At 35.3% G+C, this 72,089-nt stretch overlaps 4 protein-coding genes across 5 annotated transcripts; 3 read left to right on the forward strand and 1 right to left on the reverse strand.

The window, feature by feature from the left end:
- Positions 1 to 5,901: 5,901 nt before the first annotated feature.
- Positions 5,902 to 9,861, forward strand: LOC140813923 (uncharacterized). The gene is made up of 8 exons (XM_073172735.1): positions 5,902 to 6,173; positions 6,290 to 6,311; positions 7,837 to 7,893; positions 7,975 to 8,056; positions 8,218 to 8,313; positions 8,431 to 8,555; positions 8,653 to 8,671; positions 9,348 to 9,861. The coding sequence occupies exons 1-8, from the start codon at positions 6,074 to 6,076 to the stop codon at positions 9,588 to 9,590; spliced, it is 744 nt and encodes a 247-aa protein (XP_073028836.1). The 5' UTR covers positions 5,902 to 6,073; the 3' UTR covers positions 9,591 to 9,861.
- An 8,618-nt stretch (positions 9,862 to 18,479) lies between these two features.
- LOC140815597 (uncharacterized) lies at positions 18,480 to 28,776 on the forward strand. The gene is made up of 4 exons (XM_073174674.1): positions 18,480 to 18,688; positions 25,212 to 25,287; positions 26,794 to 27,778; positions 28,028 to 28,776. The coding sequence occupies exons 1-4, from the start codon at positions 18,480 to 18,482 to the stop codon at positions 28,774 to 28,776; spliced, it is 2,019 nt and encodes a 672-aa protein (XP_073030775.1).
- A 12,355-nt stretch (positions 28,777 to 41,131) lies between these two features.
- Positions 41,132 to 41,801, reverse strand: LOC140814305 (brassinosteroid-responsive RING protein 1-like). Its single transcript, XM_073173247.1, has one exon. It carries the CDS (start codon positions 41,741 to 41,743, stop codon positions 41,237 to 41,239), a length of 507 nt encoding a protein of 168 aa, XP_073029348.1. The 5' UTR covers positions 41,744 to 41,801; the 3' UTR covers positions 41,132 to 41,236.
- Positions 41,802 to 44,769: 2,968 nt separating this feature from the next.
- LOC140814216 (transcription factor GTE6-like) lies at positions 44,770 to 51,999 on the forward strand. Of its 2 annotated transcripts, none has more exons than XM_073173134.1 (9): positions 44,770 to 44,914; positions 44,993 to 45,118; positions 45,436 to 45,651; positions 48,038 to 48,115; positions 48,506 to 48,730; positions 48,972 to 49,070; positions 49,586 to 49,644; positions 51,017 to 51,167; positions 51,422 to 51,999. In XM_073173134.1, the coding sequence occupies exons 2-9, from the start codon at positions 44,993 to 44,995 to the stop codon at positions 51,629 to 51,631; spliced, it is 1,164 nt and encodes a 387-aa protein (XP_073029235.1). In that variant the 5' UTR covers positions 44,770 to 44,914; the 3' UTR covers positions 51,632 to 51,999. The 2 variants fall into 2 exon arrangements, with proteins under 2 accessions (XP_073029235.1, XP_073029236.1); XM_073173135.1 differs by having other exon boundaries at positions 44,771 to 44,906.
- The last annotated feature ends 20,090 nt before the right edge of the window (positions 52,000 to 72,089 follow it).

The raw sequence follows: 72,089 nt of genomic DNA on the forward strand, positions 1-72,089 counted from the left end.
TGAAATTTCGATATTCCCCGATCTTTGTAATTCATTCTATGTGATGTCTTGATGGAAAGTAGGTTGTGCAACCATTTTTATTAATTTTTCTCTATTTTGTTTATAACGTGTATGAAGAATTTCTACAAGGGGGAGAATAGGCTTATAAGTCATTCTTTGCTAAAATTATTTTTAAATAATGGCGGAACATTTGTGCATTGATATAAATGGTTTCTTATTGACTTTTTGTAGTTACTGAATTCTTGGGATAGTATTTGTTGGTTTTGTTGACCAAGTTGATGGTAACGTGGAGTCGATTGTTACAAACCTTGAAGCATTGGTGAAATTTGTTAAAAATATGTTGTTTAACTGTTGGTTTGGTAAGAAAAATCAGATAGTTTGTAACAAGTTGTGTTGACTGACATGTTTGTATATAATGTTGATGAAAATAGACTTGTTAGCCATTTTTCAGTTTTTAAGAAAATTTGAGCAGAATTTCTCTTGTAAATGTGATATACCAAAAATACAAGTATATGCAGACAAATCTCAGGCAACAAGTATAATGTTAACATGTTTCCAAGAACAAAGTTTGGTTTTCAAGCCATTTTACCGTGCTTATAAATTAGAAAGACATTTGACAAACTATGACAAACATATGCAAAAAGTAAAATAAAAAATACAACTATTATTCCTAGTATATGTTTTTTTAAATTCTTCCCAATGTGTGTGTAATTGCATGGGTATGTGTTCAGTTGCTGGAAAAAGTTTCTGTTCGAACATTTCATTTTCAAAATCTTGATTTTGATGTTTATAAAACTTGTTTATTTGTTTCTAATAAGTTTACCTAAGTGCACAGAACAGAACTGAACTGATCAGGCTTCGAACTGATCAGTTACCAAGCTTAAACTGAAGCTATTGAGACACAAACTGAAAGTGCCAACTGATTGATCGAACTGAACAGTATAACTGAAGTATCAAGAGTAGTTCAACTAATTGTCCAGTTGATAGGTGGTTCAACAGAAAATCTTCGAAAAGCCCAGTCAGCTGATGAAGTGTTCAACTGATGAAGAGCCCAACTAACCGGTTCAACTGAATCAGTTAAATCAGTTCAGCTGACGAGTCAACTGATTTCACCTCACCAGTTGAACCAGTTCAAGACTAGTTCAACTGACCAGTTCTGTAAGGACCGTGTATCGTATTATTGTAAATCCTGTGTGATTATCGATAATTTATGAAATTGTCATGTGATTATGTATTTGATGTGTATCGTGACAATGGAATTGAGAAAAGGAGTATTGGATATGAATTGACGTTGTAAGAGCTCGAGTGGAAAAGCCGGACGCCAATATAATACCAAAACCAATCTTTGGTACAGAATATGTGGCGCCCGGGCGGTAGAAAATGACCGCCCGAGCGCCAGTGTGGAAGGTATGTTCTCGGACAGAACATGCCGCGCCCGAGCGGTAATTTGTAACCGCCCGAGCGCGGAGCAATTGTACTCGGGGGCAGAATGTCTCGCGCTCGGATGCGAGAATTCTACCACCCGAGCGCCGAAGGCGATGGGATAAGAATAAGTTCTTTCTTTCTTTCCTCCGTCATTTATTTTCAGTAACTTCGAGAGACACGAGAGATTTTGATTTTCTTCCGTCCAAATCGACATTGAGATTTGAATATCGATGTATAAAATAAATGTTTTGTTAACACACATCATTTGATGCATATATCGATACATGACATGCACGTTGAGCTATGGTCCTGGAATACCCTGATATGATTTGATTGGATTATGGGGTTTGTGAACACAATGCTATGTTTGGTATTACATGACCCTTAAAACATAGACATTTGTGGCATATGAGAATTGGGATTTGATGGCGCTTCGTCGACGCTATCATACGAGTATCCCTTATTGAGGCCGGTGTGCCAGCTCGAGCATTGATTTGATAGCGATTCGTTTGATTCCGACATGTGCTCAGTGGATGGGCATTTGACCTGATACCTCCACGACATTCATGCATTGCATACCATATATCATTGTTTAGATACTTGTGGTATATATGATGGTTGTTATATACGGAGCTTTGCTCATCCCCAAGGGGGGCTGTTGTTGTATTTGTTTGTGGACAATGGCAGGTACTCCAGGATATCAGGAGACCGGAGAGGGTGCTTCAGGAGGGAGTCACAGTTTGAGTTGATGTTTATGTTTTGTTTCCCAGTATATATGTATATGTATCTATATACCGGGGCATGTCCCGAGGATATGAGTTGTTTGTATATGATTGACTTTGATTATGTGTGGGCGTGTTTTATGATTTGAAATTAGATACTATTTTTAGTATTCAAATTATATAGAGATATTTTGGGCTCATTGTAAAGAAAATTTAAACTCGTTTTCCGCTGTAATTAATTAACCTTAATCAGATTGCATTGTAATAACGATTAGAAGCTAAGGGCCCCACAAGTTCAGAACATCAGTTAGGAGCGAACTAGTTTGCAGATAAGACAAGCTTAATCCAGCTATGCACAAAGGTACAAAAGCTATTGTACGATCAAGGTACAATAAGAGACGTTGCAGCAGTGCTTAAAAGCAAATGTTCCAGATATTTATTTGGGGGAACAAATTCAACCTGCAACGGATTCATTCACTGAGTCTCACTGTACGTTTTCATCCAAACTCCTATAAATAGAAGCCGAAGCTCAGTGAAGAAAATGATGAGAGTTGATGAGTGAAAAGATAAAATACAGAGAGGGCACACATAATGCTTATCATCTTTGAAGAAGCGGTCAGCTCAGAGGGAACAGTTCAACTTGTTATCATCTTAGTTTTAGAAGCATATTTCACTCAGTGTGTGAGAACTTTCGGGTAGTTTTCAGATATCAGTTCTCACTCACACACACACACCACCACTCAAATATCGTCTTGCACAAAGATGTAAAACTTGTGTCTGTAGTCTTTGACACACATGCGTTAAACAATTGTTGGCTGGAAGATGATGCCTTCAGTCTAGTCTAGGAATTCAGTTAGGTAGTTGGGTAAGTCCTAAGCTGAGTGAGTTTGTACAAGGTGTTGTATAAATCAAAGTCTTCTAGTGGATCCTACCCGAGGTGGTTGAAGGGGTGACAAAGGAGCAGTTGAAGTCTTCAAACATCCATAAACATATCTTGTGTATTTAATTGTTTAACTACTATTTTCAAACTGATTTGATCAGTTAGAGCATCCGTCAGTTCAGTTTTCACCATAACTGAACTGATATTTTTTACAACCAATTCCCTTTATTTTCAGTTATTCAGTTACACATGATATAAAACATATAAGCTTTCTTAAAGAAAGATTACTTCAAGTATTTTCTGCTTGGTTTGTAACCAAACTCGATCTAATTCATCGGTGTTTACATTCTTAAGCTATTGCAGCTCTTGGAGAATATTGTGTTTGAAGCATCTCACAGGTGCCCGAACCTATCCTTCAGTTTCATCTAGGATTGATCGTTTCTTTGAAGTTGGATAGTGACATTCTTATTAGACAAGCTTCTTCATTTTCATTGGCCTTTGAAATCCTCAAATTCTCACATTTCTTTTACTGGTCATTCTGAGAACCGGGTGAGAAATAATAGAGTGGTGATCAACAAAACTATGAATGCTCAAATAACAATGCTATGTAACAAAGTGGAAGAAGAACATCTACCCATCCGGATATAAGTAGCCTAAGAGGAAATTTTTGCTTCAAAACATAGTAGCCAACTAATGGTTTTTCTCCTCAAATGCCAAGGTCTAGAGGATGTAGTGTGAATGTGATACAGTTGGATATAAAATCGGCAAAATGTAGAGGATAAAGTTCATTATTGTTAGGGATATTGTCATGAAATAGCAGCATAGGCCACGAGCTTGAGAAAAGTAGTATCCATGTATGAGTTTTTCTTAAAAGTTATTATTTGGTATTCTTTATACACCTGCTTGCAGACTCAAAGAAGTTCAAATAAGACTCAACTCAAAGAAAAATAATCCAAGAAAAAACTTGAGCTCATGATCAATGAAGTTCCAAGTTGAACCACAAAGCAAACATGGAACACAATCCTCATTCAAACAAAATATCAAACACCTTGAATGTATGAGCATGAAGGGAGGAAAATTTAAAGCATTGGTGATGAAGACTTGAAAAAATGGTGAAAGTTTACCGAATCCTTGAGCTAATTCGGCTAGACACAACGTTGTTTAAACCTGGGTATTTGTTGAAAAATTGGAGAGTGACTCGGTGGTGATGTGCTCGATGGCAATAAACACAGTTGTGATGTGAGAAATCCCGAACAACGGAAAAAGCAGAGCAAGATTAAAGAAGAACTTGGGGTAGATTGCAAAAAAAAAAAAAAGGAAAGACGCTGGAGGAGCTTGAGTCACAACAAGACTGCTGAATGTGAGGAAGGATGAATGCAGTAAAAATAGATCGAGTAATGAAGATGCGGAAAGTGAAAATACTCGTAAGTTAGTTTATCTAGGGTTGAAAGATTGAAGATTGGTAACTTAAAAAATGTTTGGGCTTAGAAGATTATCATTGTTGGAATTCACTTGGAGGATGTAAGATGTTATCGGGAGGCAGAACATGTCAAGAAAAATGTTAATATAATATGGGTTTCATGCAAAAAATTTGGAATGGACAAAGTCGGCAGCAAATGTATATAAATAGCCAAATTAGATCATCGACCAAATTGACTATAGGGGCATTTGTTCGGCCCAAATCGTGTAAATTCAATTTAAATTTAAAGACCCACTTGATTAGCCTCCATGAAGTGTGGGGAGTTGGCCGATTTAAAGGGATGATGTGTGCATGACCGACGAAGTTGACCCATGATCGATCGTGGTTGAATGTGGTCAAACTGCTCGGAAGAGTTGAACAAAATCAATGAAAGAAGTCATCAAAAAGCCTCTCGACAACAAAATCAACAATCAACTTCTACAAAATCACATCAAAATACTCTCTGAAAAATTTCATTAATCCAAGTTCATTTTAGTTCGTTTATTTCAAATTATCAGTAGTACAATTCCATTAGTTTTTTTAGCATATTCTTTTAATTTTTATTTTTAGTTGTAAAAGATGGTGAATCCAATTCATAATAGCACAATTAATTTGGAATTGTTCATGAATTTAATTTCTGCAATTTTCATCAAATTCCTCATTTAATATCTTGGTTTTGTGACTTACCGAGAGAGTTAGAACAAACAACCGAATCAAGATCCACGTCGCTTGAGCTAAAAGTCAGATTATTTAAAACTTTTTCATGATTCTGTGCCTAGCAAACCCACAAATTTTCATGATAAACAAATAGTAATGTTTTTTTTAAAAAATTAATTTATGAGAAAGTTGGTCTTTAATTTTTTCACTTTATGATTTTAGTCTTCTATGTTATCAAATTTCAGTTTTAATCCCGTATTTTTCCCATTTTTGGAGATTTTATTCCTTTTTCAGCGGGAGTGTTGTTGTAATATTACACACGTTGTATTTGTGCCATATCAGTGCCATGTAGGAAAATAACTAAAATCACAAAATAGATGATCAAAATTACAAATAGACAAATATATAAACCAAAGAAAGCAAATTATTTTTCTAAATATAACTTCAAGAATAATGTGATTTTCTGGTATTTTAAAAATTATGCAAAACATGACAAAATCAGGAAGTGTAAGGTACTATCAACAAAGACATATATATCAATACATGTGTGGAATTTTTTCTTTTTAAAAAAAAAAATTAATGGCCAAAATATGGTCTTTTTTAATAAAAAAATATTATAGCAGAATCCGAGGAATTGTTTCTCAAAGTGTCACATATTTTAAAAAGTTCTCATTTTATTATAGTTTGGTAAAAAAAATATATTTTTATAATATTTTATTAAAATCCTCGATTCCGTGTGCTAATTCTTTATATTCAACGTACTATAAAAGCAGTCGTTTCTTCGAAGCCTCGCAATTCTCCACATTCCCAGCTGTATTTCTACGCTTTCCTCTGAAATCTCAGTCCATCTTTCGGATTTTTCTCTTCTTCGCTCAAAAATCAAAACTCAGATTCGATTTCAGTTTCTGCGGAGAAGGAGAAGCAGCGGAAATGGGGTCGCAACAACATTTGGATAAGATGCAGCAGCGGCAGAGCTACCGGAACCTATGGCACACAGATCTTATGCGCACCATTCAGAATGATCCTCCCTGTATGTTTGATTGCATTCCAACTTTTTTTTTTATGTATGTAGTTGTTTATGTAATTGATGGTAACTGTTTTACCTTTTTATGATTTCCTTTTTTGTGTTGGGTTTCTATTTTGCAGATTGTTGCTTGGCGCTGTGGTGGTGAGTGAGTAATGGAGTTTTGATTTTGTTGTGCTGTGATTTCTTGGTGTTTTTGTGGTGATTAAAGTTGCTATTGCGTTCTGATCTGAGTTCTTGTTTTGAGTTCAATATTTTTCCCCTAATAGATGAAAAGTCAATTGCTGTTTTTTGCGGTAAGACATATTGGTACAATATTAAAACTTTTCTGTGACAAGAGAGTTGCTTTGAGCAATTTATTTAAATTTCATGTATTGAACATTAATTTCTTTTTTTTTTGGTTACCAGATTTTAGATTGACTTTGACTTGCACAAATATTTAAATTCCCCGTGCATGGTTTCACATCACAGAAAATATATTATATAGTTCTGCATTGATTTTAATGCACATACACGACTAAGGAGTAAATAAATTTACCACTATTCAAAGGTTAATGTAGAACAATGAGTAATGAAAGTTTCTTACTCAATGAGTATTATTTCTTACTGTGAAATGGATCTCAGAATCCTTCATTCTCTTTTTTTTTTGATGAAAAACTAAGAATCCTTCATTCTCGAGAGGTATTATCATGATTTGAACTACTTTATTCCTTTTATTATTTTATTTTTGCTTACGATCTGACTGCCTTTTTTTTACAGAATGAATCCCTTTTTACGGCATAGTATAAATGTTGTTTTTTGTTTTTGGCAATTGATTATTGGAATTAAAGGCCAAATGGTAATATGAACTTTTATTAAGCTCCCGCTTTTGCTGTAGAGGTATGCAACTAAAGTTATATACTCTGTGTCAACAAGATCTGCTTTAGAAAATACATTATAAGATCTTCTATATCCCATTATTCCTGTTTCGTGTCATCTGTTGATTAAGGATACCTGTTCATGGCTATCTCGAGAAACCTCTATTTTATTTCAAGGTGGTCCCTTGACTGAGCTTTTCATGCTTCAGTGGTGTAGTCTGAATATGATATCCATTGATAATAACTATGCTATTCTTAGCTTAGTGTCGCATAAAACTGCTTACTCTAGGTTTGATGAAGAAATATAATGATGCTGACACGGGACTGGAAATTACTTAAAAGTAAACCAAAATTCTGATTGATGTGCCTCATAATTAAAGAATCAATGTAAAATTGAATCAAGGCCTGATTGTATGATACAAATGAAGCTTTCTATATATTATGTATGTGAAATGAAATTAATGTGTTATGGATCAGTGATATGGAAATGATAGTTGATCGAACGATGTCAGAGTTCTTTTGAAAACTTTTGTGTTGACCTGATGAAATTGTACTTATGTCGTATCCGTATCCATGTTCTATCTATGTCCAACAATTTAGAAATTTTTTTTAGGAGTATCCGTGCTACATAGAGGACTGAATGATATAAATGAAGCTTTCTATACATGATGTATGTGAAATGGAATTCATGTGTTTTGGATCTGTGATATGGAAATGATAGTTGATTGAACTATATCAGAGTTTTTTTGAAAATATTGTGTTGTAACTGACCTGATGAAATTGTACTTATTTCGTAATTTCAAAATTTGCAGTGGACCATGTATATCTTATATGCTTCGGAAAAGAGCCCTTTACAATGATATGACTCGGTAGTTGAAGTCTCATCCCTTGCTAGCTTGTTATTGAATCCACCTGCTTGCATGATTGAAGTGTAATTGTGTGTTCAACAGGTATGTCTGCTGTGCTGGCTATATGCCTTGCAGTGGTCGATGTGGAGAAAGTCGTTGCCCTGAATTTTGCCTTGCCACAGAGGTAAAACCAAATTTGGTTTGGATTGTTTTTAAGAATTAGTATTTTATCTTAATATGAAAACATTATATACGGTCACTTTAATCGCCATTTTTCAATTATGAGTAATAGTAGTGTACTGAGACCGATTCTTATTACCTATTTATTGTCTTTCAAAATTTCAGGTGTTCCTATGCTTTGGAAATTCAGTAGCCTCAACAAGGTTTTTATTGCAAGATGAGTTTAACATACAGACGACGCAATGTGATAATTGCATAATTGTATAGTTTTTCTCTCTGGATCTATTTTCGCATCAACCCTAGTCTCCACTACTAAATATGCCTGAATCTTTGAGTTTTTGTACCCTATTTGATCTTGTATTGATTCTTTACTTTTAGGGTTTCATGTTTTGCCTCCAACAAATTGCTTGCATTTTTTCAATCGTTGCAATGATTGTTGGAAGTGAGGAACTTTCAGAGGCTTCTCAGATACTGTCTTGTTTCTCTGATATGGTGTACTGCTCGTAAGAAACTTAGCTTTAGCTCATCCGATTTCTGGTAAAGGTTGTTGAGTTGTAATGATATCTTCCGAAAATAACTATATATTTTTATGCTTTGCAGGGTTTGCGCTTGCATGCAGGTTAGCACAAACTTCATATGATTACTTGGTGGATTATGATACAGTAAAATTTATAGACTTTGACACGAGAAATATAGGTGAACCTTGTAGGGATACATGGAGGGCAATTGCCCCACTTCAAATGCAAATACGTTCAGTATTGAATATATATTATATATTTGTCTAAAAACACTACTTTGACTTCCAAAGTGTAGTAAGTTGCACCCTTCATCTGCTGTGAGAATGAGGAAGTGACTTTCCGAACATTCAGAAATTGTGAATTAAAATAAAACTGGATTTTATGAAAATCCTCATCACATTGTTTGTTATACACATTGGTATTCTCTTTAGTCCTTGATTCTGTGGTAAAACATTAAGAAAATTGCCATTCTTTGGTTTGGTTTTAAAGACTTGAATAAAATGTTTGCATTGTAGTGTTTTATATATTTTTTCTGATTTATGCTTTTCTTTTAATCTTCTCACCCTGTTTGACTCACCTACATTAAATGCATCTTAAGAATGTAATCCTGACTCTTTGAAAGGAGAATGGATTAAAAGCAAGTTACCTATCTTTCTCTGTCCTTCTAACCATCTCTACAAAATCATGGATTCAAATGTGGCATAAGCATGTAGTTAACATTAACTAGCTCGTGGTTTCTCATCTTTGACTACTGCTTGTTTGGTCTTGATATTTCAGACGCAACACAAGATCGAAATGGACAAGCGAGATGGAAAGTTCGGCCCGCAACCAATGATGGCACCAAATGTCCAGCAAATGTCACGTCTCGATCAACCATATCCCCCTTCTGTTGGATATCCACCTGCATATGGCCAGCCCAATTATCCTCCACCTCATCAAGCCCCGGGCTACCCACCTGCCGGCTATCCACCTCCCGGCTACCCACCTGCCGGCTATCCACCAGCTGGCTATCAGAGGTGATGATCGTTCCAGTTTTTTCATGTCTTTCTACTACAAACTCGAGACCATAATTTGCCAGTGCGTGCATGATTGGTTTGTTACTGATGTATTGTGGACATTTGAAACTTGGAAGAACGTGTTAAATAGCGATATAGTTGCATATTTGATGGATTATTGTAAGTTTCTCAATTGATTGATGAACATATCTAGTTTGCAGCATCTGTATTTGAGCTTGTAACTTGTTCATACTTTTGCATTGAACCCAATATTTAGATGCGCAGAATTTTTTATATGAATGGGCCATGAGGTGAATATATACAATTCTATTCACTCAGTCCCTTATGTGGCATTCATTTCTATCTTGTTTTTTTCTCAGCAATAAAACACTAAATTGGTCATGTGGCTTTTACTTGCTAATTCTATTGAAGGTGGACATAGTTTTTCAGATGAGATGAAATATGCGAAATCACAAGTTCGTGTTATGATGTCGTATACGACTCAGTGTCCAAACGATGATTGATATGATACTTGTTATTTTGCAATTTTCATGAATATGGTAGGGTAATCTGCAACTTTAAAAATTTGAGATTGTCTTCGGACGGGATGTATTTAATTTAAATTAAGGGATTTGCATTCCAAAATGAGAATCGAAATATTAAGAGATTTAAATTAAGGAATTTGCATTCCCAGTAGGACTAGGATCAATTATTGCACTTCAAAAATCTATTTCTCAATAATTACATTCATTGCGATCAAAGAGAATCGAACTCGTGAACTTGACTTTGATATCAATTGTATAATCGATCGCTTGCTCTTTTACCAAAAACTATAACCGATGGTAATGGTGTGCAACTCAAATATTTTAAATAGTACATCAGCCCAAGCACCACGATTCGACCGCTCTTCGACAATTATTGCACTTCAACAATATCCCTCATAATAATTGTATTCATTGCAATCAACATGAATTGAATCCGTGATCTTGGCTCTGTTACCAATTGCAAGATCGAGCGCTTATCACTTTAGCAAAAACTTATAACTGGTGATAACGATACAACTTAGATTTTTTAAACTGTACAACCGTCCAAACACTACGATTCGATCGTTTTCTCGACAAAAATAACTATCGCACTCCGTACACTTACTATATCTATATTAGTTTTCTTAAATCAGTATCTTCCGCTGTATTCATGCGATAAAAATAATGGGTTGTTTCGACACCATGATCCCCTGACGCAGCATGTGAGGTCTCCCTCTATATGGAATTACGTAACATCAAAGTCGGATTGTGGTCGGAATCATAATTAGCCATATCATAGCTGCATAATATTCAAAAAATAATAATGAAACACGATAATTTTTTTTTAAAAAAAAATATTTACTAAAAAAATTGTTCTAATTAGTTAAAAATTTACGAAAAGGCATTTCCAGAGTTATTATTTTCCATATAATCTTTAATCTTTTTACGCAAAAATTATATATATATATATATATATATATATACGGGAGATAAATTCAAAAAATATATATTTATATAAACGATCATATAATCACCTAATCGATCAACCTTTTCTTGGAATATAATCATAATTAATTTGAGTTTAAAAAGGTCAAATTGGTCGGCCTAACAACAAAAGTTTGGAATTTTTAAACCACGACACAATTTAATAATCATTCAAAATATTCAGAGAAAGCCCAAATAAGATTCCAAGGCACAAAGAATAATATATAACTTATTCAAAAGAATCTATGCTAAAATATTATAGACATGATTTAAGTTTCAACAAAACAAAAAAAATTATAATATGCAAACATTTTGTATTTTATTTGGACGAGGAATTTTTTTTTAACTATATTATATAATTATTACTGAAATTTAACAATAAATTAATAAATGTCCATTTTTAATCCCAATTTGCGTAAATTTTTTATATATTTTAATGGGCATAGAAAATTGGAATTTCACTTTATATGTTGTTTGGTGGGTGTTGACTTGACGTAGACGTAACCTTAGCTGCCACATGTTAGGAAACTTCTCCGCAGGCATCTAAATAAAAAAAATATTCTTTTGTATATTAAATGAAAATTTGTATTTTAATTTACTGCATACATAAAGCCCTTGAATATACAAAAAATACAATGAAGTTTGTCTCGTAATATAAGATCATGAAACTCATTAGAAAGTATATCATGTATTCTAAACATATTCATAGTCGAATAAACCGCATAAAATAAGGATAAATGTCGCTTGAGCTTGAAATTAATATTTGTGATGTAAACGTCATGTTTCATTATCAAGGGCACGAAGATATCTATTCATACAAATGAACGATCATTTGATGATGCACTAAACAACTCTCACTCGCACTGTTATAACTTATCGAGTGAAATAGTACGTGCTTATAGTTGTACACCATTAGTCCTTTGACCCGAGACAACGTACATGCTCTATGTACTAGCATACACTTTGATTTGTTTATTGACTCCATTGAGGGTCATCGGGTGGCGAGGTTGAGTGTAGTTTCGAAATGCATAGGAGCCGATACATTGTAGTCGGGGATTCACCGTTTGCCTATGGGCGAAGATATCTTATGTGATCTAATGAGTTAATAATACAAGTAATCTCTGACCAAAGTAAGACATGTGCATTTTGGAAAGATATTTCCTCAATTGGAGATACCATGTCACTGTTATCACTCAAAGATACATCACATCGTTATCGAATTTATATAAAACTCTCGATATATAAATGGTTGTAGATTCGATCTGGATATATGAGGCGAATGGATCATACTGTATGCTAACCATAACTTAAGTTTCCTGAAGGCACTATCAATGATACTTAAGGGGTCATGGGGTGATGCTACAATACACTCTACCATGATCCGATAGGTGCAATCAGACTTGAGTTCTGACATTCTTGATCAAGGGTTGAGAAAAAAATGAGCATAATTAGGGTAAACCCAAATAAGAATAAATATTATTCTGAATCACAAGAAGTTGAGAACCCACGACTAGCTATATCCTTGAACCATTGAGGACCACACAAATATTAGATTTTGTGTTCCCATTGACTAAGGAATTGAATTTGACAACTGTAGTTTGATGAAAATCAAACAGATTGCTTATAAAGAAATTTATAAGTTTGTTCCATGTATTAGAAGTTGTCGAAGTTAGCTTAATTGTTAATTAAATGATGAGTGTGATCTTCAAAATTTTTAATTTTCAATATTTGTACTCTCGTTACATCAGCGCTAGTCCGTTAGTCGAATGGAGCTATAATGAGCCCACAGTTATATATTTAGTATATTTAGAATCTACTAATTAAATAATAATATCAGTAGTTATAACTACTATATGAACAAGATTTCCATGGAATGTTGAAGAGAGGTCTAGAATTAAATAATTGAATGATTAATTGACAGTTAATTAAGAAATTAAATTATAGTTATTTAATTTACATATATGTCTATATACACACACTTGTGGATATATTAATTAAAATATGTGTGTGTGTGTAGAGATGTAAATATATATACATATATCATACATTATCAATAATTGATTTTGTGTAATATATAAAACATGCAAATTTTAATTAATTAATTAAAATAAGAATCATAAATGTATCATTAAAGGACATATGAAACAAGATAGTTTTTTCACACAAATTTTTTTCCTTCTCTCCTCCCTCAACAAAGTTTTCGGCCACCTTTAATTTTCACAAGAAAAATTCCATAGCAACATCGCCACAGGTTCTCTGAAACTCCAGCGATCCAGTCTCAACAGAAAAATTATTTAGGATCTCTAGTGTGATCTAAACAAAAAATTAAGCCTCCAATCATGGATTTGGTTAGGCAGATAAAAAAGAAGAAGATCCGTTCGTAGTGAATTACAATAAGTTCTATACCCGCTTAAAAAATCAGAATAGTCGGAGCCGACATTAAATACGCAAAAGTAAATAAAAAAGCATCATATAACTGTTATAAATCATATGACATCCAAGGAACGTTTTAAACATCGAAACTAAAATGTCTAAACTTCCACTATGCCTTGGGTGTGACAAAATGGTGCTTCAACAGTCATAACAGAGCCATTTTTTTTCTCAATCATTTGATTTTTTTTGTTTATATTGTGTTGCGTACTTTATTGGATTTGAAATTCCAGAAAATCATAGCCCTCGAAAAATTGTATTTAAAAAAATTATTTTCTTTCGCGGCTGCCAGAAATTGTTCTGGGCAGAGCACGAGCGGGAAAACAATATGCTGCCCTGTCTAGTTTTAAAATTAAAAAATTAATTTTTTTCGCTGTTGCCCGGAATAGTTCCGGGCAGCACACACATGCATGTAGTACGTTGGCTTCCAAGATTTTAAATAAAAAATAAAATAAATTTTTTTGGATGGGCTCGCGAAAGAAGCTGCCTGAACAAGCAGAACTGTGCAGATCAAGGGCATGGACATGGTGTCTGAGATGCTCTCGAGCAGCCCTACCCTACACGGGCTCGTTTTGATGCTCGAAATGATTTTCTGTTTTTTTTCCCAAAAATTTTGGTTCAAAATTGATATTTTATGAAAAGTAATCAAATTAACCCTTGAAAATAAATTTTGATCAAAATGTGGAATTTTTTCACAAAATAAATAATTAAAATTATATTTTTATTATTTGTAGTAAAATGTGTTTTACAATAAATTTAATTAATTGAAGTTAAATAAAAGTGTTTGTTTAACTTATTAATTATGAAGATTAGTTATAATTTACTAGATACATGATTTGTTGATAGTATGTGTTATGATTTACTATAATATTTGATATTATATGGTAAAAAGATGATCGAGAGTCATGAACAATTTTCTAGGTGTATGTAGGATATTTTAAATGTTGTATTTTTAATTATTCGATAATTATTTAAAGTGAGCTTCATTTATGGCATGTTCCAACCTCCTAAATTTGTATCACAATGTGCCATGAAAATTTATTTAAATATTAGATTTAGTGGGAGATCAAAATTTGAAGATGGTGAGCTTAGATCCTCAAAAGTGTTGAAAATCAAAGACATGTAAAATATTATAAGATTTTGTAATATTGTATTTGCATCCCTGCGTTTACCTAGGCTTTAGACATGAATCCATAAATGGCTTATATGGATCAATCAGATCTCGTTTATCGATCATCCTTTATTATTTACAATACGTGTGATATCTTATAAATCATCAGTATATGCGTTATTATTAATATAATAACAAGAGTTGCATGAATCCGTCAAACATACAAACTAACATAACTATAGGATCGAGCGCTTGCCGCTTTACCAAAAGCTATAGCTAATGGTAATGGTGCAACTCAAATCTTTTAAACCGCACAGAAGCTCAAGCACCATGGTTCGATCACTCTACCAAGCAAGGATAATTATTCCACCCAACAATCTCCCTCCCAATAATTGCACTCCTTACAATCAATGAGAATCGAACACATGACCTTGGCTCTGATACCAATTGTAGGATCGAACGCTTGCCGCTTTATCAAAAGCTATAGCTAGCGGTAATTGTGCAACTCAAATCTTTTAAACCGCATAGCAGCTCAAGCACCATAGTTAGATCGCTCTACAAAGCAAGAATAATTATTGCATCCAACAATAACACAAGATTTTAAAATTAATCATGAGACAATTTTTTAAAATTAAAATCCCTCATTTTGGATAAGGTCTAAAATTTAAATCAAGCCCACTAAAAGAAAAATTTTAAAAAGTTTAATATTTCCTTTCCTTCCAACAATGGTGGTTGTATGATGAAGTTACCCACGGTAAGTGTCCGACACATATTATTAGGGAGGCCTGGACGCTGAAAGCTATGACTTCCACTGACATATTTTTGGAACTCTCATGACTTCAGCTCAATATATTGGGGGCTCTCATAGCGACCGCCCACTAAGGTTCGATATTGATGGGTCAGGCTCGAAGCATGAAGCGAAATGAGATTTTATTATTGGGAGTTCCTCAAATGTGAGACAAAATTACGCGAGGATTGTAATCGGGCTCTGTCTTTTGGAAATTGTGATTGACTAATATTATTCGGGGTCAAAATTTAGCAATTGGTCCTTGCATATTTTCTAAGAAAATTGGATTTCCTGTTTTAATCAGAGGGTGGTGAAATTGTCAAAATAGTGAGAGAAAATTCGTAAAAACAAAAGTCCATATATTACTTCTAATAAAATATTTATAATATTTGACAATGATTATTTGATCATAATCAATATATTTATGATTTCGTCACGTTATCCATTTGTTTTATTCTCAATTTATACAAGCTAACGGAACTCTAATTTTCGAGATTGAGTGAGAAAATTTGTTCTGAATTAGGAGAAAATTGCTTACACACTAATGTCAGTCTTGTTGAACAAGTGAAACATGCGAGATGGTGAGACCATAATACACAAGCTAATATGTAATATGCTAGCTTCTATCTCAAATGAACGATTGAGACAATTTGAGGCAATAATGAATGATGCTGACATTAAAATGCACCTGCAAGAACTGCATGGTACATGAAACTCGTACAGTGATGCACACTAATTTCAAGGAGCTCCTGATTACAAGCATAGAATATGGGGTTCCGGCCCATGAGAATGGTTTACATATGATTGAGCTTATTGAGAAGGTGGTGGGCTTGAAATTGATGATTCCCAACGAGTTACTTGATGACATCTAGGGGTGAGCAAGATTTCGGTTAAATCGAATTAACCGACCGAACCGAGCCAATTCGGAAATTTGGTTCGGTTATTTCGAAAATCCGGTTTTCAAATTAAAAAAATTCGGTTATATCGGTTATTTCGGTTCGGTTACGGCTTTCAAAATTTTAAATCGGTTAACCGAATTAACCGATATAATAAATATCATTATTAAGAAAAAAAAATTATTTATCAATTTTTATAAATATTTTAATTTTTAATTTTAAAATCGATATAATATGTATTAATTGTGTTCAAATAAAACTTATACATTTGTGATGTTTGTGATTTTATGTTTTTATAAATTTGTGTAAAGTGTAGTGTTCAAAAAAAATTACATATATAATTAAAGTTAAATCACAAATTTTTTAAACTAATCAGTTAATTCGGTTACCGACTGAATTAACCGATTTTAATTCGGTTCGGTTTTCATCGGTTATGAAAATTAATTCGGTCGGTTCGGTTATGGCTAAATATTTCGGTTCGTTTCGGTTATGGCTAATTCGGTTTGGTCGGTAACCGAATTAACCGAATGCTCACCCCTAATGACATCATCTTGTTGTCAATCTCATACTCATTTGAGGGGTTCATGATGAAATTCAACATGAATAAGATAGAGGCTAGCCTTAAAGAGTTAGCCAATATGTTTACGACATACTAGGCTACCGCACAAAGAAGGAAAATGTTTTCCTGTTGGGAGAATCGGCAGGAAATAAAAATGGTCCACAAAGTAAGGGAGTTGTGGAAAACAATGTTCTGCCCCTTAAAAGAAAAACGATCCTAATAAGATGCAAAATCTAAAGGATACTTAAAGGGCACACTGATCGATAAGTTAAAACATGTTTGTTTCACTGCAAGAAGTCTGGACATATAGAAATTATCTAAGCCATAAATGTTTTGACGATGATAAGTGAATGTCCAAGTAAAAACCGATATCAACAACAATAAAAAGGAGATAGTCTAAATCAAAAACACTTATGACATGCTATGCTAGGATATATTTCCCAAAAAAGGATACAAAAACTAGTGGAGAGGGTCTGTCTGACATGTCAGAAATTAGCTATCTTGAAACATGCGAGTCATGTCTGAAAGGAAAGATGACAAAAGTCCCTTTCCTAGGGAATGTGGTATGTGCACTTGATCTATTGGATTTGATCCATACAGATATGTGAGGTTCGCTAAGTGTTAGCAAGAGATATGATCAATCCTATTTCATTACCTTTACTGACGACTTCTCGAGGTATGGGTATTTGCATTTAATGAAATACAAGCCTGAAGTGTTTGAAAGGTTCAAAGAATTTTGAGCTGAAATAGAGAAACAATCTGGAAAAATATTAAAACGCTTTGATCTAATCGAGGTGGAGAATAATTAAATACCGAGTTTCAAGATTATCTTAAAGAGAATGAAATTCTCTAACACTGGACTCCCTCGCCACACCCCAGTTGAATGATGTGTCAGAGTGTCGTAATCAAACATTGATGGACGTGGTTCGATCTATAATGAGATTCACTAAATTGCCTCCATCCCGTTTGTGGATAACAGATCCAACTTGCTCTACTTTGTAGGATATCCAAAGAATTCTGTTGGATATTATTTATATGATCCCAATAAAACAAAGATGCTTGTTTCAAGGAATACCACCTTTTTTGAGAAAGAGTTTCTATTATACACAGAAGGCGAATGATATAATTCGAGGAGATTCGGGATCCACCCATTTCTGAAATAGCAAAAACCACGCCTCAACAACCAGTTGAAGAAACACAATCTATTATGAGATCCGAAAGGGTCTCAAGGCAACTACAAGGATGTGCTTGTTTCTTGAAGAAAGCCAAGATGATCTCATTCCTGGATGTAATCCAAGAAACTTCAAAGAAGAATTGTCTTATGCTGATTCATATAAATGACTTGAAACCATGCAGTCCGAGATGGACTCCATGTCTTCGAACCATGTATGGTCTTTAGTAGATCCACCTGAGTGAATTGTTTCCACAAAAAGAAAATGAATTTACAAAAGGAAACTTGGAGCGAATGAAACAGCAACGACCTTCAAAGCAATCCTGGTAGCAAAATGATATGCTCAAAGGCAAAGTATTGACTATGAGGAAACTTTTTCTCTAATCACAATGTTCAAGTCCATTAGGATATTACTAGCCATAGCAGGATGGTATGACTATGAAATATGACACATGGATGTCAAGACAACATTCTTTAATGGTGACATTAAGGAAGAGATTTACATGTCTCAACGTGAAGGATTCACAACAGTAGGAAGTGAACATAAAGTATGCAAACTTCAGATATCTATCTATGGACTCAAACAAACATCAAGGAGCTGTAACCTCATAATGAAAACTCCATCAAAGAGTTTGGTTTTGTCAAGAACCGTGTCAAAAAGGTTAGTGAGAGTACAGTGACATTACTAATACTTTGTGTTGATGACATATTAGTCATTGGGAATGATATAGAGATTTTGCAGTCAACTAAAGTATGGTTAGCTAGCCAATTCTCCATTAAGGATATGTGTGAAGCATCATATATATTAGGAGTAACGATATATAGGGATAGATCAAAGAGGATGATAGGCTCACACAATCCATTTATATCGATACCATACTGCAGAGATTCTCTATGAAGAAGTCTAAGAGAGGATATCGTCCAATGTGTCATGGTGTGACTCTATCCAGGTCTATGTGTTCTAAGACTGACGATGAGATAGAAATCATGAGCTACAATCTATATGCGTCTGCTATAGGTAGTACATGTATGATATGATATCTACTCAACCTGATATTGCATTTGCACCGAGTGTTGCAAGAAGATATCAATCTATTCTTGGTCTATTGCATTGGAAAGCCATGAAGTACATTCTTAAGTATTTGAGAAGAACTAAGATTTGTTCTTGGTTTACGAGAATGGAGAATTAAAACTGGAAGGCTATACTGATTCTAGCTTTCAGTAAGATGTGGATTATTTGAAATCAACATCTGGATTTATATTCAAGCTCAGTGGTGGTTCTGTCTCTTGGAAGAGTTACAAGTACACAGGGGATTCAACCATTGAGGTCGAATATATAGTAATGAAATTCTCCCCTTTATGATAAGCTGCTGATAGAGTAGTGCGCATTATCATCAGCCTCTTTAACCCAAGATATGTAAGTGTTATTGTTCACTTTATAATGAGGATTTGTAGCAAATATACCTTGTTTTGGTGCTGAGAAAGTTGTGGTAGCTTTCTTCCATCTTACTCCCCCCCATGATCAGTGAAGAAAACTATTTATAAGGGAAAGATATTGACCACAACAAACGTACAAAGCCCAATATAAAATAGAAAAAGATAAACGTACAAAACCCAATATATATTTAAGAACGTTCCACGCACCAAATAGTTACAAGTAAGACACCACATCTTCATTACCTGGTCCTGTAATACATGAGCTACGCGAGTTTATAAAACTCAATAAGTTGGCACTTATACGTTATACGTATGAATATGCATAGAAAGAACATACGTATTGAGTCGTGATCAACAATGGACCTTTAAAAAATGTCATATCATACCGTATATTCATGTTCATGTTTGAACTTGAGCCTCATTAGTTGACCTGTACTATTGTGTTTGCTTTATAGCTACTACTGTGTTGGACATCAGGGAGCACCTTTGGCAACCTCACGCCTCATGAACATATATTGGCCAATAGGTTTGGTGGACTTAAAATCACCTATGATATCAACAAGCTCTATATCATATAAAATCAGTCATTTTCCTTTCATCTTCATGTTCATGACATAGCACCTATCTTCAATATTCATGAGTTTCTTTCATATTTAATACATAACAATGGAATATGGTGCTATGTTTTCATCGATAAACATACCAACAATGTACATATATCAATAAACAATGGGAAGCATTTGAAATTCATGATATTACTCATGTATTACTTCTAGAACATACCAACTTACAGTCTAAGTGTACGAATACTGGTTTGAGACGATGTTTCTCGCTCCTATACTGTCAAATATATCAATAGTTCAGTTACTATGTCTATACTAGGTGAAAGTTACTCTTCTACATGTACAACAACTAAAAGACAAAAAAACTTACACCCTTAAAAACTCCTTGTGATGGAGAACTTAATTCTAACTTCAAAATGATGAAAGGAATGAAGAAGGGAGCTTTTGGGAGGAAGTTTTCTAGGTTTCCTTCGTGCTTTTGCTGTTCAAGAAGTGGAGGAATGGTGAAATTGCTTTGAAAAGTCGAAACTTATCTTTTTATACATGAGGCGGTGCTCGGGCGAACGTCTTTTACCGCTCGGGCGAGGAATTCTCGGCCCTAAACTTTGAAATTTTCGTGCATCGGCGCCCGGGAGGACATTCTCTTCGGCCCAGGCGAGCAACTTTCGGCCCTGCACACTGATTCATCAAAACTCGCTCCAAAACGTTTCTTCCTTTCATAATCTGGAAAAGTGGTAAACATGAAAGTTGTAGCCCTATTTCTTGGCTTGAATCTCCAGTTAGTGTCATGTCATTTGGAGGTCTGAGTAAAAAGTTATGTGTATTCTCCCAACATGTGTCAGTGAAGGAATGACGCTATACACGACACACTTCGGGGCACTTTTGGATTGTCTTCCACAATGATTTGGACAAAACCCGAAACATGAAAGTTGTAGCATTACATCTTAGCTTTCTAATGTTTATGGCCTCACATAATTTGGATAAATATTATAATAATATGCTAAAACTTGGAAAAACTGCCATATTTTCATCTCATTTCCTACCAACTTCATTACACAATTTCTACCTACACATCTTACTATCACTATTTAAACACATATTCATTCTCAATACACCATGGACAATATAGAAATCATATTTAATCTCAATATCGATATCTTAATCAACATGCAAAACATAATGAGCTAAATAACTACATATTAAATGACTCAAACGCCTTATTATCATTTGTACGAGTAATCGGGCATTACAGTTCTCCCCTCCTTCAAAGAATTTTGTCCTCGAAATTTAACATACATATAGTTCAGGATATCTCTGTTGAATCTTGTCTTCTCGCTCCCAGATTGCTTCTTCAATTGCATGATTTCGCCATAACAGTTTCACCAAGGGTATTTCTTTGCCTCGTAACAATTTTGATTTACTGTCGAGGATTTGGACTAGTCGTTCTTCATACGAGAGATTCAATGCAAGCTCCAATGGTTCATAATGAAGAATGTGAGAAAGATTGGCCAAATACTTTTGTAGCAAGGAAACATGAAAAACGTTATGAAAATTTGAAAAGTTCGGTTGTAAAGCAACTCGGTAGGCTTGTCTCTTATTCTTTTCAAGATTTCAAATGGACCGATATATCTTGGACTCAATTTTCCCTTCTTACCGAAACACAAAATGCCCTTCAATGGCGATATCTTTACAAATACAAGATCACCGACCTGAAATTCCAATTGAAGACATCGCACATCAGCATAACTTTTCTGTCGGCTCTGGGCAGTGTGCATTCTTTCTCTGATCTTGGTTACCAATTCTGCTATCTGTTGTACCAATTCAGAGCCTAATAACTTTCTTTCTCCTATTTCATCCCAATGTACTGGAGAGCGACATTTTGTACCATATAATGCATTATATGGTGTCATTACAATGTTTGACTGATAACTATTATTATATGTAAACTCGGCCAACGGTAGTTTACTATCCCGACTGTCTGGAAAGTCAATAGTACATGCCCTCAACATATTTTCTAATATCTGATTTAATCGTTCTGATTGTCTGTCAGTTTGAGGGTGGAATGCTGTACTGAATGCCAATCGAGTTCCCATAGCATGATGTAAACTCTTCCAAAATACAGACGTAAATTTGAGATCTCTATCAGATACAATGGACATTGGGATGCCATGAAGCCTCACTATTTCTTTGATGTATTCTTCAGCATATTGATTCATCATGTATGTGGTCTTCACCGGAAGAAAGTGAGCTGATTTCGTAAGTCGATCCACAATAACCCATATAGCATTGAATCATCTTTGTGTTCTTGGCAAATCAAGGATGAAATCCATTGTGATATGTTCCCATTTCCATTCAGGAATGGGTAGTGGTTTCAGGAGTCCTGCTGGTCTTTGATGTTCAGTCTTGATCTGTTTGCAAGTTAGATATTGTGCAACAAATTGAGCAATGTCATTTTTCATACCTGGCCACCAAAATAATATTTTCAAATCTTTGTACATTTTCATGCTTCCTGGAGGGATCGAGTAAGGTGTAGCATGTGCATCTATAAGAATGTCAGTTCTGATCGTTCCTTGTTTTGGTACACACAATCTACCTCGATATGTCCAAATTCCTTTCCCATTCAATTCAAAGTTCCGATTTCCTTTTTCATCATCTCGCTGTCTCAATTGCTCCAATTCATTATCTGCAAATTGTTCAACCTTAATCCTGTCTCCAAGTGTTGGTCGAACCATGAGGGATGATAACTGAAACGTCTGCCATTTTCGTTTTCTAAAATCGTGCTAGAATTTTTTTTAAAACCTCACTAATCGGTCGAGATGCATAATCACATGCATAAAATATTTTGGAACCATTTTAAAAGTAAAACAACCAACTATATTATCAACCCAAAAACATTATTTGAAAAATATAGTCCATACTATAACCTCTCAAAAATCACTCATAATTATGATAAAAGTCATAAAATATCCTTAACATAATTTAAAATCATAAATCATAAACTAGTGCGGAAACTAGCGTCGGTTATCGGGTTATGTGCACCTCCAGTCCGGTCAGATCATCTATCAAGACCTCCATTAACTTACTATCATAATCATCTTCATCAATCACGCCTAGTGAGTCTAAAGACTCAACACATCATATTCTTGATAGCAAGTAATACATATACAGATCACATGCAACAGTGAAAAATACATGTACTTAAAATAACCTTTTCATGAAGATGCATAAACTTTAAACATAATCATTTTCATAAACATTTTCATGATGCATAAACTTTAAATAAAAACATTTCATATTGATGCATCAACTTGAAACCTACATATTTTCATAAACTTTTCATAAACATTTTCGTAAACCTTTTCATATCCTCATAAACATATTCATATAAATATTCCAAGCTGAAACCTCAACCTCTTCATTTTCCTCATTTCATAACGTATATCCTCTCATCATGAGCATAAATATTTTTCCTTTTTACATTTCATATTGATGCATCAACTTGAAACCTACATATTTTCATAAACTTTTCATAAACATTTTCGTAAACCTTTTCATATCCTCATAAACATATTCATATAAATATTCCAAGCTGAAACCTCAACCTCTTCATTTTCCTCATTTCATAACGTATATCCTCTCATCATGAGCATAAATATTTTTCCTTTTTATTGAATTCAGATCGTTAATTGAGACTTTTCTCATCCTCAAAAAGTCGATGGATCCATCTACATGTAACTATATTACTGGACTGCGGGGAGATCAGCGACGATCTCTCGTCCACTGAGCCTTGGCCTATCCTCATCGAATTGAAATACGATCGTCGGGGCTCCCTCGGGGGCCTTCTCCCATAGAAGGGCTCCCTCTGGGGCCTTTTCCCACGCAGGGGTTCCCTCTGCGGCTTTCTCCCGAAAATAGGTTCCCTCTGGAGCCTTATCCCCTCACGACATCCTCATTCTTATACTCATATTCTCATATCCTCAATACTCACAATTACTTCACATATTCTACTGTTTCACATTTTCATCACTTTATAAAAATCATGCATTTATTATCCTTTTCCTTTTGAAAAGAAGCAAGCAACATATCTTTTAATGTTATCGTTTTTTTATAAAAATCCATAAACGTTTTAAAAGAAACTTTTTACATATAAAAATCCATAAATCTTTTAAATAAACCTTTCAATATCATAAAAATTTAAAATAATAAATATTTAAAATAAACCTTTTGACATAAAAATCTTTAAATATATAAAATTCCATAAATATTTAAAATAATCATTTTTATAAAATCATCACATTTAAAATAACATTTGACATATACAAATCCTTAAACATATAAAATAGGCATTTTTGACATATAAAAATCTTTAAACATTTAAAATATTTATTTTATCATATAAAAGTTCATAAATATTTTAAATAATCATATTAGAATATAGAACTGCATTCAGGACATTGCCATGACGTTTACTAATTTTCAGGTGTAAAATGACCGTTTTACCCTTAGACGTAAAATTTCACGTTTTTTGACTTTTTCTTAATTCCTTGACTCTAACATGTCCCAAATAATTATTTAAGCTTACATTAATTTTCCCATATTTTTATTTAGCTTAAATGGAGGACTTTTAGATTAATCTTTGAATACGACGTATTACTACGTTTTAATCCCGAATTAAACCAAACCATAAAATAAAATTCCCAAATTACAAACTTAGACTTTTAATAATTATTTGAGCTTAAAATTAATTTTCCATAATTTTATAAAGCCTAAACCTATGCTTTTCGGTAAATTCTTTAATTAACGTTTCGTGCGGCGATAAAATCCCGGATAAATCCAAAACTCATTATTTTGATCCCAAATTTTAAACATATCATTTTTATGATTTATCCTACCCTTGTAAGCCATGAACCACCCAGGTGGACCCATGGTTCCATTTTTAGTTTTTAAATCTCGTTTTTTACACACTAAAGAACCCACCAAGCCATCTCCCAATTTACTCGAGCAACGCCCAAGCCACCTTGAGCCAACCCACCTAGGCAACCTCCTGAACCATTAGAATCTATTTGATCTGACCCTAAGTGATAAGTGCAAGATTTGCACTTAATTTACATTTAAATCCATTTTGAATTATGCTTGTTTCGAACAGAATTATGCGTTTTTGGTTTGTTTATGTTGTCATTTCAGGAATGGAGAAAATAGCGAACACGAGGCCAAGTGGACCAAGAAGCGCACGACCACGAGCACATCACCGGACAGATGTGTGCGCGCGGCAGCGCCACTTCACGCGCAGGCGCGCGCACACCCATACAAATGAAAGACCAGTGAGTCGCGCGCCATCGCGCCACATCACGCGCACCCGCGCGCGCACAGAAGGGGCGAATGCACAGAAGCTGGCGCGCGGGCGCGCGAGATTACGCGCAACCGCGCGTACACATGCACGACCAGACACAGCAGCTCGCGCGCGATCGCGCCATTTCACGCGCTACCGCGCGCACAAACCCGAGAGGAGCACGCCATCGCGCGACTTCATGCGCAACCGCGCGCGAGCCAACACACAGCAGATGGTAGATGCTTGCGCGCCTCCGCGCCACATTTCGCGCAGCCGCGCGCAGAAAAGAGCCAGCGACCAGAAGCGTGCGCGCAGCCGCGCGACATCACGCGCCCCCGCGCGCGCGGCGGCGTTCACAAAATCTATAAATACACGCGAGCTAGGTCAGAAAGGGGGCAGCCGTTTTGGGAGAGAAAACACCTCGGAGGGCTGGAGAAATCAAGAGACGAAGATCCGGAACGCGAAGATCGATCACAGATACGAAGAACGACGGATCTGGACACAGAGACGACACTTCGGATTTGTCTTTTATCTTTCGTTTTTATATTTTCGTGTAACTCAATGTCTGAATCAACAAACATGCATTGTGTTTATCTAGATTTCGTGATGAACTAAATTCCCATTCTAGAGAATGACGTAACTCTGTTGATACGATGACTTGACACCGTTGTTTATGTGATTGAATTCCGCTTTCGTTTAATTGTGTTCTCTGCGTTTACTGCACTGCAATTTACTGGCCATAAATTGTTTGTTGTTTGATTAATCTTATAACTCGGGAGAGGGACTAGGATTATAGATCATTAGAGACACATCGTTGAATGTTTATAGCGTTCGGAAGGCGTATAACTTTAGCGAGGCCTAGTAAGAACATTGTATGCGCTTATCTATGAAACGTAGATTCTAATTAGGAATAATTGAATCGAAGTTGATAGATACACTTTATTCGTCACTTGGGAAAGGGGGAATAAAACAATCTAAGTGTTCTTGGCCATTAATCGATTGGAATTCAGGAATATAAATTAAACTGTGAATAATTATCGTGGAAACTTTGTGAAATCATTTCTCTAGATACTTTCTCTCATTATTATCTCTCAATCCGGTGATTTAATTTATTCATTGCTTTCAATTAATTCGTTTAAACAAACAAAACTGATTATTGATTTTTCTAGATAAAGTCTAGGCTATTTTAATTACAAGAATTGATATACATTTTTATACACACTCCTCGTGGGATCGATACCTGTACTCTAACCAGTACTAAAACTTGACACCGTATACTTGCGGTAGTGAAAACACGCAACAAGTTTTTGGCGCCGTTGCCGGGGAGTGTCAAATTTGAATTTATATCAGTATTGTTACCAAGTAGACTTGACTTTAATTTAGAGTTTATTTTTATTGTTTTACTTTGTTATTTTATAATCTTCTCTGTTTTTACAGTGCATGCGAAAATATACAAATCCCGACTTGCTGGTTTTTGATCCTGAAATCGAAAGAACTGCCAGGAGATTAAGGAAAGCAAGACGAGAGGAGATTAAAGAAATGGCCGAAAACAGAGATCATCAGAACGAGCTCCCACGAGAGGTGCCAATCCGAGAACATTTCCGCCCAGTCATTAACGCTCACTATTCTGGAATAGCTCGTGGAACCATTGCTGCTAATAACTTCGAGCTAAAGCCCGCACTGATCAACATGGTTCAACAGAACCAGTTTGGAGGTGCAGCCACAGCAGATCCCCATCTTCATCTCAGGACTTTTCTAGAGATCACGGACACGGTAAAAATTAATGGTGTTTCTGACGAAATTATTCGATTGCGTTTGTTTCCGTTTTCTCTCAGGGATCAGGCAAGGAGCTGGCTCCAATCTCTGCCGCTAGGGAGTATTACTACATGGGCAGATTTGGTCACAAAATTTCTGTCAAAGTATTTTCCTCCTGCCAAGTCTGCTCAGCTGAAAATAGACATCACTAACTTCAGGCAGAGGGAATTTGAAGTGTTATATGAGGCTTGGGAGAGATACAAAGAACTGCTCAGAAAGTGTCCGAATCATGGATATGCAGAATGGGTTCAGATTGAGCTCTTTTACAATGGTCTGGATGGGCCAACTAGAGGCAATGTGGATGCAGCCGCCGGAGGTACTATTTTTTCTAAAACACCTGATGAAGCTTATGAATTACTTGAACAGATGACCATCAACAGTTATCAGTGGCCAAGTGAGAGATCAGGAGTACAGAGAACAGCTGGAGTGTATGCCGTAGACCCGATCACATCACTGACTGAACAGGTTTCAGCATTGACAGCACAAATTGCAGCGATGAACAAGCCAGGCCAATCTACGTCTGATGTAGCTTTGGTAACTGCTGCGGAAGAGCCAGTTGTGGAAGAAGCTCAGTACATTAACAATCGTGGCTATGGAGGCTACAGAGGTAACCCTCCCCCTAACACTTATCATCCTGATTTGAGGAACCATGAGAATTTTTCATATGCAAACAATAAGAATGTGTTGAATCCTCCACCGGGGTTCAATACATCAAATGGGGAAGGGAAGCCGTCATTTGAGGATTTAGTTGGGACATTCGTTTCTGAATCTGGCAAGAGGATGGCTAGGACTGAGTCTAGACTTGACAACCTCGAGACACACATGACAAATATTGGAGCCTCGTTGAAAATCCTAGAGTCGCAAGTTGGGCAGATAACGAAGCAACTCACGTCTCAACCGTCGGGCGCAGCACAAAAGACTGCAGATCCAAATCTGAGAGAGGTGAATGCCATTTTTATGCAGCATGAGGAGATTGGTGTGGTAGGCAGCGAAGAGAAAGAGGTTGAACTCACACATGTTCAGAATGAGAAGCCAACTCCAAGCAAAAGAACCCGAGGTAAGAAATCTGAGAGGTATGATTTAAATCAATGCATTGATATTTCCTTACTTCCCTACCCTCAGAGATTTTTACAATTACAAGCTGAATTTAAAAAGAAAAAAAGTCTTGAAGATCTCAAGACCCTACATTCTAATATTCAGTCTGCAGAGCAGGAAGATGTGGCATTTAATGGAGGAGATTGTAAGGAGAAGCAAGGAAATCTCCCTCAGAAGCTACAAGACCCCGGAGAATTTGTAGTACCATGTGAAATAGGGGGTAAATTGGTGAAAAATGCTACATGTGATTCAGGAGCGAGCGTGAATATAATGCCAAGTTCTCTTTACGAGAAACTTGGATTGAGCAGGATAAAGCCCACAGGACTAAGCTTGCAAATGGCAGATAAATCGGTCAGGACACCGCTGGGTGTTGTGGAAGATGTTGAACTTAAGATTGATAAAATAAGGCTTCTAGCAGATTTTGTGGTACTTGATATTCAGAACAGTCAAAACGTTCAAGTCATTCTAGGACGACCATTATTGGCTGCTGTTGGACTATTATTGACGTGAAACGAGGAAAGATGACCATGGAAGTTGAAGGTCAGCTGGTGGAAATAAATGCATCCAAGATATCATACGATCCACCATGAACAGGATTGGTATAGTCGGGCTGATGACGTTAAACCAAGCGCTGTGTGGGAGGCAACCCACAATTTATTTTCTTTAGCATTCATTTTTTTATTATTTTATTTTATTTTACGTCATTAGTTGTTAATTTTACCCACCACCAGATCTATCACCTCCGCAGCCCATGGAAATGGATGACTCAGATGCTGCGGACAACAACTCGAGCGCCCGAGTTTTGACACTCGTGCGCGAGGTATGTGTTGTGTTCTTTATTTCTATACATAGAGGACAATGCATACTTTAAGTTTAGGGGAGGGTAAAATTGCGTTGCTCATTGCTTGTTAGAATTTTTCTGCAAATTTTTTTAATTTTTTGTTTTATCGATCAGTAGTTAGTTTGATTTTTTTATTGCATGCTAGATTTGATAGGAAAAGTCATGGATAAGTAAACCGTGTGGCCGATGATGAAAATTGAATTGTGGTCATGAGATTTATATGTGTTCATGAGAACCTAGGAGTCACAAATATTTTGCACTGTCGTGTTTATTGATACTATTGTTGCTTAGAGACAAGTTGTATGCCTGTGATGCTAAATAGACGACATATATCTGATTCTTGGTAATTCTTGCATGACATTGATTGACACTTTCACAAACATAGAAATGATCTAGGCAGTCTTTCACAATATCTTTGGGCCTGTGTTCTTTGTTTACTGTCAGTTGTAGCCCTTTGTGCTTCAAGTTAATTGAGATGCTTAAATTTTCTTCGTGCACCTATTTCATCTACCATTTTTATTGAAATTTGCATGTGACTGGTTTGTATGAGTTGACTAATGGATTGACGGTAAGCTAGAACTTGTTTGAACACTTTTCGAGGCGAAATACGGATAATATGTGACATAGGAATGATTTAGGCGATCTTTGAAACCGTTGAGCCTTCGAGCCTACCAAATGAACATGAAATATCCCTAGTGTCCCATTTTGAGCCTACTAAAAAATCAAGTGGTGTGTGTCAATGACATACAATTAGCCCCCACTTGTATCTATTCTATATCCCACAGCAACTACCAAATGAAGCTTATACACTTAATTTCCTGCCTGCTTTTGAGAGAAATAAATTCATTGGTGTTGTAATGATTCAGATGCTCTTTGAAAAGAAAAAGAAAAAGTAAAGTGTGCGAAAAGGAGTTGGCAAAGAAAAGAGGAATAAAAAAAAAACAATGAAAAGGATCACACAAAAGTGGTGAAAAAAAAAAAGTGGAAAATAGAGGATATGATTGGGAAGAAAACAATAAAGAGATGGTGAATGAAATGCTAGCGAACCTGACAAAGATTCGATTATTTCTCTCAAATTTTGAATTCATACCTTTTATTGTAGCCATGAGCCGTGGCCTAACGTTACAAGCCTACAAGACCTATTAACCTTGTCACATTTATCCAATATACTAGTGGAGAAAAGTTGTTCAAGTCAAGCCTATGGATACCTGAAAAACATTGTCAACGAGTATAGACTTTAATCACTTGCATGCAAGCATCTCATGGTGTGATTTCATCTTTGGTATACTTCTGTTGAATATTTATTGAGCCAATTGAACACCGATAAAGACCTTTGTGATCTATGAATGTGAATTTGTATTTTAATGAAATGTGAGCTGCACTGAGCTGATGATTTCTTGAGTTTGTAAGGCGAATGGGTATGACAACTTTATTTGAGCATTCGATTGGGTAAATAAACATTGACATATCACACACACACGTGACTCTTGGGAAATCGTGAATTACATTAAATGGATAAAATCTGAGGCCAATATCACTTCTTGCGAATCCATGACTTTTAAGAGTTTCTTTTCTTGTTAATTAACTTCCTGTTTTTATCTCATTTTGCTCGGGACTAGCAAAAGTTCAAGTTTGGGGGGTTTGATAAGTGCAAGATTTGCACTTAATTTACATTTAAATCCATTTTGAATTATGCTTGTTTCGAACAGAATTATGCGTTTTTGGTTTGTTTATGTTGTCATTTCAGGAATGGAGAAAATAGCGAACACGAGGCCAAGTGGACCAAGAAGCGCACGACCACGAGCACATCACCGGACAGATGTGTGCGCGCGGCAGCGCCACTTCACGCGCAGGCGCGCGCACACCCATACAAATGAAAGACCAGTGAGTCGCGCGCCATCGCGCCACATCACGCGCACCCGCGCGCGCACAGAAGGGGCGAATGCACAGAAGCTGGCGCGCGGGCGCGCGAGATTACGCGCAACCGCGCGTACACATGCACGACCAGACACAGCAGCTCGCGCGCGATCGCGCCATTTCACGCGCTACCGCGCGCACAAACCCGAGAGGAGCACGCCATCGCGCGACTTCATGCGCAACCGCGCGCGAGCCAACACACAGCAGATGGTAGATGCTTGCGCGCCTCCGCGCCACATTTCGCGCAGCCGCGCGCAGAAAAGAGCCAGCGACCAGAAGCGTGCGCGCAGCCGCGCGACATCACGCGCCCCCGCGCGCGCGGCGGCGTTCACAAAATCTATAAATACACGCGAGCTAGGTCAGAAAGGGGGCAGCCGTTTTGGGAGAGAAAACACCTCGGAGGGCTGGAGAAATCAAGAGACGAAGATCCGGAACGCGAAGATCGATCACAGATACGAAGAACGACGGATCTGGACACAGAGACGACACTTCGGATTTGTCTTTTATCTTTCGTTTTTATATTTTCGTGTAACTCAATGTCTGAATCAACAAACATGCATTGTGTTTATCTAGATTTCGTGATGAACTAAATTCCCATTCTAGAGAATGACGTAACTCTGTTGATACGATGACTTGACACCGTTGTTTATGTGATTGAATTCCGCTTTCGTTTAATTGTGTTCTCTGCGTTTACTGCACTGCAATTTACTGGCCATAAATTGTTTGTTGTTTGATTAATCTTATAACTCGGGAGAGGGACTAGGATTATAGATCATTAGAGACACATCGTTGAATGTTTATAGCGTTCGGAAGGCGTATAACTTTAGCGAGGCCTAGTAAGAACATTGTATGCGCTTATCTATGAAACGTAGATTCTAATTAGGAATAATTGAATCGAAGTTGATAGATACACTTTATTCGTCACTTGGGAAAGGGGGAATAAAACAATCTAAGTGTTCTTGGCCATTAATCGATTGGAATTCAGGAATATAAATTAAACTGTGAATAATTATCGTGGAAACTTTGTGAAATCATTTCTCTAGATACTTTCTCTCATTATTATCTCTCAATCCGGTGATTTAATTTATTCATTGCTTTCAATTAATTCGTTTAAACAAACAAAACTGATTATTGATTTTTCTAGATAAAGTCTAGGCTATTTTAATTACAAGAATTGATATACATTTTTATACACACTCCTCGTGGGATCGATACCTGTACTTTAACCAGTACTAAAACTTGACACCGTATACTTGCGGTAGTGAAAACACGCAACACTAAGCTCCAAAACCGAAGCAACACATGAGCTGCAGAAACATCCCCAAAAACCCACCTAGGCACCATTGAGCCAAACTCGTTATTCCCTGAGCCAAGCTCGAACCCTGTTGAGCCAACCTCGACCCAGACTCCCTATGGACCATACTGGACCCTTAGAACCTAAGGACTCGACCCCAGTAGGTGATTTGGTTTGGGGTTTAATTTACATTTTATATATTTAATTAATCTACTAATAAGGCTTAGGCCCAATAATAAATTTAATTAGGCCCCTTAGTGGTTAATTAAAAATATAAAAATTATTTTGTTTAATAAAGTTTCTGGATTTATTAGCCGGGTTGTCAAAACGTTCGTATTTTTGTTCAAAATTCAAAACCGATAAAAATTACGTCCCGGCGTATAAAATCACCTCAGAACCCCTTATTTTCAAAAATAAGAAAAAGTATCACCCATATTTTAACTAATAAAAAACAATTGTTTAATAAAAAAACATTTTACGTCTTTCAGCCATCGGCCTCCGTTCCTCGATCGCAACTCGAATAACCCTTAAAAATACATTTTTTAATGCAATCATGTAGAAAATATATTTTAAACGTGTAAATATGTATAACATAAATAATTAATGTAAGTAAAAGAATTAATTAAATACAAAGAATTTAATAACTTGCGTGCATGTGATTCATGTAGACTTTTAAATTTTCGGGACGTTACAATCTTCCACCCTTAAATTGAATTTCGTCCTCGAAATTCGCTTATCCTTAATAACCCAATGTTTAGACTTAGTTCTAATATCTCAAAATTCCACGCTTCCGCTGCGCTACTATGATAAAACTTAAGTTCTAGAATGTCCTTACGTCTCCTTGATCCCAATTAAATCTTACCTTCTAAATCCTCGTTTGTGAATCGCACTTAAAAAGACCCATGATGACTTAGTGCTATATTTTAAGACCTCGAATTTCAACTTTTCTTAAGATTCCCTATATTAAAATATGAATGACCATATTTATCCTATATTACTTTCCTTATTTTATACCCAAAAGATTCATCAACTTATCATATTTCAACCTTAAAATCCCAAATACATCCGCTAACGCTTAGATTTTCAAGCCTCATATTGATTCATTCTAAAAACCCTTTATTAACATTCTTTATAACATTATAACCAAGATATCACTAGGTTCCAAATATTCTTAAAAGTCTAAATCATCGAAACTTCTTATCATTTAACACATTCAATTCTCGCTTATTGCTAAACTAGTCCCCAAATTCTTTAAAAATTGAAAAAATAACTCTTAATTTCCTCAAAAAAAATTTCAATTAGTCCTAAATTTCAAAAATCCTACGATTAACACATAAGTTCTTGGCATTCTTAATTTCCTTTTACAGTTTTCCCATAACATAATTTCAAAATTTTTAAACTTATTTACCCAAAAAAATCAATTCTCATAATTAATTTTACATTTCATCAAAACTTAAAATCTAAATTTATACATTTCTATATTCTAAAAATCGTTGCAAATCCTCAAATCATTATTACTTATAAGTAATTCCCAAAAATTAATTCAGCTATTAACCATGAATCATAAATATTTTCTTAGAAAATATATGTGTCCCAAAGACATTCATAATATTCATGCTTAACTTATGGCCCAAAAAGTAGAACGTCAATACTAAAACCCACAAGTCAACATGGTCCAATTCCACCACAAAGCCAACATGCGTTGAAATCAAATAATTTCTTATTTCACATCGTATCACATAGAAATTCTAAGGCATATAAATCATATATTATCATAAAGCTATTAAACATGTGACGTGAACATATAATTCATATAATTATGCAGGTAACATCATAAAATCATATAAGGCATTTAAAGTTACAAGTTTGAGGCTTGACGACTGATCTTCCCGGAGTTGACGGTGGCACAACCCTTTACAGAACCATTGCTGTGATACCAACTGAGACGTCTGCCATTTTCTTTTTCTAAAAACGTGTTAGAATTTTTTTTTAAAACCTCACTAAATTGGCCGAGATGCATAATCACATGCATAAAATATTTTGGAATCATTTTAAAAGTAAAACAACTAACTATTGTGTCAACTAGGGGTGCAAACGAACCGAATATGTTCGCGAGCTTTTCGAGCTTTCTCGATAAATATTCGATTCGTATTCGAACTTATCGAACTTGAGCCGAACTCGAACATGTTCGAACTTTTTTTCGAGCCCAACTCGAGCCCATATTATTTTGTTCGATAGTTCGCGAATAGTTCGCGAGCCTTAATATTTTATTAATATAATATAATTATATAATAAATATATATACATTTCGAGTATTTGCGAGCTTTCAAACCTTAATATTCGAGCAATAATTCGAATAGTTCACGAATATATTCGAATATTTCGAGCCGAACTCGAACTCGAACTTCATTTCGAGCCGAGCTCGAGCCCAAATATCTGAAAATTTCGAACTTCGAATCGAGCTCGAACTCGAACACACTAGATTCGAGCCGAACTCGAGCCTGAAATTTTTAGCATTATTCGGTCCGATTCGGTTCGTTTGCACCCCTAGTATCAACCCAAAAAAAATTTGAAAAGTATAGACCATTCTATAACCTCTCAAAAATCACTCATAATTATGATAAAAGTTATAAAATATCTTTAACATAATTTAAAATGATAAACTAGTGCGGAAACTAGCGTCGGTCCTCGGGTATGTGCACCTCTAGTACAGTCAGATCATCTATCAAGACCTCCATTAACATTATTATCATAATCACCTGCATCAATCACACCTAGTAAGTCTAAAGACTCAACACATCATATTCTTAATAGCAAGTAATACATATGCAGATCACATGCAACAGTGAAAAATAATTGTATTTAAAATAACATTTTCATGAAGATGCATAAACTTTAACATAACCATTTTCATAAACATTTTCACGATGCATAAATTTTAAGTAAAAACATTTTCATGATGCATAAACTTGAAACATAAACATTTTCATAAATAATTTCGTAAACCTTTTCATATCCTCATAAACATATTCATATGAACATGTCAAGCTTAAACCTCAACCTCTTCCTTTTCCTCATTTCATAACGTATATCATTTCATCATGAGCATAAACATTTTTCTTTTTTATTGAGTTCAGATCGTTAATTGTGACTTTCCTCATCCTCAAAAATTCAATGGATCCATCTACATGTAACCACAGTACTGGACGGCTGGGACATCAGCGACGATCTCTCCTCCACTGAGCCTTGGCCTATCCTAATCGAATGAAAATATGATTGTCGGGGTTCCCTCGGGGGCCTTCTCCCATAGACGGGCTCCCTCTAGGGCCTTTACCCACACATGGATTCTCTCTAGGACCTTCTCGGGAAAATGGGCTCCCTCTTGGGCTTTTTCCTCTCACGACATCCCAATTCTTATCCTCAATAGTCATAATTACTTCACCTCCTCCAATGTTTCACATTTTCATCACTTTATAAAAATCATGCATTTAATATCCATTTTCTTTTAAAAACAAGCATGCAACATATCTTTTAACGTTATCGTTTCCTTATAAAAATCCATAAATGTTTTAAAAGAAACATTTTACACATAAAAATCCATAAATCTTTTAAATAAACATTTCAACAACATAAATATTTAAAATAACATTTTTACATTTTAAATAGTAAATATTTAAAATAAACCTTTTGACATAAAAATCCTTAAATATATAAAATTCCATAAAACATTTAAAATAGTCATTTTAACGTATAAAATCAACACATTTAAAATAACATTTGACATATACAAATCCTTAAACATATAAAATAGGCATTTTAGACATATAAAAATCTTTAAACATTTAAAATACCTATTTTATCATATAAAAGTTCATAAACATTTCAAATAATCATATTAGCATATAGAACAGCATTCAGAACACTGCCATGACGTTTATTTATTTTCGCGTGTAAAATGATCGTTTTACCCCTAGACGTAAAATATCACGTTTCTGACTTTTTCTTAATTCCGTTGACTCTAACATGTCCCAAATAATTATTTAAGCTTACATAAATTTTCCCATATTTTTATTTAGCTTAAATCGAGGACTTTTGAATTAATCTTTAAATATGACGTACTACTGTGTTTTAATCCCGAATTAAATCAAACCTTAATATAAAATTTCCAAATTAAAAATTTAGACTTCTAATAATTATTTGCGCTTAAATGTAATTTTCCATAATTTTATAAATCATAAAACTATGCTTTTCAGTAAATTCTTTAATTAACGTTTCGTGCGGCGATAAAATCTCGGATAAATCCAAAACACATTATTTGATCCCAAATTTTAACATTTCATTTTTATGAGCTATCCTACCCTTGCGAGCCATGAACCACCCCAGTGGACCTTCCATTTTTAGTTCTTAAATCTTGTTTTTGACACACTAACGAACCCACCGAGTCATCTCCCAATTTATTTGAGCCCCGTCCAAGCCACCTTGAGCCAAACCGAGCCAACCCACCTAGGCATCCTCTTGAACCATTAGAATCTATTGGACCTGACCCTAAGCTCCAAAACCGAAGCAACACAGGAGCTGCAGAAAAAGCTCCAAAAACCTACCTAGGCACCCTTGAGCCAAACTCGTTTTTCCCTGAGCCAAGCTCGAACCCTCTTGAGCCAACCTCGACCCAGACTCCCTATGGCCCCTATTGGACCATTAAAACCTAAGGACTCGACCCCAGCCCCTGAAACCGAAGCTACACCAGTAGGTGCAAGCAGCAGCCGTGAAACCCCACCCCCACCCCCATCTCGTGATGTTGCTAGGACCTCGCCAACCTGACCAGGCCCTGCACCATCCCCTCTAGCACCCTTTTAGGACCCTAAGGACCTAACCTAGCCCAACCAAGCCCTCTGCCCGAGCTCCTTCACCATGCACAAGTTGTTGAACCTGCGCGTCTCTCCCAGGCTTCTCGGTTAGCTAGGACTCCATCCCAACCCCAGGTCTCGAGTCCTAGCGTGGCTAGGGCTCTTCCCTTGACCCATAATAGACCCTAGCTCACCCTGGCCCCAAGCCCTGACCAAGCCAAGCCACAATTCCCCATCAACCGAGCCCCTATGATCTATATAACAGAAACCCGGTTCCAGTTGATCGTTTCTTGATTGTGCAGCCTTTTGGGGTGTTTTAAGACCCCTTAAACTTGTGTAAAACACGGTCCTAACACATCCTAATCATGTCATCCCCTTAGGTAGATGAAATTCATGTTTTTGGATCAAAATAAATGTTTTAACAATCACACAATATGCATATCCGAAAATCTTCAAAGTTGTAACTTGTTTTTATGCAAATTCAAACATAATTACATAATATGGTGTGATGCTGAGTAAAAGGAGAATATGGCGTGCCTTTGCGTATTTTACGCACGAATTTACGTTGACGATTACGAAGAACGGCGACAAAGACGATGGCTTGAAGACCCTTGCAATTTTCGAACTTCACCCTTCCAAAATATTGTGTGTGCCGTGTACTTAGGGAACAAAAGGGTTGGTATTTGTTGGGGAAGGGGGCCGTGAGTTTATGAGAGTGGGGAAGGGTTTGTGATTTGGTTTGGGGTTTAATTTACATATTATATACTTATTTAATCTACTAATAAGGCTTAGGCTCAATAATAAATTTAATTAGGCTCATTAGTGGTTAATTAAAAATATAAAAATTATTTTATTTAATAAAATTTGTGAATTTATTAGCCGGGTTATCAAAACGTTCGTATTTTGTTCAAGATCCAACACAGATAAAAATTACGTCTCGGCGTATAAAATCACATCAAAACCCATTATTTTCAAAAATAAGAAAAATCACCACCCATATTTTAACTAATCAAAAACATTTATTTAATAAAAAACATTTTACGTTTTTCAGCCATCGATCTCCGTTCCTCGATCGCAACTCGAATAACCCTTAAAATACATTTTTAATGCAACCATGTAGAAAATATATTTTGAACATGTAAATATGCATAACATAATTAATTAATGCAATTAAAACAATTAATTAAACAAAGAATTTAAAAACTTACATATATGTAGTTCGCGTGGACTTTTAAATTTTCGGGGCGTTACAATAACTGTATTGCAGCTCCCTTTGGAATAACATTAATCTTTAAGTTCTGTAAATCCCATAAAATTTGTTCTTGTACTTGCATTGCGGAAATAAAACTAGATTTTCGATTTAACGCATCTGCAACAATATTGGCTTTATCTGGATGATAATTAATAACACAATCATAATCTTTCACCAATTCCAACCAACGTCGTTGTCTCATATTTAGTTCTTTTTGTGTGAATAAATATTTCAAACTCTTGTGGTCCGTGTATATTTCACAACGTTCACCATACAGATAATGACGTTATATTTTCGACACAAATACCACTGCTGCAAGTTCTAAATCATGTGTGGGATAGTTCTTTTCATATTTTTTCAATTGTCTTGAGGCATAAGCAATGGCCTTCCCCATGCTGCATTAGAATTGCTCATAAACCTTGTTTCGAAGCATCAATGTATACCACAAAATCTCCTACTCCTTTTGGTATAGCAAGGACCGGTGCTGATGTCAATTTTGCCTTTAACTCTTGGAAACTATGATCACTTGCTTCGTTCCATACAAATTTCACATTCTTTCGTGTTAAAGCAGTCAAAGGCAATGCTATCTTAGAAAATCTCGCTATAAACTGACGGTAATAACCAGCTAACCCAAGAAAACTACGTATCTCATTAACAGTAGTTGGTTGTAGCCAGTTATTAACAGTTTCAATCTTGCTTGGATCAACAGATATGCTTTCTTTTGAGATGACATGACCCAAGAATGTTACTCGTTCAAGCCAAAATTCGCATTTTTTCCATTTAACATATAAATGTTTATCTTTCAAAGTCTGCAAATTTTTTCCATTTTGCATATAAATGTTTATCTTTTAAATGTCGTAATGTATAAAAAATTAATAATATTTAATAATATGTGTTCATAAATATAACCACTTGTTATGCTTTAACCTTTTTCACATATATCGAAATTATTTTGATATGTTTAATATAATTGAATAATGTATAGTCGATCATTACATATTATCATACATTAAGATCTCGGGCTAAAGACTATCATTTTTTAGCTAAAAATTAAATAAATTTTTGAAAATAATTTGAAAACTCAATACTTCGATAAATGCAAGCCGTAACTAGGTGGACAACTGGAATTTAGGTGAGACCTAGCCCCTATGGTAGAGAAAAAGATCTTATATAATGTTTTTTAATATTATCGAATACACAGATAATCGGTTATTATATAGATTTTTAATTGCTTTTTAAATATATTATAATTTACACCAATAAAATTTTTAAACATAACAATATTATATAAAATATTGCAGTTAATATTTTACAGGAACGAGGATTATATTACTATCTATTATACTTACATACATACATATATATATTAATTATTAATAAATTTTTGGTATTGAGTAGAATGAGTAATATAAAAAATGTTTGCTCTAAATACTACGAAGACATGAATAATAAATATATTTTTATAAAAAAAAACTAAAAAATAATATTTTATATAAATAATATTTGCGGTTTTGACTTTTTTATAAAATTTTTTTGAGATAATAGTTTTTTATATATAAAAAACAGTTTATAAATTTATTAGATGTGGTAAACAATCCACCAAATATGAATATAATTTATTTGACATATATATCAACTTTACACGATACATGTGGTGAAAACAAAACATAAATTAAAGTTTATTTAGGCAAAAAAGAACACAAAACTATCATAACACTTAAAAATGAGAAGGAAAAAAATTGTCGTCTATTTATTTTTGTTCAGATAGGTTTTAATATATATAATATAATATTTATTCTTATCATATAACCATAAAAAAAAGATAACTAATGTCAAATAAACTATATTAAGTGAATTTAATAATTTTAAACCAAAAAAATCTAAATTAATAAGATTAAAACTCAAAATAGACCTAACTTATAAAATTAAAATTGGCTATTATTTTGGCTCAAACTCTCTTGATTCGTTGCATCCTCAATGTTTGCTACTTTTGTCTCGTCCCCATAATTCAACTTGCTATCCGAATGTTGCTTTTTCATTAATTGACGCACAGTTTAAAATCTTTTGATATATTTTTGGCAAAAATATATATGAAATGATCTTATAGATTGTATTTATGGATTGTATTTTGTGTGAAATATATATTTTGTTTGAGTCATTCATTAAAAAGTATTATTTTTTATGTTAAGAATGTTATTTTTTATTGTGAATATCGAGAGGGTTGACCTGTCTCGGAGATAAAGATTCGTGAAATCATCACGCAAAATATCCTCTATATTTTTTATTTAGAAAAAATTTATTTCATTAGCCATCTCAACTATTTCAACTTTTATTCTTTTACTTTTCATCAGCCTAATCTTGGACAGTACATTCAATTTCTCAATAAAATGGACTTTTAACAAGAAAATTGTTGGAATAAAATCTACATTTTTCAAACCAATGAATCATGGATAAGTCTCATGTGAGACCGTTTTACGAATATTAACCTGTGAGAAGAGTCAACCTTACCCATATTACAATAAAAAATAATACTCTTAGCATAAAAAATTATACTTTTTAATTGATGACCCAAATAAGATATCTGTCTAACAAATTCGATCCGCGAGACCGTCTCACACAAATTTTTGTCATGAATCATAACCCGAATGGCTGATACCGCCAACCCCAATTGCTCAATCAGACAATTTTGCAAGAAACTGTGAAAAATTACAAAAAAAAAAAAGAGTATAATTTCATTCTCATTTTACGTAATTTGTAATTCCAATTTCTTGTTATATTTACATTCTACGTATACCAATAACACTTGACAATGGCTACAATTACAAACCCGTGGCAATGGCGGAATTCTCGCCGTATATATCCGAAACCCCCGACGCCGCCCACAGCCTCTCGTTGAAAGCCTCCTGCATATCCTCGGGAATAAGCTGCGTCCGGCAAAGGGGGCACGTTTTCTGATCGTGGTCCATCCAACGGTCTACGCAGCTCCGATGGAACACGTGCCTGCAGTTCCTCAGCCTCCGGATCTCATCGTCGCCGGAGAACTCGTACAAGCAGACAGCGCAGCTCTCCGGCGGCTCCATCCCACTTAAATCCGAGAACCTCACCACCGGAAGCAACTCCCGGATGAGAGCCGCCGACGCCGACCTGGGCTCCGCCGCGGGCTCGAGCCGAGATGGGTACTGCGGCGCCTGAGGCTCCAGGAGATCTCTCAAATCGAGGAGAGAAAGAGACGCGCACAGGAGCTTACGGAAGAAAACAAGAACTGTGAGCAGGTAAACCAACGTTTTGGGGATGCATAGGTCGCTGTATCCAACGGGGAATCCCATTTCTCGTCCGGCGGAAGCAGAATGCGTGTAGAATGAGGAAGCGGAGAGGAAGGAGAATGGTGGATTATATAGTGGAAATAGGGGTGACGTGAAATGACGAATATGGGTCTCAACATTATAGGAATGACAGCGGAGGGACTGGTGGTCTGTGGGTCGGTTGTCATGTTGGTTAGTTTGGTATTTTCCATAGTTATTCAATAAGGTATGTGCACGTTACGTGATGGTCATGAACCGTGACGAAGTCAGAAATATAATTTTATTTAGATTAAAATTTTAAATTCTAAAATATTTTAATATTTTAAATTAATCTATCAAAACAATATATATCAATCCAAAATTATACAAAATTTACGTATAATTTTTCTAAAAAAAATTGGACCACCCGAGACGTGGATGTTCATCCACGTGGCTCCTTCATTCGTCATGAGCTCAATTTTTCATATCATTTTTTTATTAAATGGCTAGAGCCTATCACAAACAAATGATTTGTTTAGTTTGTTTTATCTGATTAACGTGATTTACAAGCTATTGTGATAGCTTGAATGTTTATCTGATGTGTATCAGAAAGTAGCGGCTACGAGTTCCACGTTATAAAAAAAAAGTTACGTGTCATAGATGATTGGGGATTTGGTATTGGAAAAATTGACGTGATATTATAAACATTAACTTGTCCATAATAATGTTAATTTTCAAGTGAAATATGACTAAAAAATAATAAAATTATGGTAAAACTTGTGTGAGACGGTCTCACGAGTCGTATTTCGTAAGACGAATATCTTATTTGGGTCATCAATGAAAAATATTATTTTTCATGCTAAGAGTATTACTTTTTATTGTGAATATCAGTAGGGTTGACCCATCTCACAGATAAAGATGTGAGACCGTCTCACAAGAGACTTACTCTACAATTATATAACTAAAACCTAGCGGCTAACTTTGACAAATATGAGTACATAAACAGAAAATATGACAACTAGGAAGAACAAATATACTATTTTCCTTAAATAAACTAATTTATGAAAGTAGTTTTAACGACTGCATCAATATATTTATTTTTTCTGTTAAAATAAAATATATTTGTTTTTAATATGAGGAGTTATTTCTGAAACAATGTATTTATTTTGTATGTGTGTCTATATATATATATATATATATATATATATATATATTTATATATATATATATATATATATATATTTCATAAACATTAAAAATAATCTTTTTAACATATAAAATTTCATAAACATCCATAACAATTGAAAATAATCATATTAGCACATAACAGCATTCATAGCACTGTCGTGGCGATTACTAATGTCTAGGTGTAAAATGACCATTTTACCCTCGGACATAAAATTTCACGTTTTTGAGATTTTCTTATTTCCATTGACTATAACATATCCCAAATAATTATTTAAGCTTACATGAATTTTCTCATATTTTTATTTAGCATAAATCGAGGACTTTTAATTTAATATTTAAATATGGCGTATTAATGCGTTTTAACTCGAATTAAACCAAACCTTAATATAAAATTTCCAAATTAAAAAATTAGACTTTTAATAATTATTTGAGCTTAAATATAATTTTCCATAATTTTATAAAACTGAAACTAGGCGTTTCAATTAATTCGTTAATTAGCATTTCATGCGGCGATTAATCCCGGATAAATCCAAAACTCGTTATTAAAATTAGACTTTTAATAATTATTTGAGCTTAAATATAATCTTATTTTTAACATAACCTTTTAATCGATATCAGGAGTTGATTCAAAATGTTTTATTCTCTTTATATCGTTTTTGTACAGTTGGTTGAAATTTGGCATCTTTGTTCGCATGTCCAGCAATTATAATCTTTAAAATTTTGATTAGCTCTCGTCATATCTCTTCTAAAACTTTTTCTTGTTGGTATTTGTCCCGTAATACGAGATGAGTTTGATGCATGAGATGACATCCTTCCTACTTAATGATTGTACACTTATTTGTCTAGATTTGTAAGATATGACTTTTTGCCTAGACCTTACTGCTTTTGTTTTCCAAGAACTCCTTCCACTTCGCCTATTTATGTATAAGGATGAGACTTAAAACTCTTCAACTTCTACCTTTGTGATTTACTTCCAATAATTGTTGGAAGATTATTTTCTCTACAACATAATGAAGTACATTGTTTTTACCCCTTAATATTTTGTAGTTCTTTTGTAATAATGCCAAATGACACAATTCTGTCAATTTTTTTAAAGAAAATATTCTATTCTAGTCAATATATCTGGATTAGATGTATTTCATGATTAGTATTTCTCTTTTATGGACTTGGAATTTTGGAGAAAACGTGTTGCACTGTTGTTCGTTTTTCGACTCCCGAATTTCATATATATTTCTTGAATAAAATAATGAATTAGTCCACTAAATAAATGTTATGTAATTTAATACTATACATAGCTTGAGCAATTTTTTCTATGTATCTCGACTATAGAAATGATTCACCCTTATAAATTATGCCTTAAATAGTGTGTTAATTCTTCCAGCTATCTCACTAAGAGATTCTCTGGTTAGGACTGGTTCTCTGATTAAGACTCATTTCTAAAAGTTTAATGAATCATTTTTTATTGAGATCAATTGTTCATGCTGCGATCCTCATAGTCGATGTCCAATCATCAATGAGATATTATCTGTTTTTGAAGTCCAGTACATCAAAGTTAAGCATAATCCCGTAACGATGTACTGGTTCTAAAATAGTCTTTCCACGGGTAACTTCCATTTCCCCTACTATGATTTTACTCGTGGACCTTTTGAAGATGTACATGATTTTTTTTACTATCCTTTCTGTGTTGGTGTACCACTTTTCGAGCTATGGTTCGAACCATTCGAACCGAACTCGAGTTCATATTGAAAATAAAACAAAATTGGCTGTATTTCGAACTTCAAATGGATTATACCTTTCAGCCACTTGGTTGTAGGAGAGATGAGTCGCATGGGTGGGAAGAGACGCCAAATAAAGTTCAAGAAAAAAAATTCGATTTTAGCCCAACAAAGCCCAAGAGACAGGTAGCAGCCCAACAAATAGCACGGCAAAGATCTGTCGGACTTCACGCTTCTCGCAGCATACTGTCGCAGCAAGAGAGGACGTCGGCTTTCTGACCGCCGCAGCAAACCTTAGTGTTTCGGTCAATACGTAATTGATTCTGCTCTATCTTTATTAATCCAAAACAGTTCTGAATCTTCAACAATTGGATTCTCTGCCTAATTTCAGATGGAATTAGTGAATGTGTCAGATGAGAATGTTACAAATGTGGCATTCAGAAACATGGAAGGTAATGCTGCTCAAGTGGATGATTTTAATCCTAAAGTAGATGATCTGTTTGCTAAGGTTGACAAGGTATGCATCCGCACGATTCCCCTTGGTCTTAAATTAGTTTCAGTACTTTTACCTTTGAAGACTTACCCCCTCCCCTCCCCTCCCCCATCAAATGCTCTTAGTAATGTTGCAAGCTATATGATTAAACTATCTAAATCTTGTCCCACGTTTTTATTCACATTTCTGCAATTATGATAACTAGCGACTGGTAGATTTGATGATAAAATCCCCAGAATTTGTATTCGCAAACTTTGCCTGATTCTACGTATTATGTATTTTGTTCCACTGCTTTTATAATAGTTGGTATTTTCTTTTTTAATTTCTGTTTTGGTTTGCAGCTTGAGCAAAGAGTGAATGAAATCGAGCAATTTTACTTATATGCGAAAATAAAGGAACCAAACACTTCTAGAAGTGCCTCTATTTTGAAGGACAAAGAAAAGGAGAAACATATTCCCAGCATGAAGAAGCTACACCAGGATGCTTCACGTAGAGAAGCAGCAGCTGCAAAGAGAATGCAAGAGCTCGTGCGCCACTTTGGAACCATCTTTCGTCAGGCAGGTCTACATGATAATATTTTTGACATTATTACATGTCTACGCAAACCAACCTCCAGCAGAAAAAAATTTATATTCAGCTGATGTTTTGGCTTTTGGGTACATTGAATTGGTATCAAGATTTGTCTTTCCCTAATTAATGTGCATTTTTTTAGTTGATTAACATATGACCCATTCTTATTTTTTTAAAACATGCCAATTGTCAAATTTTGTTGGATTATATGCTGTTCATGCCAATTTGTTGCTTTGATGAGAAATCCACATGATAATGATGTCGATCTTCTAACACCAGTTTATCAGTTGCCCCTCGCCAAAGAGATTGTAGGAATTTGTGCCTGTAAGGACAGTTACTTATAGTCTGATATGCCCATGCTATACAAATTCTAGGTTGGATACTGTGACCATGTATGCTTGTAGAGTTTGCGTGATTACATTGAGCGCCCTCTATGATGATCTCATGATCGGTAATGCAGAACTAATTTGATGTTGTTAAAACTTTAGAAAGTTTTATAATCATTTCGAAGGTTGTGGTCATTTAGGGAGCGGAAATGCTTTAATAAGATGATATGATGATGGGATGGAATATCCAAATTGAAAACTGAAAAAGTAATTTTTGGACTTTCAATGTTTGAGTTATGAATAATAAATATTGAATGGATTTCATGGACACGTCAAAGGATTTCTCTTTTACTTTGTTACTATCATAACATTCGTTCTCTTGATAAAACATTTATTATAGTCTGGAGGGCTGGAAGCAAAAGTTTATTTTCCGTTTTCTCTTTTTGATGTTCTTGCTCCTTTTGATTCTCTGTTGGCTGTGAAGGGGGACACATATTTTTCCTGGTTTTTTCCTGAAATTATACTGCTGTAACATTCGTTCTCTTGATGAAACATTGATTATCAGTTGAGAGGGATGGAAGCAAAAATTTATTCACTTTTTCTCCTTTTGACGCTCTTGCTCCTTTTCACTCACTACTTGCTTTCAAGGGGGGGACATATTTTTCCTGGTTTTGTCCTGAAATTATCCTTCTATATTTGTATGCTTTTAGGAATAATGCCATATTCTTTTCTCTTCTTGAGGATTTTACTTTATTGCAAAGTTCTAAAATTCAACCAGCGCCGAACCAACGCCTAGGCCACCTAGGCAGGGATTAGGTGCCGCTAGGCGGATTCCACGATGTTAACATAATAAGATGAAGTTTAGTGTATTAGGGCAAATCAATAAATCGCATTTTTTGTTAGACTTTGATTTAAGGCCTATAAAAAATTACGGTTCGTTTTTTAATTGGAATTTTAATTTTAATTTAAAAATTAAAAGCTCAAAAGACTTTTTTAAAGAGGTTTTTGGGCGCCTAGGGCCGCCTAGGCGTCCTTGCCGCCTAGGCTGGCCGACTGGCACTTCTTTTTCGGTGTGGTTCGGCCGGCGCCTATGCTGAAATTTATAACACTGCTTTATTGTATCATTACAGTTTATTTATTCCTGTTTTCTTTGGTGAACTTATGGTATGATGTTAGGATGCTGGTTACTGGTCACATAGAATAAGAAATATTGCAGGAACAATGATCGATCAAACACAAGCAAAAATGCTGAAATATATGATATAGTATTAATTGTAATATATGAAGGTATTTCCCAGAGATGATTCTCTGTACAAGCAATATAAATGCTCCCCTAGCTACAGCTAATAACGCTAACAATGATAAAAGAAAATAACTAACTCCCCCTTGCCCATTCTTCTCCCTCTTATTCTCCCCCTTCTCACGTGCAACTCTGTTCTACCTTCTAGAATAAACTCGAGAGAAAATGGGCCTCTCTTGATTTGTACGGCCCATATCTTCTAAGCCCGTATCATATGACAAGAAATAGGCTATGTGCTTTTATTAGATCGTCTTCAAAGGATTTCTAACGAACATAATATTTTTTTTAAAATTAAACATTGTTTGGGAAGGCTTAAGATCTGAATTATAAGCATCTATTAGCGAAATTGGCATCACTATTACACTAGGAAATGAAAATCATATTAAGAAAAAGCTTTTTCTGGCCCTGTAGCCCGCAAAATATTATCCCCAGAGTGATAGATGTGGTATCCGAAGGATTTCTCACGAACATAATTTTTTTTTTCAAATATTAAACATTGCTTGGGAAGGATGGAGATCTCAATTGTGAGCACAATATCACACTAGGAAATGAAAATCATATTAAGTAAAAGCTTTTTCTGTCCCAGTAGTCCGCAAAATATTATCCCCATAGTGCTTGATGTGGTATCTTTTACTTGACGATGTTCTATATTTCAAACTCTTACTTCTATTGACCCTGAAATTTTTGTTTTTTTGTTAAAGGTTACCTCACCAATCAAATGATCTGTCATATTGACTAATCTTTCAGATCACGCAGCACAAGTGGGCATGGCCATTTATGCAACCAGTTGATGTTGAAGGACTTGGGTTGGATGACTACTATCAGGTAAGACTTTTTTTTTCCTTATTTTCAACATTAACAAGCCCTTTAAAAACTGCTTTGCCTTTTTATATTTTTGAAATATTTTATTTTTTCACATTTTTTAAACAAATGAATCACAGACGTTACTTTTTACCCTTTTCTACATTAGTGACACATTCAATCTCCATATTCACTCATTTCTCACGTCAACATTCAAAGCATGTTAATCAAACACCATTTTAGTACTTCTCCAGTCTCCACTAACGTATCTTTGAGTTCTAAAAAGAAAATGAGATTGAAAAACCATAAGCTCAACCAAATGTAGCATTGGTTTTAGGTATTCATTTGTCTAGAACTGTTGCATTAAATGTTTATTTGCATGCTTTGATTGATTTGCTTAATGTTGTTTATCAGATTATTGACAGACCGATGGACTTCAGTACAATAAAAAATCAAATGGAGGCCAAGGATGGTACTGGATATAAGCATATTCGTGAGATATGTTCTGATGTGAGGCTGGTTTTTAAAAATGCGATGAAATACAATGATGAAAAGAGTGATGTTCATGTTATGGCCAAAGTCTTGCTGGAAAAATTTGAGGAGAAGTGGCTACAGATATTGCCAAAAGTTGTTGAAGAGGTAAGGTACCGAGTTTATACTTTTTTAAAATTTAAACCACATGTACCGAAATGGGGATAGGATAGGATTACTACTATTAGATTAGAGATTAGATAGAAAAGTGTATAGAAGAGTGGGCCTGGGCCAATATCTCAATGGATATACTTGCATTCCATCTGTTAATCCCGCATCCCCATACCCCAAGCAACCTACTCATCAAATATTGTGGAGATGCTTATATATTTTAACCTCTCTAATACAGGAAGAAAAACGAGAAGCAGAGGAAGCTGAAGCACAAATGAACATTCAGCTAGCTCAGGAGGCAGCTTATGCGAAGTTGGCCAGGGATATAAATAATGAGGTTTGGTCCAATGCTTCAACCACTCTTTCAACCCAGAAAAGAGATTATATGATGGCCGATAATTAATGTTAAATCAGATATAATGAAACTATTGAATGATAATAATATCTTTCATTCAAAGAATCAAACTATTTCTAGAACATAGTGAAAAGAAATGACACAATCCCTATAGAACTAAGAATTGGCCCTCTGGAAGAGAATATTTCCCTTGTCTCTTGCACTTGCTTGTCATACTGAAACAAACAAATGAATACCCTATTCTAACCAACTCTTCCTGCTTTTATTCTTTCCCCCTTTTAGGCATGTGGTCTTCTGGTATACATCTTGTAATCTGTTCCCCTTAAATGGTATGAGCTTTCATTCCCGAACTCACCTCTCATCTCGAGTGATCTGGGTTCATAACGTATAATTACTAGTTCCACTAACAACATATTGAGCTAAAGAAATAATCTTGAAACTTGTGGCATTACCCTTACTCATGAGTGATTTGATAGTTGGTATGTGTCTTGTTTCAGCTTTATGAGGTTGATATACATATTGAAGAGCTCAGGGAGAAGGTGATTAAAAAGTGCAGGTTGGTTATTTGGTTTTTGTTTTTCCTTTTTGCATCATAACTTATTCCCGCATATGTTAACTCTTCTGTCGCCAATAAAAATAAGCTGGCTGCTCTGTCTGATTTATGTCTAGCTGCCTTGATTCTCAGTATTTGTGCAGAAGAGCCCTGAGTAAACATGACCAAAAACAAAAGAATATCTAGGAGTCTCGATGTAACTAGGAGCTATCCAGCACCAGTGTCTACTCATTAAACTGATGACATGTTTATATTTAAGGTTGTTTGGTGCTCTTCTGAAGCTGCTGATGTCATTCCATGAAACAATATTTATATCCGAGAGCGCTGGTATTCGAGTATGATGCCTCTCCCTTGCCCCACCTACCCAGACTAGATACAGTTGTGACTGTCAGAACGTATCTCGAGTACATGAAGCCTACAATTCAATCGATATTGAGTATGTAGTAAACATGAAGAATCAACTAGAAAAAGTAGTTGGAAATTAAAAATGTTTTGACCCAACCCACAAAGCATCAACTCTAACCTACGCGCTGCTACAAGCTTATATTCAATTCCACAAGCAATTGTAAACTAATATGTATGCTTGAGAGGATTTTGCTTATAACTGAATAGGCTTTTAGTTTGGGCTAATCTGTCAGATTATTGAGCCCTAAAATCGTTCTTTGTTGAGAGTTAACACAACATAAAGGGTGACCGAGAAGGGATTTTATCAGATCAGTGTCGAGAATATTGCCAATGCGAATGTTATGTTCTACATGGGATCAATCTACAAGCAACATTGGTTCAATTAAAATTCAAAAACATTAGGTAGTGCTCGGAGGAATGACTTTGATTTGGAGAGACTTAATTTGATTTGGCTACATAAATTAATAAAAGATTGGATTTGAAATTCACTCAACATAAATTCATCGGATCAATCAAATTGATTTGAAATCCATGGGTTGAAATCCCTCAATTCAAGTACACTCTTAGTTAATTTAAAGAGTGCTTCTGAATTTCGTTAACGACTGGGGGTACACAATCTCTTTTTGAAGTTTGCTCTCCTCTCCCCCAAATTAATAAATAGTAGCAGTATGCTAGTTTAAACGAGATTGTGATTGTGTAATTGTTTTAGATTCAGCTGTAATTGTTGTCAACTTTGCACTTGGCTGTCCATGTCTGCTGCTCTCTGCCTGCTTGATGTGAATGTCAATATTTGATTACAAGGACGCCATTGTTGCACTTTACATTCATGATTTAATACTACGCTACAGGTATTTGCTTTGTTTGCACTTTAGAGGTTTAATTTGCTTGCAGGTGTGTATTAATAATCAAGCAAACATTATTTTGTCGACTTTATTCATGTTTTAGTCTATGTTTGAACATACAACTGCAGGAAAATATCTACTATGGAGAAAAGAAAGCTAGGGCTTGCTGTTGCCCAATTATGTCCCGAAAATTTAAGCAAGGCGCTCGAGATAGTCGCACTAAATAACCCTAACTTTCAAGCCACGGCTGAAGAGGTGGAGCTTGACATAAATGCTCAGGTTTTTATTAACCTTGTACTATTTATACTCCACAGTATCGTTTGATTCGTTGATAAGATAACAAAGGATGAAGATAGTAAATTGAAAGATATAGATGACAGAAGAATATATAACTCCAATTATTTTAGAACTCACGCTAAACGCTAAGTGTGACAAGGACGAGGAAACAATCAATATGTTATTATTCGCACCAAATAGTGCATTCTAGTGTCTTTGAAAACATCCTAATCCTCTCTTGTATATATTGGATACAGAGTGAATCCACATTGTGGAGACTGAAATATTTTGTGAAGGATGTGTTGAAGGTAAAGTGCAAGAGTTCAAGCAAGGATGATAACAATGATAGCACTTCTCGAGAAGCTGCTAACCACCACGAGAACAATTTAGTCTCCAAACGTAAAAGAGAGATATGTGATGCTCTTGCCAAGACTGCAAAGAAACGTAAGAAAAAGTCCTCACCTTAATTCGTATCAAGCTGAGTTTTCTCTCCTTTTTTTATTCTGATTAGAATATAAATTTCAAGCGACGAAGGGCCGCCATTGATAGACAATAGATTTTTGGGATAGTAGTTTTGCATCAAAACATAGAGATAACTGGTGATTTGTATGTCATAGCTTAAGCATAAAGGTTCCATCACTTATGGTATTCCTGATCTATAGCAAGGAGTCGAAGTTTATCCTGAGCTTCAAGTCAAATCTAGGAGTATTCCTCTATGTCAAAGATTATTTGACATAATGTTTGTAAACTTGTAATTTTATCACCATAATATAAAGTATTTTTAGTAATCCCATCACATTCAAAGTTCCTATTTTAGTTGGACTTTGATTCGATGGTCAGAGTTCTTGTACTACTGTTGCTTCTATCTTGATTTTGACCTTTCTCTATTTATTGTTTCTCAAAAATGGATTTTTTTTTTAGATTTTTTATGGAACTTACAAGTTTATTAATCTTATCCGTAAATGATTAATTTATCGACGTAAAATTATTCTATTTTATGTAGATTTACCATAGGTGCAATTCTTTTGTCCCAAGTCGAAAAGAAAATGAAGCTCTAAAAATGGACATAATTAAAAAATGATTGTGGATTTTTCTTTTACAATATTTGAATATTTTTATAAAGAAAAAGCCCGGAATCATTTTTCTAAACATTTACAAATGTTATCTTATAATGACTTGCAATAGACTTATAGTATTTGGATTAATTATTTTCATAATGTGATGACGAAAAAGTTGACCAATACTAAACCATGATTGGAAGTAGAAATAGAATTAACTTTAGAATATAATAATAAATGGAATGGATTGATAGATTTATTCTATTCAAATAATTAGTACAAGAAAAGTGAAACATATTTTAAATGAAAATACTTTATCTGTCAAATAATTTTTTAATTAAATTTCAAAATAATTACTCAATTTTTTTAATTATTATTAAAAATTAAAAATTTATAAATATTAATATTCTATTTATTATTATAAAATTTTATCATAAAAATAATATAATTATCAATCTTAATTTTATTTTTATTCGTAATATTTTATTTACTAAAATATTTTTTCTTCAATAAAATATTATAATAATTATTGTTTAACAATTAGTTTATTTTATTATGACGTCATTATTAAGTTATTATTTTATTTATTGTAAATATTAATATTATTATCATTATTTTTATTTATAAATAATAGTATTTTGTTTATTATTATTATTATTAAGAAGATATAGATTTATATTAATTAAGTTAAATAAGAAAAATATTTTATAAGTATAAAAAATGAGAAGTAAGAATGATCGATCTTATCCAAAAAGAAGAAATGATTATTTCCATGAATATGAGAATCACCAAACATGAATATACAGAATGAGACATGAATGCTCATTTCATATTAGTGCGAGTTTAATTCATTGTAATTATTGGAGTGTCGGATACCGGAGTCACGCCTGATCATCTGTCGTTCAAGGATGACAGGATGCTTCCACCGCCAGCTAAGTGGACGGGGAAGTGCAAGTTTAATTCATTGGTGTGTAACAAGAAGCTGATACGATTCTTCGATAACGAAAAGTAAACGCGCTAAAAAACGGAGTCTTGTTTTTGATCAGATGAAATAAAGAACATTGGGTTGTCCCGAAGTTTTGAAACAAACAAAGATTTGTAATATTCACATCTAAGTTACGAAGAACTTAGCAACAAATATTCACGGTACGAAACAATTGAAATTCAGACGAACCTTCAAAGAACTTGTCTTTGATAATCCGTGTGAAAATAATCGACAAACGCCACAAAGATTAAATCTTTGATAAATTTGATTTTGTTTGAACAAAGCAACGTTTTTTAAAATGTTTGAGAGAAAACTCACAAAAACTTTTGTATAAACACAATAATGTATTGATAATGTTCAAAATTTCGTACATATATCTTTACAAAACAAAAAGATATCAATAATCAAGTTCCCAAAATAATTTGTTAATTTGTTCAACATGTGCGCAAGTTCTGGCACTGGTGTGCGGCTCTTTCTATATTCGGTGCAATTTTTGTGTGTCGCGCGAGATTTGGACCCGCTACTATCCTCTTGATCAGTTAGCACTTGAATGATGTTGCAATGACCTCCAACATTGTTACTATGTTCTCCAAACCCTTCTAATTGGGACTTTATGTTTGTAGACCCTTTTTGGTAGCTCACCATGAGTCAGTGAAGTGATTCTTTAAACTTCTTGCTGCGTCCCCTCGTTATAGATCCTTCTGACAACTCTAGCGGATCCCATGATTTATTTGGAGCTTGATCAACCATAATCGCATTACAAGACCATCACAGTTAGATCTTTTACAGAGTATTAGATACATAACTGTTTGCGCAAAATTTTGTAGATTGCGGGCGTGTCAGGTATAAGTGTACCAATTTGTGTAAAAACGTAAAAATATGACTTCTACCTATTCAAACGATGTGGATTCCAAATTTGATTGTAAGTTTTATTTTTTTTAATATGATAAACTCGTCTAAAACAAAAAATGTAAATGAAAAATGATGCTGATTTTGAAAAAATAAATGAATTCCTAGACATGATTATAGTGGTTAAACGATCAAGAGGAATAAAAGTTGTTAAGAAATGTGAGAAACTAGAGTAGGAATATGAGAAAATTATTGAACTAGATTGATTAAAATTTGCATATTTTCTACTGGAACATTGTTGGGTGATGTGTTGTGTGTTTTTTGTCTGTCAATTCTTCTTTTTGTTTCAAATTCTGGGGAGTTTTTCCACTTTATACCGCTACCCACAACTTCTCTCACGATCTTCTCAATCTCTACAATCTGGTCTGCAAAACTTATTGCCCAACTGCAAGGTTAATTAAAAATGGCCTGGAATAATTATTGAGTTTTTCTTGTGAAATTTTGTGGGCTTAAATTCTTCTTGGCCTTAGCTTCTCAAATTTTGATCCTAATGTTCAGTTGCAAACTATAACCTTGATCAAGTATTTTTTATAGTCTTTTTCTAATTTTTATTTTTTTTGGGTAAATCGACCTTAAAAAAACGTGACAAGAACAAGAAGAAGTAAGGGTTAAAAACTTAAATGATGATATTGTAAAATCATAATAAAATAGTCTAAAATTTCCCATTTTTGACCATTGGCGATGGTAATGGACATGGCACGCATACAGCGAACACCACCGTTGGGAATTTCTTGATGGGTGCAAATATGTTCGGAAATATCGCATGGTACCTCTGCTAGAGTTGCGTCTCATGCACATATTGCCATTTATAAGGTTTTCCTAGCAACGTGTTTGGAGAGTGATGTTCTTGCAGCAATGGACGTTGTTATTGTTGTTAGAGTATCGTTTTTTAGCACCTAAGGTGCAGCGAAAATTTTAAAAAATTGTTTCGACGTTCGAAGGATTAATGGTGTACAACCATAACCGCGGACTATTCCACTGCATAAATGATAAGCACTTCGATAGATCAGGATTGTTCAGTGAATCATCAAATGATCATCCATACGTAATAATGGACATCTATATGTCCTTATCAATGAAATATGACGTTTACATCACATATGTTAGTCTCAATCTCAAAAAACTTTTATCCTAATTTTAGGTGGCTGATTCGACTAGCAACCTATTTGGAATATATGATACATTTCCTAACGAGTTTTATGATCTTATGTTGAGATGCAGACATCATAGTATCTTTTATATAATCAAGGACTTTATCTATGTAGCTTGCATAAATATACGATAAAGTAATGTCATAATTGAATAAAACTGTAACGCCCCAGATTTGACGACTGTCCTCACTGTACAAAGACGAGTCTTTCCAGCGTGCTTATGTCCTCACTCACACGCATCCTAGGAAACTTCCTAGGAGTTCACCATCCCAAAATTGCCCCAAGTCAAGCACGCTTAACTTTGGAGTTCTTATGTGATGAGCTACCGAAAAGAAGATGCACATTCGTGATATGAGTAGTACCAATCGAATCTTTTAAGCCCTCTTCAACTGTACAGTCCATTACATTGAACATTCTCGGAATCCCTCTCCTTCCGGTGTAAGAACGGTTCATTCATGTTCCCTTCACCTAGAATCCTGCCAGGAGCCGCTCATTGTCCGTGCCACCTCATGGCACCGGCGATCACCCCCCGCCCTCTTCGGCCCTGGGTCTCACATGCCCACCAGCTTCCGCTTGGTTCGTCCCCGAACCACACCGTACTCGGAGAGGTCGGCTATGATACCACTTGTAACGCCCCAGATTTGACGACTGTCCTCACTGTACCAAGACGAGTCTTTCCAGCGTGCTTATGTCCTCACTCACACGCATCCTAGGAAACTTCCTAGGAGGTCACCCATCCCAATATTGCCCCAAGTCAAGCACGCTTACCAACACTTAGGAATCTATGTACTTATCCTGGAGGTCCTGGGTTCAAGTGTTGGGGAAGGCGAAAGAAGCCACTTTCCAGGAGTGGGATATTCTGTGAGCTCGGCCCATGCTGGACCATTCTAACGACCCATGACCAGTAGTGGTGCGTGGGTATGGGCCGAGGCCTTTGTGGTTCAGCCTAATGGCCCATGATCGTTACAAAAAAAAAAGACACCTTTTTTTGTAATGCACATGGGCTGTTCTCCGATTGGGCTTAAGTAAGTCCCCTCACGATTATCCCATTACCCATTACTCATAAAACTTCTCCAGCCCAGGCACTGGAGTTTTTACCTCCTCAGTTTCTAATCCTGGGGAGGTAAAAACTCCAGTGTCTGGGCTGGAGAAGTTCTATGAGTAATGGATAATGGGATAACCGTGAGGGGAATTAAGCCCAATCGGGAACAACCCATGTACATTACATAATGGACTGTACAGTTGAAGAGGGCTTAAAAGATTTGATTGGTACTACTCATATCACGAAGGTGCATCTTCTTTTCGGTAACTCATCACATAAGAAATCCAAAGTTAAGCGTGCTTGACTTGGGACAAATTTGGGATGAGTGACCTCCTGGGAAGTTTCCTAGGATGCGTGTGAGTGAGGACATAAGCACGCTGGAAAGACTCGTCTTTGTACAGTGAGGACAGTCGTCAAATCTGGGGCGTTACAAAAACTATAAAAATTATTAAAATAATTTTTTTTACATTAAACTCAATAAATTCCAAGCCACAAGTTGGCTCACTGGGCAAGTACTCTAAAAATCTCTCACTTTCTCTATAGCCAATTACCTGTAGTGAAACGTCCACTACTCGTTTTTCTTAAAAGTACTAGAATTTTTTTTTCATATCCTACTAGATTCGGCCGATACATATATATATACTCACTATTTTAAAACAAAACATCCAACCATATTTGAAAATCCAAAGGAAATAGTTCAAAATATAAAATCGTCAAACGATGCCAATCCTAACTTAGCAATATCTCAAAATAAAGCTAAATCTAACAACCTCTCAAAACAACTCAATAGCATAATAAAAGTCATAAAAATCTTTAAGATAAACTTTAAATCATAAATGTGGAAAAACTAGCGCTGGTACTCGGGTTATGTGCACCTTCTGTCCAGTAAGATCAACTATCAAGACATCCACTAACATCAATATCATGCTCACCTGCATCCATCAAACCTAGCGAGTCTAATGACTCAACAAACCATAATCTTGATAACAAATAATATGTATACAATCACACACAACAGTGAAAATAATTTTACTGAAAATAACATTTCATAAACATGCATAAACGTAAACATTTTCCATACCATCATAAACATATTCATTTTCATCATATACGTATACGTTTTCCTTTCTTTGAATTCAAATCGTTAATTGTGACTTTCGTATTATTAGCTGAAAGTCGATGGATTTATTTACGTATTACCACAGTATTGGGCGGCGGGGACATCGACGACACTTTCACCCGTCAACTGAGCCTAGGCCTTGAATATCATCGTATTAGTCACAATTACTTCACTTCCTTCAACATTTCATATTTTCATCATTTTATAAAATTCATGCATAAAATAATCATTTTTCTTTTAAACCAATCATGCAACATTTATTTTAGAGTTATCGTTTTATTATAAAAATTTCATAAACATTCAAAATAAGCATATTTTCATATTTTACAGCATTCAGGGCATTGTTATGACGTTTACTATTTTTCAGGTGTAAAAAGATCGTTTTACCCCTGGACGTAAAATTTCTCGATTTTTAGTTTTTCTTACTTTCGTTGACACTAGACCATCCCAAATAATTATTTAAGCTTAAATAAATTTTTTGATATTTTATCTAGCTTAAATTGAAGGATTTTCATTTATTTCGTAATTATTAATTCGTAATGCGCTTTAATCCTGAATTAATTTCAAACTTTATTATAAAATTCTCAAATTTTAAACATTGACTTTTTATATTTAAATTACTCTCGTGAACCATGATTCGACCCCCAATGAACCACGTTCGAACCCTTTAGCTATTTAAACCCCTAACTCGAACCCTAAACCAAACCCTCGAGCCATCATGCAAATTGTTCGAGCCATGCTTGAGCCACCCCAAGCCAACCTCTTTCCACATCCTTTATGGACCCTAATGTACCCACTGGACCCCTAGGACTCGACCCTAGCCCGTGCCGAAGGCACCTGCACAAGACATAAGCTGCGACCGAGATGCTCTACACCCCTAAGATTCTTTGAAACCAAGCTAGGACCCTTGCCCTCGAGCCACAACCGAGCCCAGCCCCTCGTGAAACCCCTCAGGACCCTATAGACCTAGGCTGGCCCATGGCCCCATCTGCGGGCCCTCCCTTAACCTGCTGATCTCTCGGGTAGGCTTGGGAAGAGTCCCATCATGCATGGGCTCTTCTCTAGCCGTCGAGCCATGCTAGGACTCTTCCACACACCCAACAACCTCAAGCCCCAGCCCCGGGTCAAGCCCTGGCCGTGCAATACGTGGTAACCCTCAGAACTGAACCCTTTCCTCAAATCATGCGATAATTGTTCCAGCTTGTTCTAGCTTCCTGCTGCTTCAAAACAGTGCATCCTAGGACCCTTAAATTTGTGTAAAGACGTCCTTATATGATCCTTATTCATGGCAGCCCCTTCATGCAAGTATATAACAAGTTTTGGGGCAAAAATTCATACTTTTCATGTGTCTATGCGTAAAAACGAAAGTTCCATAAAGAAAATCATTTTTTTCATGCAACCAATAAATAAACACATATTATGGTGTGATAGAATGATAAAAGAACGAATTATGGCATGCCTTTGCCTATTTCACACAGGAAAAATTCGTTGAGATGTGAAGAACGACGACGAACGACCTTGACTGGACTTTTCTTGCAAGAGCCGATGCTTTCCCTTGAAAAATATTGTGTGTTCACTACAAGAAAATATGCCTTCAACAACACTCAAAAGACAATAGCTTTATTGGAAAACCGTTGTATTTTTACTTTTAACAACGGTTTAAACAAAAATCGTTATGGATTAGCGTGTTTTTTGGACAAAAGACAACTGTTTTTGTTAAACCCGTTGTGGATTAGCGTGTTTTTTGGACAAACGACAATGATTTTAATAGCGACAATTTTACCAAAGACTGTCGCAAATTGTCTATAAATATCTCGTTTTCGGTCCAATTTCCTCCATACCGCTTCATATTTACAATAAATTTTTCTCTCTTAGACATTTTAGTTTCGATTTACGATACGCTTTTTTGCTTCAATTCTTAGTACATTTCTAATTGTTAGTTAAGATCATGAATATTGTTAGTTTAGTCAGATTGTAAGTTTTTTTGGTAGATTTATTTAATTATAAATGTATTTTTTTTTTATTTTTACTGAAAATTTTAGCGACGGATTATGTCTAAATCGTTGCTAATTAGCGAGGCTTTGTCAAAAACCGTCGCTAATTTTAGCGACGATATATCTTGTTTTAGATAAACCATCGCTAATAAGCGACGTCTTAATCAAAACCCGTCGCTAAAATATATACTGTCACTTGACGATTTTTGAAAAATTGTCGCAATATGATAGCTACGACAACTGTTTAAAACCGTTGTCGTAGAACGCACTTCCAACAACACTGTCAGTTACAACAGTTTTAAATGACCTACAACAACAGATAAAATCCGTTGTCTTTTAGCATTTTTGTTGTAGTGGTGCCTTGTTGTTTGAGGGGAGGAAGAGTCCTTGTGTGCTTTGGGGAATGGGGTAGTGTTTATGATAGGATCGGTTGTCGTAACAAGAGTGTTTAGAAGGGGGTTGAATAAACACTTACACTTAAAATTGTTCTTTAACAATATTTGAGTTCATTTTAGCGACAAACTGAATCTCGGAATCTTGTTGGTCAATAACAATCAGTTAAACTAGAGTAGTTGCGGAAAGTAACTGACTGAAAGATAGAATACGAAACTGAAAGAAATATGCAAGAGTTGTTTCTGGATGTTCGGAGAATTTAATTACTCCTACGTCACCCCTTCTATCACAAGGATAGGATATTCACTAAAAGACTTTGATCAAGTACAACACTTGTACAGACCCACTTCAGTTTGGACTTACAAATGTCAAAACTGAAACTCTTAGTTCTACACAATATTCTCAATACGTAACTGATATTAGCACAGTTGAATCTAACAGCTTTTAGAGAGTGCTAATAAGCTCAGATTGTAGCCTTGATTGCTACGAGTAATTCAAATGAAAGTGAACTAAGATTTTGACAGAGTAACAGCAAGATTAAGATTGAATGATCGTCTCTTTTTCTTCTGCTGTTCTTCAGTCATATTTATACTTCTCTTTCAACGGTAACTTTGATATGCATTTGAATTCTAGTATCCGTTGAATGCCACTTCATCATTTGTTGGGCAATGTTCTCTTTATTGATTGTCATACGGCGTCTTAATTGCAGTAGCCGAAATATGTTGTTCTATGCTGTAATGATTGAGGTACGGATTTCCATATTCATTTGTTGTTTACTATGTCCTTTTGTCGGTTGAATGTTTTTTCCCGAGAAGCATTCAGTTGAGATATGTTTTGACTGAAACTTATGCGGCTGAGTATATTAACTGATCGGTTTCCAACTGATCAGTTTTCTTCATTTGTTCAGCTGGTTTCAGTTGTTAAATATTCAGTTGTCTCATAATTCATTTAGTTTCTTCAGTTTGTCAAACTCCGAAATTTGGTTTCCAACAATTTCCCTTTTTTTGGTGTTTGACAAAACTAAGCATATATTAACTGAAGGATTGAACTCTTATAAACTGCTTCTTAACAAAAACTGTCTCAAAATAAACTGTTAAACTGCTAACTGCTCTTCAATGCTTTTTCTGCTGCTAACTGCTCTTCAATGCTTTTTTTGAGTCATACTAAACTTCCCCCTTTTTGTCAAACTGATCCATGTGGAGAGATAATTGTCGAACTTCAGTAGATAAGATGCCGACATCGGCTGAAATACTGGAGATGGCAGTAAGAACTGAGGTTTGCAGTGAGTCTATTTTGTTTGCAACAGATGTTTCTAGTCTTTCAACTTATTGGTTGATTACATCTTGAGCAACGAAAATAGCAGCAGTTGTGGCTTTGTTCGGCTTGTGTTCTATGGTAACTGAGAGTTCAGTTACAACTTCTTGAATATTCTCCAGCTTTGCAAAAACAAAATCTTCGGATCCATTCAGCTTTACAGAATGATAGTATTGGGTTGACTGAATGGATTTGATGGCATCCATTATTTGATTCATATTTGTCTTGATGGTGTTGATTTCTTCGAACAATGCTTCTGAATTTGAGATTTCAGGAGACATGACTCCTATATCTTCCTGATGTGGCACTTGTTTTGGTGGAGTGAAAATTATCATAGTGCGATCAACTGTCTCTTCTTGACCTTGAGATGAAGAAGGTCGCTTCTGAGCATCAGAAACACTTTATTCTAGAATAACAGGGTTATCTGTGGTAACTGCTATTGGAGAATCATGGGATTGTTCTTCTGTTTGATCAACAACTGAAACTTGGGGTGGTTTTTCAGTTTCAAGATTTCCAACATTAGGCAACTGCTCTTCCATGGATTTAGTGAGTGTTTCCTCTTGGTTCTGAGTGAGCACTTCAGTTTGCTCTTCAGTTTCAGATGTTACTTGCTGAACTGTTTCTGGAGCAACAAAAAATTGAGCTTGTTCTGCATTATCAGAGCTTTGAACATGTTCTTCAGCAACTGGAGATTGAAAATGTTTTTCAGCAATAAAAAGTTGAACTGGGTCTTCAGATGTAACCAGAACTTCTTGTTCTGTTTGTTCAGTCAGAGGATCAACTGATTCAAGATTATGTGCTTCAGTTTGAACTTCCTGAGCAACTGACTGAATGATTTCATCGATATTGGCGAAGGTCAGTTCGGTCTCAGAGTACAGATGTTGATTCCCGACTGATGTTTGTGGAACCTCCTGGGCTGATTTTTCAGCAATGAGTTCTTCAGAAGATTCATTCTGCTGAGGTGATGGAGATTTGTATTCCTCTGTTCCTGAAGATTTTTTGGAAGAACAAGTTCTTGATCTTGTTCCCAAAACCTTATTTCCCTCTGTAGGCCACTAAGATCTGCATCCAGTTGAGTGAACACAGCTCTATCTTGATATGCAGTTGGCCCTGTGGGGTTGTAGTTTTCTTTCAACTTTCTAACCATCTTGGTCAGTTGATTAGCCCGTATTTGATCAAAGAAATATTGTCTCCTTTCCAGTGCTTGAATAATGGTAGCAGCTTTAACTACCCTCAAAACTATCTTTTCTAGTTTAATAAACGTCTTCAGTTGGGATTCGTGCTTCAGTTTCTTGGCAAAAATTTCGGTCCTGAAGCTTTTCCAACGGTCAAAAGCTGTGAGTTTTGATGTGGCAAATGTATTTACCTCTTCCCAAACTAGATCGATGTGAGTTTGAATGGTGTGAGATGGCCTTGGCTCCTCCTCAAGCTTGCCTTTTCCCTTCTCCGTGGTTAGAATGTGAGGAATTTGTAAGCCAGATTTTGTAGACTCCGCTGGTTCCTTCAATGTGACGCCTTTCGGTCTAGCCTGAGGTAAAATAGTGGGTTGATTTACACGAGTGAAGGGAGCTTTTACTCTAGTGGGTATCTTTTCAGTTGGAACTGTATCATCAGGAGGGATTACCTGCAATGGAATAGCCTGAATAGGCTTTTCAGCAGCTGACTGAGACAGTTTCTTAGTAATGGTTGGTTCCACTGCTGGTATTGGTTTGGTTCTTTGTGTCCTTGGTTTCTTGATAAGTTTGGGAGATGGAGTTTTCTCAGAATCTGATTCACTGATAATTAGTTTTCGCTTTGTATCCTTCAGTTGGGCCAGCGTCTTGGCTTTCTTGACTGATTTAGGAGCAGCTTGCTGCATCCCAATCTCCTTCTTGACTTTTACGAATTGTTTAGGCGAGAGATCCATCTTGGTTTTTGGTGGCAATATATTCTTGGCACTGAATATCTTAAATTTTGAGAATTTTTCGGCATTGTTAGCTACCAGTCCTTTAAGTTTCAGAATATAACTGATTGGAATAGCAAACCCCCTGGACTGTTTTGTTGAATGAAGCATGTTCTTTAGAATGCTGAAAATAATGTACCTCCAGTTGGCTTTCTTCTCATCCATGATGATTGTCATCACCTGGAATTTCTCAAGAGTGAGAGCTGCATATGAGCCAGCTTTAGCTAAAATTTCCTTTGCTACAATATCAGCCAACAACTGAATTTCTGGTTTCAGTTCTTTATTTGGGTCGGAGACTTTGATTTTCCGGCCATCAGCAGATAATGAGGATTGCATTTGCTCAATATCGAATGTTTTCACTTTAGAGAAACTGACATATCCATCAGTCGGCAAGGAAAACATTTCTCCGAAGTTTTCTTCAGATAAGATCAGCAACTGATCATTGATAGTGACAACGATGTTTCCTTCAATAGTAACATACCCTTTCAGATAGAATTCATTCACTTCCTTCGAGTATATTTCTTGTGAAGATTGTCCCAAGAACATTCTAAGCCCATCAGATTCAATCCTCAGAAAGACATTTTTGATATCAGCTTCTTGAATTGATAAAATTGAGTCAAAATCGATTGCCATGGCATTCATCACGTGAGCAGGGATCTGATTAGCCATTTCGGAAGGTAAGATGATCTGAAATTCGTAGAAAATAAGCTTTGGAAATTAGTATGCTCTTAGAACTGATCGTATGCGTGAAGGAGAAGAACTGAATTGAAGCGGGTATAGTACATTTGAGCGTGACTGTTCAAATTCTGGACACGTGTCAGTCCATGAAAATTTTGAATAAAAAATAAGTGTACGTGTGCTGTAATCATGTGTATAAAGGTTAGCGGTTTTAAAGTAAGCCACGTCGTCAATCTGCAGTCACGTCAATTGATTTAGAATATAATAAATTTTAATTAGTTAACGTATGTGAGAAGATTTGTAAACAATCCAATTGAATGATCAGTTGGGAAACTGATTCATTTCAGTTGAGAGGTTACAAACAACTGTCTTCTCAGTTAACCTTTTAAAATTGATATTCCCCCTAAATTGGTGCATAAAACATTTAAAATGACGATGTAAAAATAATTTTAAAGCTTTAAGAGTTATATGATAAATGATCGCGGCCCTTCAGCTTTCTTGATATTCTCCTATAAATAGAAATAACTTAATTAGTTTTAGACATATCATCCAAAATATTCAAAAATATCTGATACGGGTGACTCAAGTCTTTCTCCCTTTTCTGTAGAGGCCAGGAAGGCTGAGATAGAAGATGAAGTCTTCTACGAAAGTCTGCATTACTGGGAGCGATTGCAGGAGCTTGAGCTCTTGTACAATTCTGGGGAGGCCACCACTCCTGAATTGGTGGCAGAACTGAATCAAGTGCGAGAACACTTGAATATTGCTGTGTGGGTGGACGTCTTCAAGGATGGTCACATGTATCAGCTGATGCTCCGCAAGGAATTGAAAATCTGAGGCGCATAGCTCATTCTCACAGCTTTCTCATGACTGCTCCTTCTTCTTTATCTGTTTGGCTGAAATTTTGGATAATTGTTGTGGAGAATATGTATGATGATGTAATCCAGACAAACATTTATAAGTAATGAAATATTTATCTGATTTTAACTCTGTTTTTCTGCAAGTGATATATTTCATCAGTTGTGACATAAATTGATGAGAAACTAACTGTCATTTGTTGATCATGAACTGGGACTATTTAATCAATTATTAACAGAATTGAAACTGGTGTCAGTTGACTATTAACAACTGACAACTTAAAGTCCTTGGTAAATGTGAAAGACGCATTAAATGTCGTGAGACTCTTCAGCTTTTCCAACGTCATTTTTCTATAAATAAGATGATAGTGATAAAAATGTGATGCAATATCAGTTCAAAAATATTTCAATATGTCTGATTCTGATGCATGCAGCAGCACTCATGTTCATGTTACTGAACAGTCAACCCCTCGTTTAACAAATATCAAGAGAAAGATGGAGATATATGTCTTTCAGAAAGTGATTTCAACTTGGGAAAAGATTCATGAGTTGAAGAGGGTGAGTGACAGTGGTGCTATTCCTACTCGTGCTCAAGAGGCAAGAGCACAGAAGTACCTTGAACGTTTTGAAGTTAGACATGTTAGGGATTTGGTTGGAAAAATGTCTTTTGGAGGCGATGCTATGAAAGGAGTGGCATGTTGTTGATAAGATTTCGAAATCTAGGGCATTTGCTAGAGTTCGAATTTATGAGTTAAATGATTGGGTTAGGGCGTGGCTAGATTCAGTTGATGCCATGATATCTTCTGTAAAATGGGAACGTTGGTATTCTTAATGAAGTGTTATTTTTAATTTGTTGTGTTCTTATTTTCTTCGTATAATTCTGTTAGTGAAGCAATATTACTAATAATTTCTAAGATAAATCAATTAAACCAAGAATATTTCGAAAATAAGAAAACTTAGCCTCGGGTAATGGTTTTGTGAAGATGTCAGCTGCTTGCTGTTCAGTTGAAATATATTCTAGTCGAATATCCTTCTTTAACGCATGATCCCTGATGAAGTGATGCCTGAAATCTATATGCTTGGTCCTTGAGTGAAGAACTGGATTGTAAGTGATGGCAATTGTGCTGATATTATCACAAAATATGGGCGATTCAGTTGATGTTACTCCATAATCCTTCAGTTGTTGCTGAATCCAGATCAGTTGTGCACAACAGCTATCAGCAGCAAGATATTCTGCTTCTGTTGTTGAGGTAGCCATGGATGTCTGCTTCTTGCTGAACCAAGAGATCAATCTGTCTCCTAAGAACTGACAAGATCCACTTGTACTTTTGCGATCAAGCTTACATCCTGCATAATCTGCATCTGAGTATCCAACTAAATTGAAGGTGGAGTCTTTGGAATACCATAGCCCAACATTTTGCGTGTCCTTAAGATATCTCAGAATTCTTTTAGCAGCTGAGAAATGTGATTACTTAGGATTTGCTTGAAATCTAGCACACATACAGACATCAAAAACAGACTATCAGGACGACTGGCTGTTTGGTATAACAATGAACCTATTAACCCTCTATATAATGTCGCCTCCACTGATATTCCCCCTTCGTCAGTGTCTAGTTTAACTGATGAGCTCATGGGAGTTGTTGCAGCTGAACATGATTCCATACCAAATTTCTTTAGCAACTCCTTTGTATATTTTGTTTGACTAATGAATATACCAGTTTCCAGTTGCTTCACTTGCAGTCCAAGAAAGAATGTCAGTTCACCCATCATGCTCATTACAAACTTATCCTGCATTAACTTAGCAAACTTTTCGCACAATTTGGGGTTAGTTGACCCAAAAATTATATCATCAACATAAATTTGAACTAGTAGAATATGATTATTTTTAGTAAATTTAAACAAGGTCTTATCAACTGATCCGACTGTAAATTCATGATCACTTAGGAATTTTGAAAGAGTTTCATACCAAGCCCTGGGAGCTTGTTTAAGACCATATAATGCTTTGTTCAAATAGTATACATGATCAGGAAGTTTGTGGTTTACAAAACCTGGAGGTTGTTCGACATATACTTCTTCTTGTAACTGACCATTTAGGAATGCACTCTTCACATCCATCTGGTAAACTTTGAAGTTTTTGTGACATGCATAAGCAAGAAATATTCTGATTGCTTTCAATCTTGCAACTGGAGCATACGTCTCATCGTAGTCAATTCCTTCTTCTTGCCTATATCCTTGTGCTACTAGTCTTGCTTTGTTGCGTATAACTGAACCGTCCTCGTTTAGTTTATTTCTGTACACCCATTTTGTACCTATAATGGTTTTTGAAGTTGGTCCTGGAACTAAGTTCCAGACGTTATTGTGAGTGAACTGATTCAGCTCTTCTTGCATAGCATTTATCCAGTTAGGATCAGCAAGAGCTTCATCAGTTTTATTTGGTTCCAGTTGTGAAACAAATGCTGAATGAATAAATAAATTTAACATTTGATTGCGAGTTCTTCCTGGATCAGATGGATTTCCTATTACCAGATGTGGTGGATGTGATTTTCTCCATCTGTACTCTCCATTTGTTTCATCAGCAACTTCTTCAGTTGGTAACTGAGTGGAATTTTCAGCTTCAGTTGATGCCTCGTCAGCTGGTATTTGAATGTTATCAGTTTGCTTTAATAACTGATTGTCATCATTGACTTCCTGCTCATTTAATTGATCCAATATTTCTGGTTCTGGTGTTTGAAAGATGTCTTGATTGTTATGACTTTCTTCTTTGTCATCATCTTCCAGACTGATATCTGTAAATCGATCAGCTATCTCAACTTGATCAGTTGGCTTATCAATTAGTACAATTTCATCAAAATCAACATGCGCAGATTCTTCAACATTTAAAGTTTTCTTATTAAAGACTCTATAATCTATACTAACTGATGAATATCCAAGGAATATTCCTTCTGCAGATTTGGCATCAAATGCTTTTAAGTAATTTTTACCATTATCATGAATAAAGCATCTACAGCGGAATATTTTGAAATAAGTGATTATACTTTTTCTTCCATGCCAGATCTCATATGGTGTTTTCATATGATTCTTATTAATCATTGATCTGTTCTGAGTATAACATGCAGTGTTTACTGCCTCTGCCCAAAATCTTTTAGAAATGCCAGAATCAACAAGCATTGTTCTAGCAGCTTCTTTAAGGGTCCGATTTCTTCTCTCAGCTACACCGTTTTGCTGAGGAGTTCTTGCTGCTGAGAGCTCATGCTTGATTTCAGTATTTTATAGAAAACTTAAAAGTGTTTGATTGATGAATTCAGTTCCTCGATCAGATCTGATTCGATCAATCCCAACTGATTTTTCATTTAAAAGTCTTTTGAAGAGTTTAATTAGTTGTGCAGCCGTATGGTCTTTGGATTTGAGAAATATAACCCAAGTAAATCTTGAAAAATCATCTACGACCACCAAGGTGTATTTCATTCCCCCTAAGCTCATGACTGGTATTGGACCGAAGAGATCCATGTGCAATAGTTCTAAGCATCGGGGTGAAGATTTTACAGCCCTTGTTTTTGAAAGAAGATCGTACTTGTTTTCCATACTGACATGTTGAGCAAAGTTTTTCTTTTGAAAAATTTATTTTGGGCAAACCAGTTACAAGTTCATGTTTACTCAGATAAGCAATGGATTTAAAGTTTAAATGATTTAACCTTTTATTCCATAACCAGTTTTGAGATGATTTTGAAGCAATGAAGCAGACTGGTGCATGAGGCTGTTCATTCCAACTGACTTTATATATGTTTCCACATCGTTTGCCAGTTAGTATGATTTCATCAGTTGATGTTTTAACTAAGCATGAGTTTTTATCAAATTGTACCGAGAATCCATTGTCGCATAACTGACTGATACTACTCAAGTTATAATTCAGATTCTCTACTAATAAAACATCTTTAATAGTAAAGTTACCATGGATAATCTTACCCTTACCCATGGTTTTACCTTTGGAATTATCTCCGAAACTGATGTTTGGACAACTATATTTGATCAGTTGAGATAACATACTTGCATCTCCTGTCATATGTCGTGAGCAGCCGCTGTCCAAATACCATATTGAATTTTTATTTGTACCTGTTACCTGCAAACACACACAAAATATGATTTGGTACCCATATCTATTTGGGTCCAACTCTTATTAGTCCCTTTGGAACCCATACTTGGATTAGTCTAACTGACTTTCCAGTATCTGTATTCCAAATGGTTTTTCTCGGTTTTTGTGTGCTTGGTGAATAGTGTATAGATGATACAGTATGTATTTTAGCTTGGTTCAACTGATTGTTTAGTCTGTATCTTTTCTGGACTGGTTTGCAATTATAATAGTTTGAATAATTCTTGCTAAATCTTTTTTATGAATGATTTTCTGAGTCAGTAGAGATTTTTGGACTGTAACCAACTCCATGTCTTCTGGCCTTATACATATTCTCAATAGGTTTTTCATTCAGTTTGCTGGGCTCAAATTTCTCTTGTTCTACTGTTGATCTGACAAATTGAATGTACTTCCCTTTGTTTATTGTCAGCTTTGGTTGAGTATCATTTGAAAACGTTTCTCCTTGATTACTGAACCCTACACCAGTTTCATCAGAAACTGATTTTTGTGAATTATGCATTTCATTCAATGCAGTAGACGACTTATTCCAAGATTGAATGAGTTCAGTCTGTTTTGAATTTTCAAGGATCAATTTCTGGATCAGTGACTGATCTTTCTTTCTCTCTGCTTTTAGCTCAGCAATTTCCCTTTTTAGACTCAACCTATCAACTGATTCATCAGTTTTGGTTTTGTTGTCTATGGGATCATTTTGCTTTGACTTTATTTCCTCAAATGATGATGCAAGTTTCTGGTACTCATTTACCATTTCATGAAATGTTAAAATGAGTTCTTCTCGTGTAAAGTCAGTTGAACTAAAATCAAATAACTGTTGACTTGTAGATTCTGCTTCAGTATCATTTGCCATTAGACATTTGACTTCTTCTTCATCACTTGAGCTGTATGAGCTTTCTGGTTCTGATTCGTCACTATCAGTTTCTGCCCATTTGGATTTGTTCTCTTCAGCTGATAAAACTTTGTGTTTCTTTCTGTAGGTTTTCTTATCATCTCCGAGTCTTCTCTTATGCTCATATGGTTTCTTTCTTCTGTCAGTTGATCCTTGACTGTCCTTTTTAGGTTTAGGACAGTCAGCAATGTAATGACATGTTTTGCAATAATTGTAGCAAGCATTTGTTTCTTCTTTGGAATTATTTCTCTGGTATTGCTTCTGAAAGTTTCCTTGGTTCTTTCTCATGAACCTCCCAAACTTTTTGATGAATAATGACATAGCATCATTGCTTAACTGATCAGAAGATTTCTCGGCTGAACTAGTTGGTTCAGTTCTGACAGCTGCTAAAGCAGTTGTAGTTGTAGGAGTATATGGTTCTCCTTCTCTGTTCTGCAATTCAAATTCATAAGCTTTTAAATCAGCAAATAGTTCATGAAGTTCGATCTGGTTTAAATCTTTTGATTCTCTCATAGCCATAGTTTTGACATCCCATTCCTTTGGAAGACCTCTCATTACTTTTAGTGCAACCTCTTTGTTGGTATACACTTTTCCGAGTGCATTTAATTCATTTACAATAATGCTCACCCTTTCATCATACTCATTCATTGATTCTCCAACCTTCATTTTGATATTGTCAAATTTCTGAACAGCAACTGAGAGTTTATTTTCTTTTGTTTGGTCATTTCCTTCATATAACTGAATCAACTTCTCCCAAATTTTTTTGCTGTTTTGCACATCTTTATTTTGTTGAAGGTTGCTTTGTCCAGTATTTTGTATAGAGTATTTTTGGCCACATTGTCAAGATTAGCTTTCCTTTTGTCCTCAGTTGTCCACTCTTCTCTGGGCTTTTGAATTCTCTGTGGTGCCCCTTCAGTTATGGCAATTGCTGTGTTTGCTTTTAGAATTTTCATGGGTCCGTCTGTTATGACATACCACATGTCATCATCTTGTGCAGCTAAATGAGCCTGCATTCTGATTTTCCAGTCATCGGAATCTTCTCTTGAGAACATAGGAATTTTATTGAATGAAGTCATGCTAGCAGATTTATAGATCAAAAGTATTCAAGAACAAGATTCAACTGCTCTGATACCACTTGATAGGATCAGTTGTCGTAACAAGAGTGTTTAGAAAGGGGGGTTGAATAAACACTTACACTTAAAATTGTTCTTTAACAATATTTGAGTTCAGTTTAGTGACAAACTGAATCTCGGAATCTTGTTGGTCAATAACAATCAGTTAAACTAGAGTAGTTGCGGAAAGTAACTGACTGAAAGATAGAATACAAAACTGAAAGAAATATGCAAGAGTTGTTTCTGGATGTTCGGAGAATTTAATTACTCCTACGTCACCCATTCTATCACAAGGATAGGATATTCACTAAAAGACTTTGATCAAGTACAACACTTGTACAGACCCACTTCAGTTTGGACTTACAACTGCCAAAACTGAAACTCTTAGTTCTACACAATATTCTCAATACGTAACTGATATTAGCACAGTTGAATCTAACAGCTTTTAGAGAGTGCTAATAAGCTCAGATTGTAGCCTTGATTGCTACGAGTAATTCAAATGAAAGTGAACTAAGATTTTGACAGAGTAACAGCAAGATTAAGATTGAATGATCGTCTCTTTTTCTTCTGCTGTTCTTCAGTCATATTTATACTTCTCTTTCAACGGTAACTTTGATATGCATTTGAATTCTAGTATCCGTTGAATGCCACTTCATCATTTGTTGGGCAATGTTCTCTTTATTGATTGTCATACGGCGTCTTAATTGCAGTAGCCGAAATATGTTGTTCTATGCTGTAATGATTGAGGTACGGCTTTCCATATTCATTTGTTGTTTACTATGTCCTTTTGTCGGTTGAATGTTTTTTCCCGAGAAGCATTCAGTTGAGATATGTTTTGACTGAAACTTATGCGGCTGAGTATATTAACTGATCGGTTTCCAACTGATCAGTTTTCTTCATTTGTTCAGCTGGTTTCAGTTGTTAAATATTCAGTTGTCTCATAATTCAGTTAGTTTCTTCAGTTTGTCAAACTCCGAAATTTGGTTTCCAACAGTTTAGGCTTTTATTTTAGTAAATACATGGGTGTGAAAGACAGGGCCCATTATCCTAGTATAATAGATTCATTAAACCCATTAGTGTATTTATAAATATTTCGTTTAGGAAAGTTCGTGAAATTATTAGTTGAGTTGTCAGAAAGTTCCTATTTTCGTTGAAAATCGAATAACGATAAAAATTACGTCTCGGCGTATAAAATCAACTCAAAACCCCTTATTTTCAAAAATATATTAAAGCATCAACCTTGATTTAAATAATTGAAAACAATTATTTAATAAAAAATATTTTCCATTTTTCAGGCTTCGGTCTCCGTTCCTCGATCGCATCTCCAATAACTTTTAAAAATA

This window comes from Primulina eburnea, chromosome 15 (assembly GCF_022965805.1).
Source record: "Primulina eburnea isolate SZY01 chromosome 15, ASM2296580v1, whole genome shotgun sequence".
NCBI classification, from domain to species: domain Eukaryota; kingdom Viridiplantae; phylum Streptophyta; class Magnoliopsida; order Lamiales; family Gesneriaceae; genus Primulina; species Primulina eburnea.

Excerpts from the sequence above, each read along its gene's own strand:
- LOC140814216 (XM_073173134.1), top strand. The coding sequence starts at position 44,993 with ATGGAATTAGTGAATGTGTCAGATGAGAATGTTACAAATGTGGCATTC. Across the intron at positions 45,119-45,435 it reads TGTTTGCTAAGGTTGACAAG|CTTGAGCAAAGAGTGAATGA; the intron begins GTATGCATCCGC and ends TTTGGTTTGCAG. Across the intron at positions 49,071-49,585 it reads CCAGGGATATAAATAATGAG|CTTTATGAGGTTGATATACA; the intron begins GTTTGGTCCAAT and ends GTCTTGTTTCAG.
- LOC140814305 (XM_073173247.1), bottom strand. The coding sequence starts at position 41,743 with ATGGGATTCCCCGTTGGATACAGCGACCTATGCATCCCCAAAACGTTG.
- LOC140815597 (XM_073174674.1), top strand. The coding sequence starts at position 18,480 with ATGGATGTCAAGACAACATTCTTTAATGGTGACATTAAGGAAGAGATT. Across the intron at positions 25,288-26,793 it reads GCACATCACCGGACAGATGT|TGCATGCGAAAATATACAAA; the intron begins GTGCGCGCGGCA and ends CTGTTTTTACAG. Across the intron at positions 27,779-28,027 it reads TGGCTATGGAGGCTACAGAG|AGTCGCAAGTTGGGCAGATA; the intron begins GTAACCCTCCCC and ends TGAAAATCCTAG.
- LOC140813923 (XM_073172735.1), top strand. The coding sequence starts at position 6,074 with ATGGGGTCGCAACAACATTTGGATAAGATGCAGCAGCGGCAGAGCTAC. Across the intron at positions 6,312-7,836 it reads TGTTGCTTGGCGCTGTGGTG|TGGACCATGTATATCTTATA; the intron begins GTGAGTGAGTAA and ends CAAAATTTGCAG. Across the intron at positions 7,894-7,974 it reads CTTTACAATGATATGACTCG|GTATGTCTGCTGTGCTGGCT; the intron begins GTAGTTGAAGTC and ends TGTGTTCAACAG.